We start from the raw sequence: 72,089 nt of genomic DNA, 5'->3' as shown, positions 1-72,089 counted from the left end.
TAAATGTCTGAGAAAGGGTTTTAAGCAGACAAACTTATTTCACCAACTTATTTTGTGTTGTAACTTTTTTGGGTAGAATATCTCAAACACTGGTTGAAATTACCAGTGTAACTAGTTTCCATGCACTGTTGTCACCAGAAAATTTTTAATTCAGTGTTTAAATTTTTTATAAGAAAATTTAGCCAAAGCGATTGTTTAGTATTATAATTAGATGAAAAGTTTTACTCAAAGAATTTCTGCACCTGGGTTTACCATGGAAATCTGGGTCAGAATGAAAAGAGCCATATTTACCAGAGGGATCTATAGGATCCTCTCCCTGGAAAGTGAGTAAACATCCTGGACATGGATTGTCCCAACCTTTTGATCATACAAGGATGGCCCTGTTTATCCTAAGAAATAACGTGCATTACACAAACAAAATTATTTTATGATACAGCTACTTGGAAAAATAGAATATTTTTCACTCCATTTATATCCAAGTGACTAAGCTAATTTCCTTTTTACCTTGGTGACAACAACAAGAATATTCTTTTAGACTTAGAATTCCAATATATAGACTACATCTTTCCATTAAATATGGCCGTCTTCCTTTGGGGAAAAAAAAAACTTCATTGAAAGATGGGTATGGATCTGGCAGCAATGCAAAAAGCTAAGTGAAGCAGCCATTCCATCTCTCTGAATTAAGATATGATCTGTAAATTCTATAGAATGAGAGCATTAAGATTTGTTTCTTATCATCGTGATGATAACTAATAGACTGATTTTGGTTTTGGTTTTGTTTTGTTTTTGAGATTTTATTTATTTATTTGACAGAGAGAGACGCAGCAAGAGAGGGAACACAAGCAGGGGGAGTGGGAGAGGGAGAAGCATGCTTCCCGCCGAGCAGGGAGCCCATGCCAGGCTCAATCCCAGGACGCTGGGATCATGACCTGAGCCGAAGGCAGACGCTTAACCGACTGAGCCACCCAGGCGCCCCTTGGTTTTGTTTTTTAACATCAAATCTCCACCAAGGAAGCTTACTTAGCTAAAATTTTCTTATAATATTGAACATAAGCTAAGGAATATTTTGATTTATATTTTCTTCAAAATTCCATGGTAGATATGTGAATCCACCCTAAGAACAGTAATCACTACAAAGAGGATGAATTCTGAGTAGGAATCAGAAGATGTGCATCCAAGGTCTAGTTCTGCTACCATCTTTGGACAATGAGCAAGACACTCCAGGTATCATTTCCCCAACCTAAAATCAGAAAGTTAGAAGTGATCATTCTAAGGATCCTTCTAGCTCGCAAAAGGCATGATTTGAAAATAATTTTTTAATCTGTCAGACACTTCAGCTGAAATACAAATAAGAATGATAGTGGGTCCTGGTGTCTCATTTACAAATGCAGTTACAAAGTAATGCAAAAATTTCTAAAGGGTATTTCAATCAATGTGCTCTTGGCTTGTGCAGTGCGTCTCTAAAAGGAAGTGCCTGTGAAGCTCCTGTGGTGGGGCTAGGGCACCTCTGGAGGCCTGTGGGGAAGGGAGTCTGGAAGGAGTGAGTTCTGCAAAGTTCAAAGCTACACATATTTGCCCCTTTGACAAACCATTCATATACCACAAAGATTTCCATTTTGTTCTCCTTGGGTTTGGCAGTTTTTCTGAACTTTCTAGTATGAGTTTTAATCACATACAAATAGGAGCTACTATGTGGGCCCCAGTGATATAAAATCTTATATGGAAAGTCAAGATACTCAGAGGCTTATTTTAAGAAAGTTTATTTTTACACTTTTGAGGCATTTGTGTGAATACTCATGACACCTAGTGGTCAAAAACTGGGAAATGGGCTATTTAAGGAAGAGGAAGTAGAAATGGCCTGAAGGAGAAAGGCTGTAGATTAAAGGAAACACTGTTTTAGCAAAACATTTATTCCTAACGGGGTCTAATTCTGAGGTCCCTTATTTAAGAAGAAAAACAATGCGAAGAAAACAGAAAACACAAGGTGTGAAATGATTCTTAAAAAGAGAAAGTCTAAGGAATCTGGAAATACATCAACTGAGAATGAAGAACTTCATTCATTTGTGTTCTGCCTACCCAACGTTATGAAAAATAATCATTCGAACAGCTGTGGTCTGCCATGGCAGAGTCCAAAGACACATGGATCCAACATTAGTCTTTAGGACTGGTGAGCTGGCGGGTCAACATCTTTTTAACTTTGTGTCAGCATCTTTTTATTTTCTGTATATTGATGCAGTCATAAAAAATGTTTCCAACAAAAGTAAACTCTCAATTATTCATGATAAATCAAGTTTGCAAAATCTCCAAGGAGAAGAGATGGAGTTCCTTTTTAAGAAAAATAGATTATATCCTCTATTAAAAACAAACAAACAAACAAAAATCTGAGAATCAGAAATTTGATAATAAAAGGAAGATACACAGAGACAGAATGGATTTCAAAATTTAATTTACCGCAGGAGTGCAGGCGGGAATGAGCATGACTGTTTACACAGCCAGCCATATTAATAATAGTCCTAGAAGTGGTTACAAGTGACCCTTCCTTTTGGTTCTTCCCTCAACATTACAGCATTTCTCAATGAGGTCCATCCTAAGAATTTTATCATAGAAAGCTGATTAGCTCTACTATCCACCTCTCTACATAAATTAAATATATTCCATCCTTTAAAATGAGCCATAACCTATTGCTTAGACCTCTCCTATCTGAAATAAATTCCAGAATATCACTGCTTTTATCAAAGTTTCTCTTACAACTTGTAGCGATGGTGGTGGATGGAGTTACATAAGTCCTCCCCTTTTGAAAGTAAAGCCCTAAATATTCTGCATATATATGCTTTGCCTAAAAAGGATGTTTCCCATTAATATGTTAGCCTACTTGTTAATTTTCATATTTAAGATTTCTTAAAAATTATTTATTATTTTAGATAACATATATTATTGCTCCCCTTTATCATTATAAATAGCCCAAACTGGGAGCCTCTGGAATCTTTTCCAGACCCAGAATTTTCTGAGAATTTAATAGGCTCAGTGGATGCTATTTCCCATTATTCTGAGGCTGAAAGTTTAAATTGGAGTTAGCTGATGTGCAAAAAAAATAAAAAGAGAGTGAGAGAAAGAGAAAAAGAAATCAAGTTCTCAGAATCCAAAGGTCTAGCAAGTTTTCAGAAAGGAGAAGCTGGAATACCTTTCATGTATTGAAGTTTCTCTTAAGATCTGCCTTACAGCCCCTCTGGAATTCAAGAGAATGGGACCTAGCAGAGGATCCACCATAACCACCTGTGTATCACCAGACAAGTCACACAAACATTCTTGGTCTTCCTTTCTTCATCTTCTAAAATGAAGATATTTTACTAAATGATAGCTAACTAAAGTGTCCTTTGGATTCAGAATTTGATTTTTTAAATAGTTTATTGTATCTACTTTTTCTTGTTTTATTATCTCTGCTAATTACGCTCAAGTTCCCAGTTCAATACTCTTTGAGATTTGAATCAAGAAGAGAATAGGAAAACAGTGATAATATCTGTATTCTCACTGCTATGAGAAAATAGAAAATAGAAAAATGTACCAGAAGATTATCTTGAAGAAGAAAGAAAAATAAATACAAACTTACTATAGGCAATGACATATGATATTAGTTTTATGTGAGATGTACAATAATTTATGACAGTTTTAAACATTACTGGCCAGAAACTTAGAAATTGGTAATTTAATGTTCAAAAGTGGGAAGGAAGTAGGCTTCAGGACGCAAGGGTTTGCAAACTAGAAATTGTGTTTTAAACAATTCTGCACATTTCTGGAGAAATTCAAGTATCTGATATTGGGTTGAATTCTCTTTAAGGTTCCTTCCAGCCCTGGAAATCTAAAATTCTATATTTATTTCTCCTGGATTTTTCTACCAGATGTCCCTTCCAAGTGCCCCCGGGCTTGGAGTCATTTGATTCCATGACTCCTATTTGCTGAAGAAAACCAGAATATGTCACCCTAAAATATGCCTCTTTGCCATACAAATTATTTTGGGCTGAAAACAATGAAGCAGTAACGGCAGACAAAGCCACCCCTTTTCTGCTTAAACACAGGACGCTGAGTCTCCTTTTACTGGAGATAAACTCTTATCAGCCCAGAGAAGGCACCAGAAGAATCTGCAAACAAACCTTACTAAACTAAACCTTTATCTTCCTAGTAACTTCTTCACCATTTACTACCTTAAGCCCAAACCGCTTTGTTTTGTCAATTCTCCACAAGTTTATTGTTCCTTCGCATAAAAGATATAAAAGCTTCCTGCTCCAGTCACTTCTGGTCCTCATTCTCTCGTGTGGGTTCCGTGTACATGTAAAAATTCGGTAAAACGCGCATGCTTTTCTCCTGTTCATCTGTCTTTGTCAGTTTAATGTTCAGACCCAGCCGGAGACCCTAAGAGGAGCAAGGAAAACTCTTCCTCTCTTCCACTGCCAACCCACAAGGACAGGAAAGCCAGGTAGTGGAGTAATAAAGACAGGAAGGGAAGATGCTTTAGAATAAAGATCATATTCACTGTTTTTACCATTTTCGAATTTACACGAAACAATGAAGTATAGGTAGTTTAGAAAGAGTAAGAAATAAGAAACAGGACAGTAGGCAGACTAGTATCACCAGGCAATGCCTGGAAAAAAAAAAAAATCAGTGTTTCATGTTTGTTTTTGGAACGCTGTTTTTTGCAATCTAGCCCCTTCATGTTCGTTCAAGAGACGCATTCACGTGGTCCTCAAGTGCAATTTGCAAGTGGGTGGCGTGGCTTGTATATTTACAATAGCACTTCTCAGGAAGTGCTCAAGTAAATCCCGTGGCTGAGAGGATCCTTATACTTGAGAAGCATCGATTGTTTCAGTTCCTGTGATGTTTATTTAATGTATAAAGTGTGAGCAAACAAATACCATGCACACCACTCAGTGTACCTGCTACCCAGTCCCAGTGGACAGAAGAGTGTTAAAAAAAAAAAAAAAGGCAAAGCGATGGGGTCAAATCTGCTAATGTTCCTTTCTCAAATAATAAGTTTACCATAGAACCAGGTTGAAAACTCCACACACTTATCTAATATTTCAAAGCTGTTTCTTCCTTAAGTAATGAACATGTTTTTAAAGGTAGTGAAAAGGTTAATTGTGGAGGGAAGGAAACACAGGATAGATAGTGATTGCAGAACCTTTATCTTCCCTTTTAAACCAAATTCCTACTCCGGTAGCCTGCCTTTATGGAAGCTTATCAGGGAGTAGCTGCATATGCTTGACTAGCAAAGAATTATGGAATTTAAGGAAATCTAAACCATGCATATTACTTTCATATTATACTTTAACATATGAATTCTGTTCAGAACAACTCTTGTTTTTAGATAGCATCTTTGTTTCCATGTCAGACTACTGTAATGTACACCTACTGAGGACAGGAGAATGTCTTCTTGTTCTTTTTTTCTTTTTTTTTTTAGAGTGGGGAGGGGCAGAGGGAGAGGGAGAGAGAGAATCTCAAGCAGGCTCCACACCCAGCATGGAGCCCTACATGGAGCTCGATCTCATGACTCTGAGATCATGACGTGAACCGAAATCAAGAGTGCAAAACACTTAAGCGACTGAGCCGCCCAGGCACCCCTGGAGTATTTCTAACCTAATGAGAGTTGCCCCAAATAAATATCAGTCTAGGGTGCCTGGGTGGCTCAGTTGGTTAAGCGACTGCCTTCGGCTCAGGTCATGATCTTGGAGTCCCGGGATCGAGTCCCGCATCGGGCTCCCTGCTCAGCGGGGAGTCTGCTTCTCCCTCTGACCCTCCTCCCTCTCATGCTCTCTGTATCTCATTCTCTCTGTCTCAAATAAATAAATAAAATCTTAAAAAAAAATACTTTAAAAAATAAATAAATAAATAAATAAATAAATATCAGTCTATAATAATAATTTCTCGCATACTACACCATCACCCCATTTTCCCCACTATCTTCTCAGCCAGCAAGAACTTCCCTGTTTGACGATATACCAGACTATGTGCCCTTGTCAATCTCCCATAACCTCTAAACTCATCATTTGGCTCTACCCTGAGCACACTGGACCTGTGTCTTCTTGCCCTGAAATGTGTCTTCCCTTCTGTTACATATTAGCAAAACAACCTTCCGGGAACCTACCTTCCACTTTCTCTGAGGGTGTTTTTCTAGAAAGGAGTGTAACTGATTTATAGGACCTTCTGCTTATCCCAGAAACAATGCTTTTAAAACACACTCTTGTCTTGATGGATTCTAGCAGTAGGCATTCCACTCACTGTCCATTTATCTTAGAAAATGCACTGACGCCCAGATGAAATTAAATACAATGCCATGTATTCCCTCTCCTGTTGTGAGTGATAACGATATTTGTATTGGTAAATAGCTATTAGTTTTCTTGGGGAGTTACTGTAAAGGATCAGGTCAAACATGTATTCATATCCACTAAAAAATTCTAGCACAGTAATTGGGGGCAGAATAATTTTAAATGTCAGAGAGCATAGATCGCATCCACTGAAATCTGTTCTACCTAATTATCAAGTAAACCACATCGCTCCTCAATCCTAGTAGGAGTATTTAGCAGTTCAATCTGTTGATCTGCACTTCAATACTTAGACCCTGGAGTCTCTTTAAATTGAATAAAACAACATAGCTTGGACTTTGGTTATCTATAAGAGCAAAAAACTGAAAATAATCCACATGACTATCAACTGAGTCTTTTTAAAGTAAGTATGTAATTATTAAAAAGAACAAGGCAGCTCTATATGTGCTGATAAGGACCTACCTCCAAGATAGGTTGTTAAACTAATAAAGCAAATTACAGAGATACATACACAATTATGCCTGCATTTACAAAGAATATTTCTAGAAAGATAAACAAGAAACAGTTTACCATGATTGCTTCTAAAAAGGAGACCTGAGTAGCTGGGCACCAGGGTGGTAGGCAGACTTACTGTTTACTACACAATTCTATAATATTATATTCTGAATTCTATAATATATGCACTGAATTAATTTACAGATTCAGAGATTCAAAATGATTTTTTAATTTAAAAAAAAAAAAACTGCAGAGGTACTGGAATAAGACAGACTTGGGCTAGTGTCCTGATACGGTTACCAGATAGAATACAGGACACCCTGTTAAATTTGAAATTCAGATAAAGAATGAATAAAATAAACTCTAGGTCCTGATTCCACAATTTGTTTTGTTTGTGACCCTAGGAAGTGAGTTAGGGGAGGGTCCTCTGAAGCAGAAGGAAGGAGAGGAAGGCAAGCAAGGATGAGACCTCACGCAGAGCCCGTCCTGCGAGGGAAGTCCAGAGGGCAAGCTCAGCCTCAGGTTGTCCCAATCTGTGGCAAGGGAGCCACGCTTTTGTGCCCCACACTCAAGCCGGCAGCACTGGTGGGGAAAGGAGGGCAACATAAATTCTCAGGCACCTCCAGCCCTTTGTAGTGTGCGGACCAGTCTGGCCAAGAGGAACCACACGCTACGGCTCTGGAAGTATCCCCAAGCTGGGAGAGCGAAAGGAAGGTATAAAAACATATCCAGAGGCACAAGAAGTAGGTCACGCGGAGTAATGGTGAGCAGGGCCACCGCTATTCCTGCCTCTGGTTCCTGAACCTCCGTATTCCTCCTGCTGGGTACCCAGGGGTATGTAATGCCTGTTGTCCTATGGTACAAGCCATATCCCGAAGGATCGCATACCCCACTCTTTGCTGTGCCTTCAAGAGACCGTCCTGTGCTCTATCAGGCTAAAATCTTCCGAGTGAGGGGGTTCGTGGTAGGTTCAGTGGATCCCATGGTGGTTTATACTTTGTCACACTTCATCTACCAGGAAGTGGGTGCGCTGACCCAAGGTGACGTTGTTTCACAGCCCAGACACTCTGTAGCCGAGGCCCTACAGCAAGAAGGGAAACCTTCTATCTGGAATATATGTCTGCCTGATCATGATGAATTCAGCCACAGATCCCTCTGAGAAAGAGCTGGGAAAACCCCTGCTGCACACGCTTACCGCGGCATAGCAGGGAGTCCTAACCACTTATTGCTGCATATATCAAATCACGGTTTAAACAACAATCTTTTTTTTTTTTTTAATCTCTCATGGTTTCCACGGGTCAGGAATTCCCCAGGGCTCAGCACAGCTGCTCTGAGTTCTCCAGAAGCCAACCCGGAGGCAAGAATTTTTGTGCAAGGGGCGCCTGGGTGGCTCAGTCGGTTAAGCAGCTGCCTTCGGCTCAGGTCATGATCCCAGGGTGCTGGGATTGAGTCCCGCATCAGGCTCCCTGCTCAGCCGGGAGCCTGCTTCTCCTTCTTCCTCTGCCTCTCCCACTGCTTGTGAACTCTCTCTTTCTCTGTCAAATAAATAAATAAAATCTTTAAAAAAAAAAAAAAAAGAATTTTTGTGCAAGCAATTTGTTAAAGGAAGTGCCTGGGAGAGACCTGTCAGAGTGAGTGAAAGAGTGGAGGGGAAGCCTGAGCAGGAAGAGGAAACCAAGATGGTGTGATCTCAGGCAAAGTGCTGCAGGGGGTTGGCTCAACTTGAACAGCGCCGCTCTGGAGTGTCACCTACATCTCAGGAGCTGTCCTAACCTGATGCAAGGGACCTGAGCTTTCACACTCCCCCACCTGTCAGTCATTGTTTCTTTGCCACCTCCAGAGCAGGGCGGGTACTGGGTGTGGGGTAAACTCCCAGGCGAGTCTGGATCTCTGTAGGTGCAACGCCAATATCCACTTCATATTGCTTTTAAACCTCTGTTCCTTGATTCTTTTTTTTTTTTTAAGATTTTATTTATTTATTTATTTGACAGGGAGAGACACAGCAAGAGGGAACACAAGCAGGGGGAGTGGGAGAGGGAGAAGCAGGCTTCCCGCAGAGCAGGGAGCCCTATGCGGGGGCTCGATTCCCAGGACCCTGGGATCATGACCTGAGCCGAAGGCAGACGCTTAATGACTGAGCCACCCAGGCGCCCCTGTTCCTTGATTCTTAAAAAGGAAATAAATATTTGTATCTACCTCATTTTTTAGGATAAATGAAACCATGCAAAGTTCTTACCTCAGTATCTGGCGCTATTGCAAGAACAGTATTGAAATTCATTATTTGGAGCAAGAATTATCCAAAATATACTCTTGGTTCTACATGTTTCCTCCAAATCCTATATCACAAATATTTCATCACAGGCAGATACACTCCGTTAATTATCAAAGGCAAATGTGAGTATGAGGAACTTCTGATAGGCTCTGGACATACATTGTCACATTAAAGGAGGTTCAGGGAAGCCAACTGTAGATTCCAGCACCTCACCCCCCTCTGACCAAGAACTTGCCACTAGGTTTTTCTAAGTCAGCCTACATACCAAGAGGCCTTGTGCTAGCTGATTCAGGGTTGTTGCCTCTGTGGTTGTTAGTAATATTTTACTATAGAAAATTAACATTTTAAACTTACATAGATATATATATTTTTTTACATGGCTAATTTTTAAAAGAAGTTTCCTATTTAAAAATATATGAATTTTTCATGTTTAATACATTTCTGGTCAAAACACTACCTGGCACCTAGAAAAGCCTTCAAAAAATAATTTGTCAAATTAACGAATTACGGACTATCAGTCGAATGATTGGGGAAGGGGAGGATAATTATAGATCTGTCATCTGTCATCCACCAGTCCAAATCCAAAAGCTCTGAAAACTGATTTTATTTTTAATAATTTAGTTGGTAGCAAAATCTACTTGGAGCTGAACTCATTTGACAGCAAAGCCTAAGGTAAACTGATGCAGGGCCACGTATAGTCTTTATTGGTCTCACTTTGCATGAATATCCATGGGGCACTGCAGGTATATTAATGCGTTTGATTACAGGGTACTGCCCCCAGGTGCCTCTGGCAGTTACTTAATAGATGGGTTACTATATGGTTTCATGTGTGCATTATATTGACTTTCTAAAATGCAAAACAGGGGCGCCTGGGTGGCTCAGTTGGTTAAGTGACTGCCTTCGGCTCAGGTCATGATCCTGGAGTCCCAGGATCGAGTCCCGCATCGGGCTCCCTGCTCGGCAGGGAGCCTGCTTCTGCCTCTGACCCTCCCCCCTCTCATGTGCTCTCTCTCTCTCATTCTCTCTGTCTCAAATAAATAAATAAAATCTTTAAAAAAAATAAAAATAAAATGCAAAACAAGTTCTGAATTCAAAAATATATCTGGCCCTAGGGACTGAGCTATGTGTGTCCACCTTTTACTATGATTCTACTTCATTGTAAATCCTCCAAGGAACCCAGTCCATGTCCACCCTCCCCAGTGCCCAGCACAGCTCTTCCTCCTCACGTGCACCTGCCTCCACACCAAGTTCCATCCTCTGGCCATTGATTCCTTCTGCTGAAAAGTCTCTCTCCTGTTCATCTCCAGCCTGGCTCCTTTTCTTCCTTCAGGTTTTAACTTAAATTTCTCCTCCTCAGAGAGGCTATCCCCAGCCTGACCACTATGGTTCCCACTATTATTCTCCATCAAGCATTCTGTTTAGTCCTGCACAGCAATCATGTTAATCTATAATTATTACTTTTGTTTTGGTTTTTTGGTCCAACTCTCCCTCCAGACTCTAAGCTCCATAAAGTCAAGAACTTTTCACCTTTATTCAGTTTTGTATGCCCAGCCTAGCATGATGCCTGGTACATTGTGGGGGCTCAACGCACATTGGCTGAATTGAATGAAACATGAATCAATCCATCCATCTCAAACATGCTGACATTGGGGTGACACTCAAAGACCTCATCAGCTAACTAATTAAAGCTAATACAATAAGGAAGACATGACTTATATAAGAGATATATATAAGTCATATATAACTTTGTTCTTGGTATAAAGTATTTCTCCTAGATCAAAAAGAATGACTGTGGGTATATAGAATTTAGGTATAATGAAATAAGAGACATGATCGAGATAATGTGATTCTCTACTTGGCAAATATGCTGATGACATTTTTATGAAATCACCTCTTGGATTTATTGCCTTCGTTAACATTGTATTAACTCATTCTGGTCTGGTGTCTCATTTCTTATTTTAATGTGTCTTTGTGCCCCTGATTTGTGGAATTGAGATGGCACGATCTCCCCATCAACTGCCCAAACATACAGAATTAACACTGATTTAAATTTTCTGGGATCCTAAAATTATTGCCTATTTCCAGAATAAAGGATTTAAGTTCCTTCTAAAGAGTTTAAGAACCTTCTACTGACATGTTAGTCATTTCAACATGAAATCAGGAAGCTTTGAGATTATCTCATCTATGTTATGACAATTTCTCCAAGGTTTCTGGGTGTGGTATGCATTCTGTAAAATGATGCACTATACAGGTCAACCTCCAGAATTGGCAGTTTTCCAGAGTCTGCCTGTTCCAGAAAGGTTAGCATATTTCTTTCCCTTGTTTCTGCCCTGCATGGTTAAGGAAGGAAGCTGAATTTAGTGCTTAGTGCAATAGACTGAGTCAGCAAGCTTAGTTTCTATATTTGGTGGTGTGATTTACTGAAAACCTCTGTCAAACCAACTCTGTCTTAATTATGAAAGAAGTCTTTGTTCTCTTATATGTAACTTCTCTAAACTTCTGTGTGGAACACTATTGTCATTACTATTATTCTGAAATTCTGAAACATATCACCAGGATTTTTCTCCCTTGTATTTCTTTCAGGAAAGTAGTACACCAACAAACAAACCAAGCAAGAAACAAACTACACCAAACACCAGGACATCAGGGGCATAACCACACAAATTTCACATGGCCTAGCTGGGCCATCCACACAGATGTGAATGAGAAGACAGGCCCTTCAAGTTGTGCCCAAGTAAACACCACAGCCTTGCATAAAGCCCAGCAAATGAGAAAGAGCAAAATTGTCCCATCATAAATAAAACATTGGTCCTTCAACTTGTCCATGAGGGTTGACTTTAGAATAAAAATTTCTCTACCTTTAGATATTTAATTGTATAAAGGAAAAACGTGTTCCTCGTTAAAGTGGTTTAAGTGCCTCTTGGAGGCAAAATATTTTGTAGGGTAGAAGTTTCCTTAATCAGGTACTACTACATTCTGCAACTTTTTGAGGTCAGCTGTGTCTACTTGGCCTATGTTATGAAAAAGGCTAAGTGCTCTGGGGACCTAACTGAGGGGTAAATCCTTCTTAAATATTTTTAAAAGATTTTATTACATCAATGTAGAAAAACATTCATTGAACTATAGTTAATAACTGAAAATTTTTCAAAAGCTTGAACAGTTATCAATAGGCAATTGATCAAATAAATAATAGAATTGAAGTAAAGTTAAATGTTATGAAGTTAAAAAAACAATGTGGGATAGGGTGGTACAAGATAGCGGTCTAGGAAGACCCTGAACTCCCCTCCACCCATGGAGACAACAAATCTATAGAACCACATATGCAGCAATTCTCTCTGAAAAACAAACCAACCAACCAACCCTGAAAACCAGCTGAACAGATTCTCCACAGCAAAAGATAAAATGGCCACATTAATACTGGTAAGGGAAGCAGAGACAGGTCTCTCCAAAAACCCCACCCCCAGTGCAGCAACCTACAGTCAGGAGGAGCTAGAGGGAACCTCACAAATATTGAGCTTCTCCCTGAGGAATTAGGGTGTGCCCACATCAGGCACCCAACCCTTCGGCCTTGCACCAGAGAGATGAGCCCTCAAAATATCTGGCATTAAAAACCAATGGGGCTTACATTCCAGGAGAAACAGGTCGGTAGGGAACAGAGATTCCACTCTTAGAAGGCTCACACACAGACTCATTTGTTCTGGGACCCAGCGCAAAAGCAGCAGATTGAAAAGCGCCTAGACCATAGATAAGGGAAATTCATTTGCTAACCTTAAGTCATCTGCGGGAGCTGCAGAAGTTTGTTGGGACTCTCTCCGGATTGGAGGCACAAGCAGGCACCATCTTTGCACTCTCCCTCTGCCTGGCGCGTGCAGGTGTGGGTGGGCGCCCGTTTTGTATTCTCCCTCTAGCGTCAGCAGGTGAGCACTCCACCCTCCGCACCCACTCCAGCATTTTTATATACCAACAATGAACTCTCAGAAAGAGAATTTAAGAAAACAATTCCACTTACAATTGCATCAAACAACTTAAAATATCTAGGAATAAATTTAAGCAGGTAAAAGACCTGTACTCTGAAAACTCTTTATGAAAGAAATTGCAAAGATATTTTATGCTTGTGGACTGGAAGAATTAATATTGTTAAGATGCCCGTATTACCCGATGCAATCTATAGATTTAATACAATCCCTATCGGGCGTCTGGGTGGCTCAGTTGGTTAAGCGACTGCCTTCGGCTCGGGTCATGATCCCAGGGTCCTGGGATCGAGTCCTGCATCGGGCTCCCTGCTCCGCGGGGGGCCTGCTTCTCCCTCTCCCACTCCCCCTGCTTGTGTTTCATCTCTCACTGTGTCTCTCTCTGTCAAATAAATAAATAAAATCTTTAAAAAAAAAAAAAAAACACAATCCCTATCAAAATTCCAAAGGTATTTTTCACAGAAATAGAACAAACAATTCTAAAATTTGTATGGAACCACAAAAGATCCTGAGTACTCGAAGCAATCTTGAGAGAGAAGAACTAAGCTGGAGACATCACACTCCCAGATTGCAAACTATATTACGAAACTATAGTAATCAAAACAATATAGTATTTGCATAAAAACACACTCGTAGATCAATAGAACAGAATAGAGTCCACAAATAAACCCCTACATATATAATCAATTGATTTACAACAAAGAAGGCAAGAATATACAATGGAGAAAGGATAGTCTTTTTTTTTTTTTTTAAGATTTTATTTATTTATTTGACAGAGAGAGACACAGCGAGAGAGGGAACACGAGCAGGGGGAGTGGGAGAGGGAGAATCAGGCTTCCTGTGGAGCAGGGAGCCCGATGCAGGGCTCGATCCCAGGACCCTGGGATCATGACATGAGCCGAAGGCAGACGGTTAATGACTGAGCCACCCAGGCGCCCAGGACAGTCTTTTCAATAAATGGTGGTGGGAAAACTGAAGAGCCAAATGCAAAAGAACGAAACTGTACCACTATCTTATACCATACACAAAAATCAACTCAAAATGAATTAGACCTACCTCTAACAACAGAAACCATAAAACTCCTAGAGAAAATCATAGAGGGTAAGCTCCTTGATATTGCTCTTGGTTATATTTTTTCAACTCTGACTCCAAAGGCAATGGTGACAAAAGCAAAAATATACAAATGGGACTACATCAAACTAAAAAGCTTTTGCACAGCAAAGGAAACAATTGACAAAATGAAAATGCCACCTACTGAATGGGAGAACATATTTGCAAGTCATATATCTGAGAAGTGGTTAATATCCAAAATATATAAAGAATTCAACTCAATAACAAAAAAAATACATAATCCAATTAAAAATGGACAAAGGGTCTGAATACAGATTTTTCCAAGGAAGACATGCACATGGCCAAATAGGCACATGAAAAGATGCTCAACAATCACTCATCATCAGGGGGATGCAAATCAAAAGCACCATGAAATATGATCTCACACCTGTCAGAATGGCTATTATCAAAAATATAAGAAATAATAAATGCTGGCATGGATGTAATTATAGGGAACCCTTGTGCCCTGTTGGTTGAAATGTAAATTGGTGCAACCTCTATGGAAACTATGGTGAAACCACTATGGAGATTATTCCTCAAAAATGAAAAACAGAACTACCATATGATCCAGCAATTCCACATCTGGGAAGTTCTCTGAAGAAAACAAAAACATTAATTTGAAAAGACATATGTATCTCTATGTTCACTGCAGCATTATTTACAATAGCCAAGATAGGGAAACAACCTAAATGCTTATCAATGGATGAATGGGTAGAGAAGATGTGATATACATATAAAGTGGGATACTATCCAACCATAAAAAGAATGAAATCTTGACATTTGCAACAACATGGATGGACCTAGAGGGCATTATGCTAAATGAAATAAATAAAACAAGAAAGATATACCATATGATTTCACTTATATGTGGAATCTAAAAAACAAAACAGGGGCGCCTGGGTGGCTCAGCCGTTAAGCGTCTGCCTTCCGCTCAGGTCATGATCCCAGGGTCCTGGGATCGAGCCCTGCATCGGGCTCCCTGCTCCGCGGGAAGCCTGCTTCTCCCTCTCCCACTCCCCCTGCTCTGTTCCTGCTCTCGCTAACTCTCTCTCTGTCAAATAAATAAATAGAATCTTTAAAAAAATTAAAATTAAAAAATAAAATAAAATAAAAAACAAAACAAATGAACAAACAAAACAAAACTCAAAGATACAGAGAATAGAATGGTGGTTGCTAGTGGGGAGGGATGTTGGGGGGTGGATGAAGTGGGTGAAGGGGATCAAGAGGTACGAACTTCCAGTTATAAAACAAATAAGTCATGGGGAGGTAATGTACAGCACGATGACTATAGTCAATATTATTGTATTATATATTTAAAAGTTGTTAAGAGAGGGGTTCTTGAAGGTTCTCATCATAGGGGGAAAAAAACTTAATTTTTTTTGTGACTTTGTATGAGGACAGATGGTAACTACACTTATTGTGATGATCACTTCATGATGTATACAAATATCAGATCATTATGTTGTACACCTGAAACTAATATAATGTTATATGTCAAGTGTAATTACTTTAAAAAGTAAATATTTGAGTTAAAAAACAAACATTGCCAATAGAATATTGGTTTGTATGATCCCACGTATAAAATGTGTTGGGTCTATATGCATGTAAATGTCTAAAGGATTATTTGAATATTCATAAGCAAATATTAATATTGATATTCTATGGAAGTGAGACTTCCAGGGCTCTTTATTTTCTTCTTTGTACTTTTCTGTAGTATTTTTTCTGTAATATTTTCTAATATACTATTTATCATTAAAAATATAAAGCTATTTATATTAAAATGCTTTCACATTTTTCTTATAACAGATAGATAAGCAGGTAAATAAGAAATTAAACATCACCCCAATCCCAAGAGATTACCACTGTTAAAATTTTTCTATACTTTTCTACATATATGCATGTATTGTTACACAAATGGGACAACATGTACATAATATAGTCAGAATTTTTTTCATTTTATAGTTATATTATATATGAGACTTTTTCCAAGATTTTAGTAGTCTTTTTTTATTCCTGTTAGTATTTTATCATATGCTCATACCATTATTATTTAAGCAATCCCCCATTTCTAGAAAGTTCTGTGCGTTTCAATCCTCTGCTAGAGTAAATAGCACTGTGATGAACCTCCTTATACCAAAACTTTCAACTATTAGGAACTCTTTTTCTAATTCAGTAGAAGATGAAGTTAGCTCATCTACCATCAGACAAAGGCCAATTATTTCCTTTGTTGCCAAAAGTACAGCTGAGCCTCTCAGCCACTGCTGGATCCACAAATAAATGATCCATGGCGAAACCAGCCCCATCAGTTGAACTTGTGGCTCTTGATTCTCAAATCTATGCCAAATAATTCTTCACTATTTTATTATGTCTTTGTCACTTTAAAGAAATTTTAAAAAATATTTTGTCCAGTATTTTCAGTTGTTTTGCATAGGAGAATTATTTCTAAATATCAAGTTTTCCATTACTGAAAGTGAAACTAGGTTTGTGTGTTTGTCTTCTGTCATTTCCTACTTGAGACCCTCCAGTGGTTTTTCGTGACCCTCAGATAATCCCAGATCCCTCACTAGCAGCTACCAGATCCCACATGCTCTGTCTCTTACCCAAATATTAGACTACATTTTGTCCATCATTGCTTCTGTTTCAATAAACTTCTGCCACTCTCCCACTTGGTTTGTCCCCACTCAGGGCTATTGTCATTGCTAACCTCTCTGCCTAGAATGCGATGTCCCCAGACATTTACTTGCTTACTTTCTGCTCCTTATTCAGGTTTCATTTCAAACATTACCTTTCTGAGAAGACTTCCCTGCTCACCCCAAATAAAGCAGCTTCAACCCTACTCAGTGCTTATCACACTACTGTTTTCATATTTTTTTCTTGCTGCATTTCTCACTCTATGCCATTTGTTATAATCGTCTGCGTTCTGTCTTCTCACACTAGAATGTCAGTTCCATGAAAAAGGAGCCTGACCCTGCTTCTATCTTGTTCACCATATCATGTGTCACCAGCACCATTGTAAGTACTCTTTTCAAAGTATTATTATTCTCTTCTCAGACATTTTCAAAGTGTGCAGAGGGAAGAAGGAGGTATGGGAAGGAGATGGGCTTGATCCCAAGTAAATATTCACATATGAGCTTGTGACTGGTCCTGACAGACCAGATGTCATAAGACTCAAGTTATTTTCCAGTTGCTGTGGGACCAGTGAGGAGTCATACTACTCTGCCTTTCACAATACTTCAAAACATGTGTCACTCAGCTTTTTAAACCGTCTATCAGTTTCATCATTTCTTCCTCCTAACCCACAGCACATGTGATCCACCAAGCGGCAGTGAATTCTGAGGGCAACAGTAAGAAAGGAGAACAGTGGGGGATTACATGAAACCCAGGGAAAAGCCACCATTATTCCCATAAACTTAAAGGTGAATTTAAAATACCACAAACATTAATAATCATTGATCAATAAGCATCAGGAATTGAGTAATAATGTAAGTTGTGTAGGCAGCATTAGAATCTAGTCACTAAACACATGGTTCCCAACATTTCAGTGACTATAGCACAAAGACCAGATTTTGAGAAAACAGTTGAGATTAAGACTCAAGAAACCACTGAATAAAATAACAATAAATGCGACATAATTAGGCTTGCAAATAACAAAGCCTCACATTGCCTACAAAGATCACAGGGTCATGATTCACCATAACCATTCATCCTTGGGCACCCAGATTCTGTTTAAAGGAAAGTATGAACTTGTAGGCCTTGTAGTACTCAAGGACGTGATCCAAAAGTTAAGTCATCTCTTGCCTGTACATTTTTCTTTGGTGAGGGTTTGATTTATGTGAAACCATTTTAATTGTAGTAAATTGTATCTAATTTGTACTGTATTCCACAAACAACTCAGGTGAAGTTCTGTGACAGACATTGCCTATTGGCGGTACTCAGCTGTAGTAAAATAAATTTTAAATGTTCCCCGAAATCAGGCAGTCTTTTTGCTGGTAGAGCAGAATGTCATGACATACCAGTTCAGGAAAATGAGGCATGAATTCCTTGCTCCCTATTTCACTCATATTCTATAGTCATCAAGCACATTACTTCTAGGGTAAGTAGAAGACCTGATGAAATTTGAATGATGTGTACGAAGGGTAAGAAATATAGTTTTCAAAAATAAACTGAAGCAAAATCTTAAAGGGTCTTAAGTAACATTAAAATATGTTAAACAGGCACAAAGAAGCCATTAATTAAAGAATTTAGGGACACCTGGGTGGCTTAGTGAGTTAAGCTTCTGCCTTCAGCTCAGGTCATGATCCCAGGGTCCTGAGGATTGTGCTCCCTGCTCAGCGGGGAGGTTGCTTCTCCCTCTGTCTGCTGCTCCCCCTGCTAGTGCTCTCTCTCTCTGACAAATAAATAAATAAAGCCTTTAAAAAAAGAATTTAATAATTCAACAAATATTTATTGAGTTACTTCTGTGTGCCAAGTTGCTTCTTAATTGAGTACTGAAGAGAGGACACTGTAAAAACAAAGCCCCTTCTTCATGGAGCTTACTTCCCAGTGGGAGAGATGGGTAAAAATTCTCCCCCCATTTTTTAAAGTAAATATATTGTTAGTCAGGACTGGTGGTAAGGGCAAGGACAGTGTGAGGGAATAGAGAGTACGGGGGAGGGGTGATAGCTATTATATATAGTGTGATCTGAGAATGACTCATTGAGAGGGTGACATTTGAGAAGCGACCTGAAGGAAGTGAGAAAGCTGAGAAGCCTGGGCTGCAGGTTCCTCATGAAAGATTGTTACAGGCAGAGGCAACAAGTGCAAACATCCTGAGGCAGCACACAACATCCTGTGTCTACAACGGTCAGTGGCTAAAGGAAATGTTTGAGAGGACAGTGGTAGAAGAAACCGGGAGGGGATGTTGGGCAGTTGGGAGACACAGACAAGATTGGATAGGACCTCTGTAAAGACTTTAGCTTCTTAACAGAGGAGTATATATTTTAACGCTGTTTTTTTAAAATGATAGCTCTAGGAGAATAAAAATGCCGACAGGAGAGCAGAGGAGAGATGGTGGTGTTTGAACCAGGGTGGTATTTGCAGAAGAGGTGAGAAGTAACTGAGTTCTAAATATATTCTGAAGGTAAAGCTGAAATAATTTGCTAATGGATTAGATATGGTATAAAAAAGAAAGGAATTAAAGACCCCTCTCAGGCTTTTAGGTTGGGAACTGGAAAAACGCCATTCCTGTGTATTGAAATGGAGAATACTGCAAGAGGAAAAGGTTTGGGATCAAAAATAAGAAATTGGATTTTGGAAAACATGAGGTCAGAATCAAGGGTATTTAAATTCATTTTAATTGATTAAATTTTAACAAAAAATTCAATTCCTCAACTGCACTTGCTACATTTCAAGTGCTCAATACCCACAAACATGTGGCTAGTGGCCAGTGTATTGGATTGTGTGGATGTTATAGCCTGTTTCATTGCAGAAAGTTCTATTGAGCAGTACCGGAGAGACATTGGGCCTTTACTGTTTGCTGGGCCCTGGGCTAAGTGCTTTACACACATTATCTCATTTAATATTTAAAACAATTCTAAGAGTCAGGTAAGGTAGTATCTTCTTACAAAGAAGGTAACTAGGGATCATAAGTCAAGTAACTTGCCCTGAGTTACAGAGTTCTTAAAGGGTAGAGAGCCAGAACTGGATTACAGGACTGTCTGCTTCCAAAGCCCAAGCACTTACATCAGCACATTATATTTTAGGAAGATTTAACTAGTTTGAAATTAAACATGGCATCCATAGGGAAATGTCCAGTGGGTTATTGGCAACAAAGTGTTGATGCATAGAAAAGAAAACAGGAGAGTTGATAGATCTGGGGTAAAAGCAAATGTCCCAAGAGATCCTGTGTGTTGAAGAACTAAACAGGATACATTCCAGCATACCACCAGTTAAGAGAAAACAAAAATATTCAATGAAGGCACTACTTTATGTCTTTTGCTAAGAGGTCAATTGACATTATATGATCGCTTAGCAGAAAGAAGGGCTTAATTGACACCAGGTAACAGAGTTGACATACATTTGCTCTACCCAGGGTTCTCAAATGGGTAGGATACCATACCCTTATAGGACATATGGAAATGTAGGGGGTGTTTGGCGTAGACTGATGGGAACCGTGAGCATTCTGTGATCATGATCTTAGGATGCAGAAGGTCTTATGATGTTGCCATGCTCCAGCACAGTGAAAAATTCTCTCACCCAAAATGTCAACAGTCCCCATGTAAGAAATGTGAGCCTACTATTCCTCAAGCAACACTCCACCATCCATGAACTGAGGCAGTATCGGCATTAGAACAGGGTGGCAGAAGTCCTGAATAATAGTTATCAGTAGAACAGGCTTGACCGTCAGATGAACTTGTGCTCCAATCTGTTCTCTGCCTTGTACTCACTGTATGGGTTGCAACCCCATTACCTAGACTCTGAGCCTTAGTTTCCTCATCTAAACAAGGCAGAAAACAATAGTTAATGCATATAATCTAGGGTGGTTCTGAGAATTACAAATCTCTTCAAATACCTGGCCCAGTGTTTGATCCAGGGAGAGTTGTATTCAGTGCACACTATTGTTAGAAGTGAAAAAAAGAGGATGAAAGAGGAACTCTAGCATGAAGACTAAAATAAGATGGAAATTCAAATAGAAAAGGAAGTTTAGAGCAGCACCATCCAATAAAAAGACATGGACACAAAAATGCCGGCACATATAATTTTAAAATTTTCCCTAGCCACAGTAAAAAAACGAAGAAACAGGTAAAATTATTTTTAATATATATTTAGGTAACCAACTATATCCAGAAATGTTATTTCAATATGTAATCAGTATTTTTAAAAGGAGGCATTTCACCCTTTTTTTTGTATCAAGTTTTTGAAATCCCATGTGTATCTTACTTTCAACACATCTCAATTGAGATGAGCCCCATTTCAAGTGCTCAATAGCCACCTGCGGCTCATGGCTATATATTGGACAGCATAGGCCTAGAGCGTCAGTGAGCTGAGCTCTTTCCCTGACTGCTAGCTTTCAGTAATTCTTAAGATTCTTACCAGCTAGCATTTCAGAGTAGTTTTGCAAAAGCCTCAATTATTATATTGAGGGACGTTATAGACTCAGGATCTTAATACAAGCTGATGAGAAGCAGTGTCGTAGAATGACTGAAGAGTCATTGAGTGGACTCCGTGAGATGTACGTTCCCAATCCAGCTCTGCTAATTCCTATGTTCTTGAACAGGTCAGTTAGTCAAAACCTGTTTTATTTGCTGAATAGAGATAATGGTACTAGCTCCCCTAAGTATTGCTCTGCTGATCATGCACATAAGGCTTTAGCCCAATGTCTACAAGCTGCTTCTCCAAAGGTGAACTGCAGATGTTTGTATTTGAGTTTGAGAAGCAGAACAGGTGTTCACTAGAATTGTTATTCTTTATATATGCACACAGGAAGCATTTTAGAGCTGTATTACTTCTACAGCTTCTGTTAAGGAACCCACTGTGTCCTTCCAAGCTGTGAGGGCAATGATTTGACCTTGTGTCCAGATATGCCTCAACCTCTGCAACACTGCCTGGCACATGGTAGGCCCTCATAAAGTTAATTAAAGGAATTTGGGGTTGCAGAATTCCTGAATAATAGTTATAAGTACACTATTAAAAGTATGATCACTGGTCAATGATGGTAATCTAACTTTTATTCTAATATTTATATTATAAAGTTTATGTAGCTCTTTTTTTAATGAGAATAGACTTTTGCCAGAAATTTAAGATTCTTAAATTTAAGAGTTGATATAGAGTTCAAATAGTGTAGGGCAAGCTTAAATGATTGGTAGTGTATTTGCCATAGAAGTAGCTCTCCATATAAATTACTAAAATATGATCTCAATATAGTACCCTCACGACTACCCCAGAATTTATTCAATTCATACTTATTAAAATTTATGACTAATTTCCTATAAAGTTAAAAAAAAGCATACAACACTGGCATAGCACAAATTTATTTACTAACCAAAGGGATGATCCTAATTAAATCAACACTTTGAAATAGATGCATGTAAAATGTTTGTGATAAAGATAATTGAACACAGTAATGAAAAAAAAAAGCAGTATGGAGATTTGCTCATTGAACTGAGCTTGTTCATCCTCACAGCTAATTCCTGTCCACAATGATGATGGAATTTTTACTCTACTTTTTCATAGACCCGAGTACAGGTGACATTATTCATGATGCATTCCTAGAAGAAAGAACGATATTAAAGAATTAGGTTAGTCTTGCATTGTAGAGCAATGGTAGTAGTTAAATACTAGGATCGGCATCCTACAAAACTTTGTAATCTACTTCATAGATGGAGAAAATGAATTTTAGAATTCCTGGGTTTGAAAAGCTAGAACCTGTTATTTTGCTTATGACATGTGTATGCTTTACTGCAAACTAAAGTATTGATTTGCAAAATCTAAAGTATTCGTTTGATCACTGCAAATGTTGTTCCTTATTTTAAAGAAATGGAAAGATGTATGTCCAAGAAGGGAGTTCAGTGGCTTGCCCATGATTTTACTGTAATGCAGTAGTGAGCATAAACTAAACCCAGCTCCAGGTACATCCTCTGCTACATCATCTCATGTCTCCACCCCCACAAAGGGCTTTCTTAGTTATTAGTGTTCTAGTGTTTACCTTGTTATTTTACAATTTTTTTCTACCCAAACCTAGTTCTCATGTTCATGATCAGTGATATTGAGCAGTTACGTGAACTCTGAATGCAAACAAAAGCCTAATAAGACATAAGAAGTTTGGCACTTACCACCACTAATTTCCCATTTTCCAATTTTCTTGTGATTGTGCTTTCCTTCCCATCCCATTCCTGATGTTGAACCAACGTGCTGTCTGTGAAGTTGCAGACAGTCTGCAAAAATACACTTTTTAATCTTCCAAAGTATGTTCAGAGAGATGCCATGGCTCATAACTTCCTTAATCAACATTTTTTCATCTTTTCCTTTCTGGGTCCACTTCATTAACCCATACTGATTTTAATAATATAGTTTATGCTTTTCAATCTAGACCCCCATATAAGAGACACTTATTCTCTCTCATGTTCCTTAAACTATTTTTCCAAAATAGACTAAGTTATGAAGCTGGAACTTTCACTAATTGGTCAAACTCAATTCATCAGATAATTTTACTTTTTCATTAAGTTTTGCCTATAAACAGTAAGAATATTATTAATACAATCTATCATCCTACAAGCCTCTGTGATTTTGTTAAGTTATGACTGACCTCAGTTTTTCTGCCATCAGCTGTAGTTTCTTCAAACTTCTCTCCCAGGTTACATGAAAACTGTGTTGTTTTCAAAGCGCTCTCAGTTTTTATGGTGAGGTTTTTGCCGTCAGAAGAGATGATACAATCTGGTTTGGCCATTGCACCCACTTTTCGCAGAGCTATTCCCACTCCTGTAGAATGGTTTATGATGTTAAATAACAGGAAGACCAAAGCTATAGTCTACATAATAAATGCGGTAATTTGATTGCAGTTACTGTGTGGTACATATTTCCACTTACTCACTTCTCAATAACAAGTGTAAACACATATCCAGCACTTACCATGTGCCAGCACTTAACATATATGAATTAATGGAAGCCTTGCAACAACTGTGTGAGAAGTAGATAGCGTCCATTTCACAAGATGAGAAAATGAGGCACTGAAGTAACTTACCCAAGCTCATTCAGCTAGGAAGTGATAGAGTTGCAACCAACAGAGCGGGCAGTTGGGCTCCAAACTTTAAGCTCTTGGCCACCATGCTATTATGCTGGCCTTCAGAAAGTTAGGGAAGAAATCTGGACTTCTAAAATGGATGTACTCAATTCTGCCAAACACTGTATTATAGGACTCCAGCACACAGTCTGACACGTACAAAGCTCTTGATAAGTATCTGATTAATAACTACACAAAATCCAAATCAATTCTGTTCAAAGAGCACAATCGTGATGCTAATAAACTGGGAAAATTTTAATCCTCAAAATCAGTAAGCATTTCAGAGCTGTGGAACTCAATTACTATATTGATATCGTATTTAATTTATGATCTATGTATTTCTCCCTAATGGTAACATTTACAAGGCAACTTAGATCTAGGCCAAATCCTGGTTTCACAGACGAGACTACAACCTAAGCAGAATAACTGGCTTGATGACAGAAACTCAGCGAGGCTTGCAATGTCCTCTTGGTGCCTTCTCTTTTGCCAGTGTGGGGGCTGGTGCCTCGTGTTGTTAGATGAGTCATTATTAATTCTCACTTTGAACAAATACAGGGCTCTGCTCTTCTCACACCTCGACTGCTCTCTAATGTATTGACCTTGACAACTGTCATGACTCCAGAACCCTGGAAACAAACCACCCAATGAACACATTCACTTTCAAAGGGCAGAGAAAGAGCATTCTTTATTTGGTCTTCACACAAGTGAACACACACAGACCTGTCTTGGCTATGAGTGCAGTAATTGGCTTTTTCCAGAGTTATCTTGATCTAGATTTATAGTGCAAAAAAAAGAAAAAGACTGCGTTCTACTTTGACTCACAGTATCATAAATACACTCAAGATTCACCACAGAACCAGCCTTCACCTGTCATTGTCTTGGATAAAGGCTAACGAAGGAGGGCTTCTGAAGTGCCACAGGGACTAGGTTTCAGCAGAGGGTCTCTGTAGTAACTTCTGCACCAGAAAGCTGTCATGTTAACATCTGTGGGATGGGCAGCTTCTAAAGCAGCCTCAGGGTCCCGGAAGTTGTCTTAGGGCTGGAAGCCCCTTTTCAGAGCAGATCCATGCTGTAGTATTCCATCCCACTTCCTAGTGGCCTGTGACAAAGGTCCACTTTTGTTTGCTCATCTACCCAGTGTGTCAACCAGCATACAATCGTTGTCACTGGCTTAGAAAAGGACAATAACAGAGAATCAAGTACTGTTCTGAGAGAAGAGAACTGGAATCTTCCTACAGAGACTCCTATTGCTTTGAAAGGCTTCAAGCAGTGGGGGGCCTTCTGCAGGGCCACCCCCATCTTGCGTGCAGTTGGAAAGCAGCCGCCACAGGAGGGCTCTGCGGTTTTCCAAGAAGATCCACTCCCTGCCTCTAGGCCCCTCACCCTCGAGACGCAGAGGGCAGGGCAGCAGCGCGTGGCCATCCGTGGGCACAGCAGGCCCCGCCGTTGCCCTCGGAGAGGCCACCCGCCCACCGCGGCGCTCAGGCCGGGCAGAGCCGGCAGAAAGAAGGTCGGCGTCGCCAGCACCACGCCTCTAGGCGCCGCTCTGTGGCCGGGCGGCGCGGATAACCCGACGCTCCACCGGGAGCTGCTCCAAACCAAAGGACCCGGTCACCCGGGGAAGGCGGGCAGAGGGCCTGCGGGTTGGGGGGGGGGGGGGGGGCGGCCGGGGGCAGAAGAAAAGCCGAAGCGGTCGCCCCATCCCGACCTTCTAAAGGGTTTCTGCTGGAGACCGCGCCCTGTGGAGAAGAGGGGACCCGCACGCCACCTAAGAACAAAAGATGAGGCAAGGCGGGAGCAAGGTGGGAAAGAAGGAGTGGGCGCGGCCACGATGGGGCGAGTGGGAGAGGCAGGATGGCGGCAGGAGGAGGGAAGACGAGCGGTGGGAAGAGAAAAATCGGGGAAGTTACGGGGGCTGTCCGATGGGGTTGAAAGAAGTGAAGCCCGGGGTGGGAGGAAGAGGAGTGCGCTAAAGGGCAGGACGCAGTGCGGGTGGCTGCCGCGTGGGCTAGGGGAAAGCAAAGAGAGCTGGGTGGCCCATGAGACGGAACATCTCAGAATCCGCAGGCGGGCGGCGAGCGCACGCTGCTCTCGCGGCTGCTTGCCCACGTGCTGGTGGCGGGTGGGGGAGGGAGATGGATGGGGGTACAGGGGTTTGGGGTAGACAGCCGGGCATGGCCCGCCGCTGGGCTCAGCACGCTGAAGGGGACCTAGGAACAGACAGACACACACACACACGCACGCTCGCCACGTTACAGGCGCCGCCTGGCCGGGAGCCTCACCTACTTCCTTCATGTATTCGTCAAAGCCTTTGCTTTCCACTAAGCGCCATCTTCCTACCAGCTGCTGAATGGTGGACATGGTGGGCGCGGGCCGGCGGGCCTAGAGAGCAGAGCAGAGCGGGGCGTCGGAGCTTGGCTTCCGACCGCAGGAGCCCGTGGCTGCTTTATAAACGCGGCGCGCGCCGGGCGGTTCCGAGGGGCCAATGAGAGACGCGCCTCGCCCGGCCCCCGCCCCGCCCCCCCGCACGCCCCCAGGGCCTCTCTCCCCGGATCGCGAGGCGCCTACCCGTTCCACCTGCCCCGGGACGGGGGGAGGTTGGGGGAGCTGCCCCACCCCCCGCGCTTCCTGCAAGCCCGGACTCGCCCGGCGCGCCCCACGCCGCCGCGGACGCCAGCGCCTGAAGCCGGAGGGGCCCCACCTCTCCAGCGCCCCACCGTTCCTCCTCCCAAGCCGCCACTCTTTTTCCTTCGAAATAGCCCCAACGAATCGACTAGCCCTTGTTGGGTTTGGGGGCAGGAATTGATTGATCGGTGGTCGTTTGGCTGATGGACTGATAAACTTCGTGGCCTCCTTCATCTCCACCTCTAGTCAGTGGACTAACCAACATCCCATACCTTCCTGAGAGAACCTGATCTCCCCACCTTCAGGACACCCCCCACCTCTCTCCTCAACTCCCTCCTCCACCCCTGTCCAGTTAGGGCCTCAGGGCCAGTATGTACCTGATTTGAGTTAGATGATTTTATCAGAAGGCACAGGGTAGGGGAAGATTTCGGTTTCCAAACTAAAACTCCTCAAGAAGTTTCAGTTTAAGCGACTGTCATTGCTATTAAATGTACCCATCAAGAATGTGCTATTGGTTTACATTCCTAGTTGAGTGAGCCCTTCATAGTTTTTTCTCAGACTCCCAAGTATTTAGACTCCAGCACTTTCCTCTTTGCCTTTAGTTATAATGATACCCTGTATTTGTTGTGTAGAGTATTATACTTTTCAAAGTGTACGTGTCACAGTATCTTACTGGGTGATCCTAGGTCCCTGTGGGAGTGAGCTGGGATGAGATGAGAAAGTTGCCACACAGAGAGGCCAGCTGTCTTGATGGAGTTAAAGTTCATTTACTGAGCTAGATGGTGAGATGAGATGAGATAAGGTTCATTTGTGCTAGATGCTGTGCTTCCTACGCACTTTCTATCCATTAACTCTGAGCTCCACTAAATTTTTGCTAGTGTTGTCCCAATTTTTTGAAAGAGGACTTGAGGCAGGGAATGTTTGCAAAGTGGTAGAACCAGAATCCCTGTCCAGTCCTCCCGTCAGACCTTGTGAAACAGGACCACACGTGGTTGCCTCTAGCTCATTGTACTCAAGGAGCTAAGAGCAGAGGCTGCAATCTCCTGAACCATACATACCAAGACACTGGTTCACATTCCACCCTCAACAAACTGAAATCTGAGGTTCGTCATTTCCCATCATGCCTCAGGACATTTATTCCCCTGCACTATATCTTTTTTATTTCAAATTCCTGCCCTAATTTTAGGGTCACCCCAGTTTTTCTTGTGGTACCATTTTAATAGCGAGGGACTCAGGCCGTAGGGTTGTGCCATTAAGAGCCCCGATGGCGGGGCGCCTGGGTGGCTCAGTTGGTTAAGCATCTGCCTTCAGCTCAGGTCATGATCTCAGGGTCTTGGGATCGAGCCCCGCATTGGGCTCCCTGCTCAGCAAGGAGTCTGCTTCTCCCTCTCCCTCTTCCTCTGTGCTCTCTCTCCCTCTCTCGCTCTCTCTCAAATAAATAAATAAAATCTTAAAAAAAAAAAAAAGAGCCCAATGTCCCACACTTGAGGCTCTACTGCTGAGAAAGTGTTCAAGTTCTGAAGGCAGCTAAGTATGTCATTTGCTCAGTGATGCAAGGGCTGGCTTTTAGACACTTAGGACAGCCTGCTGCCCCAGCCTCCTAGACAGGCAGCTCCTGTGTGTTTGGACTTAATGTGCTGATTCAACATGTTTTATCCATGTTTGTATAGAACATGGTAATAATAGCCAGGACTCTGTACTGGAATACTAATCTTTAGATGATCATAATCAACCATGTCACAGAAATATCAAAAGGGAAATGGCACTGTGGTACTAAATACATAAGTACTTAAGAAATAGTTTTTAAACCAGAGGTGTTACTAAAAGTTAACTTTTATTTTTTTATTTTTTAAAAGATCTTATTGGGCACCTGGGTGGCTCAGTTGGTTAAGCGACTGCCTTCGGCTCAGGTCATGATCCTGGAGTCCCTGGATCGAGTCCCGCATCGGGCTCCCTGCTCGGCAGGGAGTCTGCTTCTCCCTCTGACCCTCCCCCTCTCATGCTCTCTCTCTCTCTCTCATTCTCGCTCTCAAATAAATAAATAAAATCTTTAAAAAAAATAAAAGATCTTATTTATTTGAGAGAGAGAGTGAGAGACAGAGCAAGAGAGGGGGGAGGGTCAGAGGGAGAAGCAGACCCCCCGCTGAGCAGGTAGCCCTGTGTGGGGCTCGATCCCAGGACCCTGAGATCATGACCTGAGCTGAAGGCAGATGCTTAACCAACTGAGCCACTAGGTGCCCCTAAAAGTTAACTTTTAAACACCCTCTTTGATGTAATGAGTGGAAATAATCCTTTTGTGGTTAATACACACCAACAAACAACAGAAAGATATAAGCCAAACTACCTGCTAGAGTCTCTCCTGGAGCAAAGAAGGGCATGGACATGGCTTTGCTACTGTGGGCAACACACTTCATCCCTTGTGCTCCGATACTTCTCATCTGTGAGATATATATGGAAAGACATTGGAGTAGGTTATTTCTAATGTCCCGCAAGCTCTGAATTCAGATTCCCTTCCTTTCTTGAAAATAATGGGAATGGATTTCAAGTTCTGAAGAACAAAAAGTATTTCCTTAACCTGCTAACTGAAGTTCTGTTCTAGGCCACTTAACTTGAACCCAATATGAAATGTAAAAACCAAAAATGTTGTAAAAACAAATCCGATTAAACTCTTTGTATGACTTTATGGGATGGTTGAGTAGCTCTTCATTGGAAAAAGGGAGAATTATTACTTGATTGAGATGAATTATGTTATAATACAGGGACAAGGAAAAATAGTTTTATTCTAAAGCAATCCTTACAAATTTAAGTGACTGTGCTGGTCATTAGTTTAGGTGTTATATCCTGTCTTCCCTTCATGCTGGAGGATAATGACACGTTATTCATATAGATGAAAATGGTTGAAGAATCAAAACTTCCCAGCAACTCTCCCCCTCCGTAGCTCTAGAAGACCACCATTTGTAAGACAGATGCAATTTTACTTAATATCTCCAGAAACTCAGTTTTCTCATCAATGAAATTAAGGAGCTAAGAATTACAGCAAATGATTTCTTAGGTCCCTTTCAGCTTATCTCCTGTAGTAGTTCATGGCCCTGAAAAATATACTCAAAATTACTCTATTTCCACCTAGTGGTAAAGCGGAACATTTCTCTTCACTTTCCTTTGATGAATGTTAGTAGTTGGTCAGCTTCCTATTCCACAAACTCACACATGAGTTTGGTGTGTATTGTTTAATTTTATTTAAAGACAACTTCCTAGTTACAGTTTGTGTAGCTAAATCTGCCTTCCACAAAGTTGACTGGGGTACATAATCGTTTCCTAAGGACCATAAACATTGGTGGCCGGGAAGTATGCAGCTGGTAGAGAAAGAGCATCACATTAAATCAGTCACTGGAGAGAATACACAGAGCAATCCATGTTCAGACAACTGAGTCTTTTCTTAGTACATGTGCAGATTAAGCAAAAAAGGAGGCGGGGGCAAAGTGAACACTACAAAGCAATACCTCTCAAAGTTTAGTGTGCAAACAAATTACCTGGGGATCTTGTTAAAATGCAGATTCTGTAGTTTCCATAGCAGGGCACAAGATCATGCATTTCTTGCAAACTCCCAGGTGAAGCTAGTGTTACTGGTTTGGGAACCAGGCTTTGAATAGCAAAGCTGTAAAGTATGTAAGAACTTCCGTATGGCTTTGATACATCAGGGTGACTTTCACTTCCCTGCATAAGGATGTCTGATTATATCTCCATAAAAATATAAAAAAATATATAGAAAAGACAGGAAACTGAACAAACTCACTCCAAAAATTATCTTACTGAACATTTGGACTTTTTTCTAATTAACCTGAGGCAGCTATTTTTCTGTCTGTTCACCAGCAAGTGCGACAGAAGACTTCAAAGGGGGCAGGGAGGGTGGATACTATGTTATTTTAAATCTAGTTTCTCTCTTAAATTTTATAGCCAGTTTTTTGGGTTTTTTGCTTGTTTGTTTGTTTGTTTGTTTGTTTTTGGCCCTGATTCTTCCATGTCTTGCTCACTCATGCTGTATACACTCTGCTTAAAACCAGATCTTCCTTAAGAAAATCCCATTTGGAATCTGTTCCAAAAGAAAATCCTAATAAGTGGATAGAACATGGATCTGCATCTTGTCAGTTGTCTGTAGCAGCAAAACTTCCCAGACGAGTATAAGGTCAAGTTTTAAATCCTTCAGTGTATCCAGCCACAACAAGCTACCATTTATCAATGGAAGGTTGTTTTCTTTTGTTTTTGGTAATAAGATTATTTCTCATTAAAGCATTTATAAAAATGGAGTTATTTTATTAATTTTGTCCTTCTACTTAAAGCAGTTTGATTCCTCCCCAACAGGTCTGCAAATGGATAGCCATTAGAACTTTCCAATTGCTGGGGCACCTGGATGGCTCAGTTGGTTAAGCAGCTGCCTTCGGCTCAGTCATGATCCAAGGGTGTCCAGGGATCGAGCCCCGCATTGGGCTCCCCGCTGAGCAGGGAGCCTGCTTCTCCCTCTCTTCTGTGCTCGCTCTTTCTCTCTCTCTCAAATAAGTAAAATCTTGGGACGCCTGGGTGGCTCAGTCGGTTAAGCGTCTGCCTTCGGCTCAGGTCATGATCCCAGGGTCCTGGGATTGAGTCCCACACTGGGCTCCCTGCTCCGCGGGGAGCCTGCTTCTCCCTCTGCCTCTGCCCCTCTCTCTCTCTATCTCTCATGAATAAATAAATAAAATCTTTAATAAAAAAAATAAGTAAAATCTTTTTTTTTTTTTAAAGATTTTATTTATTCATGAGAGACAGAGAGAGAGGCAGAGGGAGAAGCAGGCTCCCAAGGAGCAGGGAGCCTGATGCAGGACTCGATCCCAGGACGCTGGGATCATGACGTGAGCCAAAGGCAGACGCTTAACCATCTGAGCCACCCAGGCACCCCTCAAATAAGTAAAATCTTAAAACAAAACAAAACAAAACCTTTCCAGTTGCCTAAATAATTCATCATAAGTATGCGCTTGATAAATTGTGAGATGTGAGAATAGAGAGAAAATGAGACATTGCAAAAGTTGCAATAAAAGTTATAATTTTAAAAAAGTTACAATAAAGGTTTTTGGTTTTAAATAAGGCAGAGGGTATAATGGCTCATCTCAGTATAAGATCAATCCATTTCTCTTGCTTACACGGATCTTCCTGCTGTCCAGACTTATATATTATTGGGTATTACATTTGTCATTAGCTCATGGCAACAGATTGCAGAAATATGTAGCCCTTTCATGCCTCATGTGGGTGGTATTCAAAGTGTCCCAGGTCTAAAACAACACGTAAGGGGGCATCTTGAAACGGAGCAGGAAGAGACTTGTCAAGCCACCCGCAATAAGCACAAAATGTTAGTTAAAACACTGTGCTTGTCAGGTAACACGGTCTCAAAATAAATCCCCTAGCAACCTCAACCTCCTCAAGCTCACCTCCAACAAAATTGGCACTCCCAATATACATTATATTATGTACAAAGTCTGGGGCTGGCCCAGCTCCAAGCACACAGACAAATTCATAAAGGTACTTCTGCCCTTCAAAAATTGCAAAAGCAAAAATCCTCCAAATTAGATTTTTTCCACTGGAAGAGGCCAAATTCTTTTTTGCAGATTATACTTTCCCATTTTTCAGTCTCACTTTCCATGTAATATTCTGTGATTTAAGGTTTTTTCCCCCCAGACTCTTAACACTATTTGATCATTTCTCTTTATTAATATTTATTCAAAAGACTAGATTTTTAAAGTCAAATCTACAAAACCACAGGGTTGCTTCCTTCTAAGCTATTTATCCTGATGGGTCAGGCCCGTTGCTTTCTTTCGTCTGAATTAGCTTTTAAGACAAATCATCAGAATTTAGTAACCTACCTAAATCTGACCAAAGACACTTTCTCAATCCTAACTCTCATGCTCTTTACTTGGTGGTGGGAAGAGCTACTCTAAATCCCTCAGAGACATGCACAGTATCACAAAAACAGCATCAAGCTGATTCTGTGCACTCCTCTAAAGGAGCCAAGAGGCAGGATGGATCCCTTTGTCCACCTGTAAACACCGTAGGACACTTTTTGTTCCCTGGCTCACTTTTGCATTGACCACGCTTAAAGATACAAATCCAGGGGCGCCTGGGTGGATCAGTCCTTAAGCGTCTGCCTTCGGCTCAGGTCATGATCTCAGGGTCCTGGGATCGAGCCCCACATCAGGCTCCCTGCTCCGCGAGAAGCCTGCTTCTCCCTCTCCCACTCCCCCTGCTTGTGTTCCCTCTCTCACTGCCTCTCTATGTCAAATAAATAAATAAAATCTTAAAAAAAAAAAAAGATATAAATCCAACAGCATATAGTGAAAGGTTTATTTTGCTCTCATGCATTTGCCTGTGCTGTCCTGACTCTTCTATTCCTGCATTCCTCCTTTTACAGCAAGAGTTTCTCAATTAAGTGACTCACAAATTAACAAATAATGAGAAACCAGTCTGAGTTTCCAATGAACCACATTCTGTTTTCTGGGTTGGCTAAACACTGTGATTCCATACAGGACTGGAAGGCCAGGTGGGTGTTACCATTGAGGGCAACCATGATCTTAGTTTGGGTCTAATTTAGAAGATGGGATAAAGAATATTTGTGCTACAAGTCTCAAATTTTGCTACCTATTTTGCAGATAGTTACATAGTTAATGTAACAGGACAAAGCCGGGGTTCCTAATGGCCTTTCTGCATTGGTAGGCTAGCAGAACTGAGCGCACTGTTTTTTGCATAGCCAAGGTACAGTGTTGTCCTGGTGTGATTACAAATAGTGCTCTCTTTCACTCCAAGTAAATCAGATTGAATGATGTTGGGTGAAGAGTTGTGAGATTTAATTCTTATCTATCAGGCATCTCCAAAGCCTCAGTTTCAAGTACAGCATTATCATGGCACTCTAGTATCATCTAATGAAAGAAACTGAAGTTGGCTTTACAGGAGGGAAAAAGGGCTATAGGGCCATAGTCAATCTTTCCCTGCTCACATGACATTTTGCAAATATGTCATATGTGGACTGGTCTGCTTACCCACAGATGAAGGGCTAGCAGAGCTGTCAACACAAGACAGATTCCTTTGATTCAAGTCAGACTACAATGTCAGACCACCTAATAATTATGTGGAATGACTTTTAGCCCTTGTCTTCAAGGAGTTTGTTAACCTAAGCTTACACCAACTAAGGAACTGCTTTTTTTTTTTTCCATTTAATCAACATTTATTAAAAATCCTTTGTTTTAGGGTGCCTGGGTGGCTCAGTTGGTTAAGCGACTGCCTTCGGCTCAGGTCATGATCCTGGAGTCCCGGGATCGAGTCCCGCATCGGGCTCCCTGCTCGGCAGGGAGTCTGCTTCTCCCTCTGACCCTCCCCACTCTCATGTGCTCTCTCTCATTCTCTCTCTCTCAAATAAATAAATAAAATCTTTAAAAAAAAAATCCTTTGTTTTAGTTCAGTACATTCTGGAAATTCCCAGGTATTAAATGTCTTTGAAAATGTCAGATAAATTCATTTTATCTTTATAATATTAAGTGAATTTTCCAGGAAGATACCACACAGTCTTTTTGGTGGGGAGGGGATACATAGTCTTACTGCTTTCAATCGTATCCTGGAAACTCTAGAGTTTTGTTTGTCTCAACAGGTCATCTCTTCGGCAGGAACCAGGTGGGTGTACTAAATGGATACATCCTGTTTAAAACGAATGTGCCAAATGCCACAAAGCCACCATCTAATCAGCAGATTAGAAAGATCTTGTCTGAGAAATACTGGGTTAGAGACTGTGATGCAACCCACATCGCTACCCAGCTCACCCTGTGTTTTAAAGTGAGTTCGTCACCATGAACTTGGGAATAAACTGACACTTGGCTGTCCCCAAGGTTGTGTGGCGCATACAGACATACACAACTTGCAAACTAAAATCTGCCAGTGTACAAGTCAAAACAGGGATTCTGCACTACCCCAGCCTGATTGGTAAGGACCAGAAAATGCTGCTGTGCCCCCTTTCTCATGTCATTGATATGCCCTTTGGAGAAAAGAGACTCAGAAGCAAAGTTTAATGATTTTACCACACATGTTTTGACATGCCCTTATCTTTCAGTAGAAACTATATGTGGTTCCTGGGGGAAGCATGTGGCTCTGTTATGACGAGTTTTACTGTATTTGTTGCATGGTATAAAATAGTATCACGTCTGCAGCTATGTTATCAGTACATGATGCAAAGTAGTAAAAACTCTAGTCAGTCCAAACAACAACAACAACAACAACAACAAACCAGACAGAGGTATCATAATGAATCCTCTTAGAAGCTGCAGACCCAAACCAGTCTTGCAAAGAACCCCTTAAACTGAAATATATCCTGAAACTCTCTTTTCTTCTACTACTCTAGAATAGTACCAAGCTTCTAGAAACAGGAAAGAGTGTCATTTACCAGCGTCTCTTTGAATGTTACTTACTATGTGAAAGTTATTTATGTCATTTACTATATGAAAAAAAGTGTTGTTTTAATTGACTGCCTTTCCATTGTATTATAGTTTTGCATTTTGGTTGGCATAACCATTCCTGATGTATATTCACCGAAACGAAAGTTTGGTTCCATTATGGAACAGAAAATCGTAACTATCTAATATTTCACTTGAAAGCAAGTGGGGATATAAATTGTAATTAAAATAAAAAATCACTTCAGAATTCAACAAACCCTTCATTTATCACTTTCCAATAAACATGAATACTAAGTGATGCTAAATCTTGTGAAAAATGTAGCAGGTTTCCTTTTGCTTTAAGCTTTACTGAGCTAGTGGCCAACTGCAGCCTCTCATTTCATAGGGCAAAGCTCTAGTTCTTTCTCACACACTGATCCTTCTCAACCCAAAGCCTTAAGTCCTCAGTGCTCCTAGGGAACCGAGCTAATTCAAGTCACTAGCACTTACTTATTCAGAAGTAAAACTTGATCTCTGGTGTCCACGCCCAGGTTGTATAATTTTTAATTGCACATTTTGGCAGTAATTCCTGGTCAGATCTGATCTTGGCCTAGTTAGTTGTCCACTTGAGCATACATATTATTAGCAAATAATTTAAAGTTACAAAGTTTCATTTCTGAATATGCATTTGTGACTTGGATTCAGAACTAAAGAGAAATCTTAAAATCCTAGAGTTTGGAGGAATTATAGAGGTCTTCTACTTCAACTAAAGCCTATTAAGTTTCTCTCAATACAAATAAAACCAGTCTCTACTTAAATCCTTCTGGTGAAAGAGGCCTCACTTCCTCCCCAAGAAGCCCTTTCTATGTTCTAATAGTTCTGATTGGGAGGAAGCCATAATCTCTATTGTGCTGAAATCTGCTTCCAGTCATTTCTAGCTATTGGTCATAGCTTGACGCTCTGAAATAACAGAATTCTTGCTCACTTATTCTTCCATAGGTTTATAAGGCCTATAAGTATTTGATGATGATATTTCATCTGTATACCCAAATGTATTATATATAAAAGACCTGAGAGAACTATAAATAAACCTCTTTAAGTATGTATGTATGTGTATGTATATGAGTACATGTATATATATATATATAGAGAGAGAGAGAGAGAGAGAAGGAGAAAGAGAGAAAGAGACATAGGGAGAGGGAGGGAGGGAGTGAGAGTGGTATGAATTATAGCAAAAATAATAGTGAAAAAGAAGAATAACTCCATTTTCAATTTTGAATAAGCTTAGAGGCTAGGAAGGACCAAATAATGATTTGAAGCTGTTTAGCAGGACTATTACAAAACATTCTGAAAAAGAATCATTTCTACTCTACGTAATTAGAATATTTGCATAATCTAACTGCAGTTGGTACCTGAATAAAGTCTTTCCAGAGTAAGAAATAACATAATCCCAAATCATAGGATTACCAAGAATTCCAAATATATTCTGTAATTATTTAAGTATTAAAAAAATACTTTATAGGGAGAAATATTAAGATGGAAAATAAGGTAAGAGGATTGGCCTAAAAATTAAATTATTTCTATCAATCATATTTGGCCTATGAATTGATGATTACAGCAATGCTAGTGTACAGATTTTAGCTACGGAGAATTTAACACTATAATTAATTATGCAATTGCTTGGCCTCCACCTTTGTTCCTCAGGAAAGCCATATATCATGACAACATGTGTCATATAAACAGATGGACACAATTTGCTCACTATCCAAACTGTAACAGGAACTTTTAGGTTTTTTAGTTAAACTTCTTCAAAGAAATGTCATCATCTCTGTGGCCTCAGTTATCCTGTGTCTTCACTTAAACTGAAAAAAGATTATCTTAAAAAGATTATCTAAGAATTGAGTTAGAGGGGGCGCCTGGGTGGCTCAGACGTTAAGCGTCTGCCTTCGGGGTCATGATCCCGGGGTCCTGGGATCGAGTCCCACATCGGGCTCCCTGCTCAGTGGGGAGCCTGCTTCTCTCTCTCCCACTCCCCCTGCTTGTGTTCCCTCTCTCGCTGTGTCTCTCTCTGTCAAATAAATAAATAAAAATCTTAAAAAAAAAAAAAAGAATTGAGTTAGAGTAGCTTTGGTCTCTATCATAACCACCCTTTAATACTTTAAGATACACCAGGCAAAGAAACACGAGCATCTCTCATAAAACAATCATTTTATTAAGTATCCACCCTAAAGGCACAATGTTGAAAGAACAGTGGCCTAGGATGTAGGAGACCCTCTTCCTAGAACTTACTCTGCTATAAAATAACTGTATAAACTTAGCTTTGTGTATTCTCACCGTAAAAGGAGAGGAGAGTAAATCAAGTTTCAAGCACATACGTATTAATTTCATATCTTTAACAATCTAGAAAGAAAGCTGCTTTGACAATAACAACAAAAAAACCCAACTGTGTCTTTTGATCATTTGTCATCTAATTTAAGGGTATAATATAATGGTTGAAAATTAAAATTCATGCTATTGACTGTTTTCAGACTCAGACTCCTGAGCAAATTTTGTAATACAACCTTTATTCTTACTGCTCAGCCCCCTTCTGCCCAGCAAGATCTTGCTGAAGGGGGCATTATAAGTAGAGAGAGGGAAGGGTTCCTGCAGTCAAGGAAACTGCCAGGGAGAAATTTTCAGTGATTGGGGGCGTGGAGAGGGGGTGGTTATTCACACATGAGATCCACACTAACCGCTCACACACACACACACACACACACACACACACACACAAGTCAGCTTCAAATATCTACTAAGTGCAAAATAAATTTCAGATATATTTAACTTTATTATTCAGATGTAAATAAGTTTCAAATGGAACCAATTCCAGTCAAATAAGACTTTTCCCACCCTTTCTTTTTCCTCTCTTCCCCAACTCTAGAGCAGTCAGAGTAGCCTCTTGGAGGCAGGAGGATAGTTGAGAAGTCTCCACCTTTCCCTGATGGAGGTTTTTCAGTCTGCACAGAAGCTGAAGGACAAGAGGAAGCTGCTCTTTGCCTGAACAAGGAGGAGGCCCCTCTTAACACCCACGAGTCACAGCTGTATTGACTTACGCTTGTGAAAATGTGCAAGAGGCACTCTCTTTTGCCCCATATTTCCTCCTCCTTCCTTAACCTCACTCTTGTTTTCCTTTTTTTTTTTTTTTTCCTCATCTGCAAAGGATTTCTGCTATTTCTTGAAAAAATTGCCAGGGTCTATGCTAAATCTATTATCTAAATCAATTAAGTCAACTGGATGCTGCTGAAAACAAATGGCACGAAGACAGTGTGAGTAGATTTGAACATGAAAACCTCACTTCTAGGTTACTGGGTGTGTTTATTTGTTTTTACTATCACCAGAGCCTTGATGATTGCATCATTCTACACATGACTCCATGGGCGGAAGAAAAGGTAATGAAGAACATTGATGATGTATTGGAAATCAGTGACCAGTCCTGTAATTAAAAAAAAAAAAAAAGACAAGAGGGTGGGAATGGACTTTGTGGTTAAAGAAACTCTGGGTACTGGAAATACCACGGAGATTAAGCCTCTCTTTATCTTCCATTTATTATTCAGAGATGACATCTCCTTTTCGTCTTCACCTACTTAAGGTGTATGGGGCAAGAAGGGGAGGTTCTCTTTGAAGGCTACAAGTTTAACTTGCTCATTCAGTTTCTCCTTACCATCAGCAAGAAGAAAAATTATAGATGCATATACATTACTTACAAATAAATTCAAGAAGGTGATTCTCCTTTCTTCTCCACACCATCTCCAAAGTCTCACTCAGCTTTTCAAAGACAAGTTAAAGTAACAGACATTTCATTTTGCAAATTTATTTCTGGAATTGTTCCTGGCCCCAGGATCATTTAAGGTAAATGATCATCTCTCACAGGTTTTCTCTTAACTGAGTAAAAAGTAGGTATAGTTTATAAGAATTTCTGAAATAAGATTATTAGGATTTATAAGGAACTTTAATAAAAGGGCTTGACCTACTTAAAAGGAATGGGTCAGAAGTTGTCAGTTTAATTAATGCTACCTTCTATAGTAATGTATTGCAAAAGTTCTGGTATCTTCAGAACTTTCATCCAAACACTATGATAAACAGAAGATACATTAGGGAGACCTCAGTGTTCATCTTAGCAAAGTGTCCAGGCTTAATGCCTCACCCTCTGAATGGCTTACTTTGACATTGCTCTTTTCAGGCCAATGAATCAACAACAATTTACTAAGATAATTTTAAAATGGTTACTCATACATGAGATCATCATACTGGTACCCTGCCATATGTTATTAAATTGTCTCAGTTCACAGCATACCCTTTCAGCTAGAGTGTGAACAGTTACAGCTAGGGAGTAGGTCATAATGACAAGAGATCAAGAAGACAGCTTAGTTACCTGCAAATGCAGTTATGCTGCATTTGGGCAAGGATGATGTTTCCTCTGAGTTCCCAACCTTACTAGCAAAAATCAAAAATTAGGATTAATGTAAAATAGGAATCCCCATTCACAGCTGATAAGATTGTAAATTAGTACAACCGCTTTGGAATTCTTTTTGTAATTATCTACTGAACTGAACATTTATACCAAGAGACATGTGCAAAACCGTTCATGGTAGTGATATTTGCAATAGCCTCCATATGGAAATAACTCAGATTTTCATGAACAGCAGACTGGATTTTTTAGTGTTGTACAGTCATACAATGGAACAGCATCCAGCAATGAAAATGAAATTACAGCTACTTGGAACCACTTGGATGACATTTCTTAAACATAATGTTGAGCGAAAGAATCCCCACAGATTAAGAACCTGAATATTCTACTTATAAAAACATCCAAAAATAGGGGCGCCTGGGTGGCTCAGTGGTTAAGCGCCTGCCTTAGGCTCAGGTCATGATCCCAGGGTCCTGGGATCGAGTCCCGCGCCGGGCTCCCTGCTCCGCGGGAAGCCTGCTTCTCCCTCTCCCACTCCCCCTGCTTGTGTTCCCTTTCTCGCTGTGTCTGTCAAATAAATAAATAAAATCTCAAATAAATAAATAAATAAATAAATAAATAAATAAATAAATAAATAAATAAATAAAACATTCCAAAAGTACAGTCCTGGCCCCAGCAAATAACTGGTTTAGCTCACAATTTCTGAAGCGGGTATTCTCTGTGGTTCCAGATACTTTCTTCAGAATCTAAGCTAACGAATGTGCCCCTAAGACTTACTTGGTACTATGGTTTAGCTAGTCCATGAGGACTTCAGGCATCCGTTAATGACTTTCACTTGAACCTTTATCATGGAATGCCTCTAGGAAAAGGGTAGAGTGGAAAAGAAGACAGGACATGAGCACTGGAAGGGCAAAAAGAACATAATTATTAACATAAACGGGGGCAAGGGAAGAAAATATGTAATTCCTGCATATTCACAGAATCCCTTGAAAGGAACATGTAGATTAGGACTTTGGTCTGTGATATGTCATAGGGAAACTTGTACATCAGCTGTACAACCAGCAGGACACAACCCAAACATTAATATCTTCAAGTTTTAGTTTCTGGTCTGTAAAATGGATATAAATTAGAGCTTTTAAATTATTTTTTTTAGAAGATTTTATTTATTTATTTGAGAGAGAGAGAGTGAGAGAGACAGAGCACGAGCGGGGGAGAGGGAGAAGCAGACTCCCCACTGAGCTGGGAGCCTGATGTGGGACTCGATCCTAGGACCCTGCGATCATGACCTGAGCTGAAGGCAGACGCTTAACCAACTGAGCCACCAGGGAGCCCCGAGCTTTTAAATTCTTCTTTGAGGTAAAATTAATGATTTAATACTTTAATTGTTAAGAAAAGCTTTTATTAGTCTTTCTGTTGTTTGTTTTTTACATCTGCAAAAACTACATCAGTCTGAAGCTACTTACAAGAGGTGGAGAGTTAGTGAAATTAATACAGACCACACTCCCTTCTGTGAGCCCAAAGTCTGCTTAAAATCATCTCAGTTATCTTAGGGGCTTTGAATGCCATTCAAATCATTTACTATTACAACCACAGATCTTTATAGGTTAAAAAAAAAAAAAAAAAAGACTTTCCAGAGCTTATTCTGGCCCAGTAGTCAGAAAGGCAAAGAATGACCATCCCCGGGGCACCTGGGTGGCTCAGTCGTTAAGCGTCTGCCTTCGGCTCAGGTCATGATCCCAGGGTCCTGGGATCAAGCCCCGCATTGGGCTCCCTGCTCAGCGGGAAGCCTGCTTCTCTCTCTCCCACTCCCCCTGCTTGTGTTCCCTCTCTCGTTGTGTCTCTCTCTGTTAAATAAATAAATAAAATCTTTAAAAAAAAAAAAAAAGAATGACCGTCCTCATCTTATCTGTCTTTGAAACTTCCTCCAAAAAATTTTTTTGACCTGAAAGTATTGGTACTGACATAATTTAATTAAGCATGCATGAAACTGCAGTGCTCCAGAATCTGAAATTGATATAATTAAAGTGAAATGCAAAGTGTGCACCTCTGATACCATTTTTTTAATGTCACACTCCATCACTTCTGTTTAATATCAAATCACACAAGAGATTTTTCATCTGTTAATTGCATTTTACATGCCCTTCATCACTGGCCTTGAAGCAATTAAATTTGAGAAAAATTATTGAAGCAAGGGCTAAGGTCCAAAATAATCAAGTTCACTAAAGTTGCTTTCATTTAATAATGTCTCTAGCAGATAAATTACCATTCATAGTTTCATGCTACTGTAGCTTTTTTACTCTCAAAAATACTTAGATTAAAAGCTGAAAGATTTTTATTTTCAGAATATTTGTGAAAATCTAGCAAAAAGAAAGCTGCTCATTTCTAATACTGTGTTATAGAAATTATTATTCTTTATGTTAAGTATACATTATTTGCAAACAGTAACAATAAAATTATAATTTGTCAATTTTCATTATCCCCCATCCATGTGTCTCATGAGCTACAAAGTATTCTTGGCAGTGTTTTGGCTCAGGTATTCCCTGTAGACTTAGCACAGAGGACCTGAGAATTTGACTTCTAGTCAGTAAGAAACCTAACCCACGACATTTTTGATTATTGGGTTGAATCATATGAAGTTACCCTAGTTAAAAAATGTAGTTAAAAATTGTCAAATCCAGGCAATTTCATATAATAGAACCAAATAGCTGATGGGTTTTGAATACAGGCCCTTGGTGTCCCTGGAAATATCTTTCTCCATTAAACTGATATAAATATATATTTTGGAATTATTATTTGATCAAGGGCTCTTCTGTTTACTATTCTCTTTCTTTTCCTTATCCATTTACTCCTTTATCCTTTAATTGGACAGCTTCTATTTTATCATCCCAATTGAGACTCCTCTCTCCAAAATCACTGATAATTGCTCAGGAAATGGCAAAATCCAAAAACCTTTTCCTATCACCTCAGCCTGTCTACAGTCTTGGCCAATTTGATCATTCTCTCCTTTCAAAGTGTTTCTTCTTTCGTGTCCATGTCATTGTATTACCCGTTTCTTGACTTACCTTTCTAAATTTTTCTCTTTTCCATTCATCACCTAAATGAAGGCATTCTATTAGTCTCAACTTTCGTTCTTTTTCTTGCTCTATAGATTTATACTTTGACCTTAATCTTCTTCACCCTGAGAGAATGAGCTCTTTTTCTGCTTTCCGGCCACCAGAACATACACACTCAACTGTACTCTCCTTGCCTCTTACTCAATAAAAATGTGCCATTTTTCCTCTATTAGCAATCCCTCCTTATGCAATCACCTGCCTTCCAACTACCCCAGGGACACTGATGCCTTAGCTTATCCTTTGCCCTACACCCTCAACCCCTTCCTAGAGGCTCAGAATATAAACTTGCTTGATTTTATCCTGTGATATAAAAAAATCTTTTGACTCTATGCCACCTTTTATTTTTTTTTAAAGATTTTATTTATTTATTTGACAGAGAGAGAGATAGCAAGAGCAGGAACACAAGCAGGGGGAGTGGGAGAGGGAGAAGCAGGCTTCCTGCCGAGCAGGGAGCCCAATGTGGGACTCGATCCCAGGACCCCGGGATCATGACCTGAGCCGAAGGCAGTCGCTTAACCAACTGAGCCACCCAGGCGCCCTCTATGCCACCTTTTAGCTACTGCTCTATATCTTTTTTTTTTTTTTTTCATTCACAATCCCACTTAAGTATTCTAACTTGTTTTAATCTTTGTCTCTTTCTAACTTTTATTACCTAATGTCTTAGATTGGACAACTCCAGAAGGTGGCTCTGATGAGAATTTGATGGAAGTGGCTTATTTGGGAGACAATCCCAGCCAGGCGGATGGGGAGGCGACTTAGAGAAGGAAGAGTCCAGATAGGATGTGTCCATTCATAGGGTACTGCTCTAGGAAGCTGAGATTTGAATCTCATCGAGGACATTTGAGAAACTATGCAGAACATGTCCGAGAAGTACTCCCTCTTTGGAGGTGGGAATCCTGGGGTACTTACCCATCAACTCTCATCCTGGATCACTGAGGGTTGCTCCTGGTGACATTGACTCTCTAGTCCTTCTAGCCAGCTCCAAGACAAAGCTGGGCGCCTGCTGGCCCCCAAGGTAGAAAGTGGCAGGTGTCGGCAGTAGGAGGCCATCAGCAGGTATAGGAATGGCGAATGCTGAAGGAGGAGGAGCGCCAACTGTGCCAATACACCCACTGTAATTAGCCTCCAGCTTTTACCACTTCATTTTATGGTGCGGAGCCAATAGTCTCATAATTATCCAACCTAATGAAATTTCTTTTGTCCTCATCCTTGCCCTCTCTATAGGCAGCATTTGGGTCTTCAGTCATCATCCTCCTGGGTATTTTCCTTTTCTTGGCTTTTAAGAAGCCACTCTTTCTTGCTTCTTTCACCTCTATGCCAATTTCACCTCCTTTTCAGCTGTCTCTTCTCCAAGTGTTGATGCTTCACAGGGCTCTGCTTTGGATTTCTCATTGTGCACACTATTCCTTAGACATCCCTTCTAATTCTATGACTCCCACAACCACTTATGCGATGTTGACTTCTGAATCTGTGTGTCCAGCCTAGACTCTTCTCCTGAGGTCGCAGCCATGCATCAGATTGTATCCCATGCGGGCGCCTGGGTGGCTCAGTTGGTTAAGCGACTGCCTTCGGCTCAGGTCATGATCCTGGAGTCCCAGGATCGAGTCCCGCATTGGGCTCCCTGCTCAGCAGGGAGTCTGCTTCTCCCTCTGACCCTCCTCCCTCTCATGCTCTCTGTCTCTCATTCTCTCTGTCTCAAATAAATAAATAAAATCTTTTAAAAAAATAAAATAAAATAAAAAGATTGTATCCCATGCTTCTGCTGCCCAGAGGGTCTGATCATCTTAGCCTGAATATCAGAAGTACTTAATCCCAGTGCTCACAAAACAGAAGGATTATCTTCCCTTAAAGACACATGTTCTTCCTCTTACATTCCCTCTCAGCTAACCGGTAACACAATGGAGAACCTGCGAGTCATCCGAGTCCTTCCCCTTCGCCTTACTCTTCACATCCAAGTAGTGACCAAGCACTGCCAATTTTGCCTTCTTTTAATGCTCTCCAGTTCATTCTCTTACTCACGTGTTGCCTCTAACCTTACCTCATCACTCAGGAACCTTCACCCTGATGCTAGAATGGTATTTCAAAAACATGAATCTGATCAGTTGCTTAGAGGAAAAGCCCAAAGGCCTTACTATGATATGAAGAGCTCCATGAGTTCACCCCAGCTGGCCTCTCCAGCCTTATGACTCACTGTTTCTTCTCCCCACCCTCCCTGTACTCAAATCATTACAATTCCCAAGTTGTTCCATAGAACTGTAAATCTCCATGTGTTGATTTGTTTAACTAATACTTCTATATAGGACATATAATGCTATATAATTGAAGAATTTTACAAATATTAAATTATTTAATCCTCATAACAACCCTATGATGTATGTACTATTATTATCCTCACTTTATAGATGAGGAAATTGAGGCCCACAGAGTTGAAGTGATTTGGCCAATGTCACACAGCTAGTAAGTGCATAGCCAGGATTTAAATCCAGGCGGTCTGGCTTAAAATTCATTTTCATTGACCTCCCCCCCCCACCACCACCACCACAATGAGCTGGATTTGTGAACCTCATCTTTCTGTGCCTGGAACATCCTCACCCACTTCCAGGTCCTTGTCTATCAAATCTTTCTTGATCCTTCAGTAGTTTGATAGACTCGATCTCTTTTCTCCTTTGAACTCCCTCTGTAATAAATATAAACATACTCACACTTATTTCTGTATGTGTCTTTTTTTAGTATAAACTCCTTGACTGCCTCCCTTTGACTAGTTCCTGTAGTTTTCTCTGACTCTAAATGTTGAGTGTTCCAAGATTTTCATTTTAATTTAGCCTTTGAGCTCTTTTTCTCTCTATCTGCTCTCATTCTCTTGGTGATTTCATCTGCTTCAGGTTGCAAACACCATCTGTTTGTACAGGACAACTGCCACATTTATATTTCCTGCTTACAATTCTATCCTGAACTCTGGGGGCATATAGAAAACAGCCTCTTCCATGACTTCACCTGGTTGTCTAAGGGGTATCTCACCATTCCGTGTTCAGACAAAATTCCCGATCTTTCCTTTCTCCCACAAACTTCATCTCAGTGTTCTCCCTCCTAGCCAGTGATAATGCCATGCTTCCAATTGCTCGGGCAAAACATGGTGGAGTGATCGTTTATTCCCCCTTTTCTCTCCCACCCCATCATCAATCAATCAAGTCCTATCGGTTTTCCTTTCAAAATATATCCAGAATGCAACCACTCTCTACCTCTGCTATTAACCTGGTCTAAGCCACCATCATTTCTTACCCAAATTAGTCTTCTGATTCTGTTCTTGTCTCTTTATTTTTCCCAGGGGAAGCCTGAGTGATACTACAGAATATAAGTCAGATCATGTCACTCCTCCACAAAAATCCCTCTGATAGGTTCTCTCCTGAGCAAAAGCCAAATTCATGTCAGCAGCCTACACGTCCTTCCTACATGAGCTGTTCCCTGTCACCTCTGTGACCTTATCTCCTATTACTCTCCTCTGCTGCAGAAACCCTGAGCATTCTTGTCAGGGTTTCTCATTCTTCCAGTGTCATTCTTGTCATTCTCATTGTTCCAGTGTTGCAGTCTGTGTTCCTACCCCAGGGCATTTGTACTGTGTTCTTGTCGCTACCTGCCGCTCTGCCTGGAGCATGTGTTTCCCCTACTTCCTTGCTCCTTTACCCACATCTCGTCTTTGTGCAAATGCTATTTTCTCAGCAAGACCTTCCCTGATCATCCTGTTCACAAGTAAAATCCCTTAGGTCTAACATTCTCCATCTTGCTTTCAGGCCTTACTTTTCTCCATATCGCTGTCTAACAGTATACATTTCACTTCTTCATTTTATTTTCTATCTCTTTCCATTAGGATGTAAATTTCATCTAAGTTTGCTGCCTCGGTCTTAGCACCAGGCAGTGTCTATCATATAATCAGTACTCCAAAAAAGTTGGCCATTGTACCCATCAGTCTGTAGCCCAGAGCATAGAACATGTTAGGTCTTCGGTAAATGTTATCGAATGGATCAGTACATTTGTGACTGAATATATTTTCTTTTTATCATACACCTAAGCTATCCTAAAATCTCTGTGAAGGTAACCCCAATCTCTATTTCTATTCCAAACCTTTCTTCTAAACCTCAAAGTTTGATGCCAACAGCCTCTTGTTTATCACATCCTAGGTGGTGTAGCACCTCCAGCTCAAAGAGTCTAAAACTAAACTCATCCCCAGACACACATCCTCCAAGCTCAACTAGCTTTCTAATTTTTTGATTAATGCTCAAGACCTTATCATCACTTGGTCACCAGTCATTTTCATACCCACTGACTCCTATATCCCTGTATCCAAATAATTATCAAACCCTGAAAGTCTACCTAAACAGTATTTCTCTAGTTTTTCTTTCTCTTTCATTCTCACTAGTAACACCCTCATCAGACTTTCTCTATCTCTTTATTGTGTCAATCCAATCAGCCATTTTGTTCTCCTGCCACCTCTTCATATATCAGCAAATATTTATTTAGTCCCCAATCCACTAAGTACTTCGGAGTATTATACAGAATGTTCCACAAAATGGTTTTCTTGATCAGAAAAAATGTCACTCGGTAGGACAAACTGACATAGTATCGTTCATTTCAATCCTTTAGCTGTATTAACATTAATTTGACTAGATAAGCAAAGCCAAGTCCTGAATCCATGCCAGTCAAAAGCCATTTAAATCTTTGTGGTGCTGATGGCAAGGATCTAATATAATCCATCTGTCTCCTGTGTGCTGGTCCCTCACCCCAGGGAATACGTTCCATTGCGTTTTGTAAACATTGTCTCTCCTGTCGACAAACTGGACAATTATGATTACCAGTTTGTACTTCTAGTGCTATGGTTAGGGACATCATTCAGCTCAGTGCTACGTGGCTCAGTTCCTCTTGTGACTACTCATGTCATGTACCCAAAAGACCACTTCTAGCCAAAGCATCTATCTGTCCCTCTCCGATCTTAGTAGGGGGTTGTATTATTAAATTCATTTACATGCTTCTGTTAATACTCCCTCTCTCCCCAGAAGCTTATGTTTAATGAGAAAAGGATTTGTGTTTTAGTAATCTCTTGTACCTTCGATACTGTTTGAACATATTAGAAGGTGTGTGAATGTTGAAAGTAATTGAATAGAATTGCTTACAGATTACACTCATTTAGAACATATCATATAAGTTTTTTGGCATTAGAATGAGCTGTATATCACATGCACTATACATCTAAACGATAACATTTCATTCAAGAATGAGTCAAGAGGCTGTGCTTTCTTTGATTCGGCCGATAAAGAAAAATTCTGCTAATCCTCATGGATTAGGACTATAACACCAGCTCCCTCTGTTGTTCATTTTAGAAATGACATGGCATTTGAAGCTATTTTGAGCAGGCACAAAAATAGAAGACCCCTCCAAGGCCAATATTAATTAAACTAGAGTAAACCAAAGAAGACACATTTAAAATTTTAGTTATTCGAGGCTGCCATTCTGGATATACAAGGAAGAAATAAATCAGATGGTATTCGGTGGCAATTTCATACAGTGTGTCTCCTTCCCTGCTGATTATTATGATCAACAAACATATACTGTGTTTAGGAAAATCAATGGTAATGACATAAACGTATAATTTCAGGCTCTTTGGAGATAGTTTTAGTTTACATAAGGATAATCCGAACAAGTGGTCCTCAAGCTTTGGAATGCATCAGAAATCCCCTGGAAGGCTTGATAAAACATGGATTGCTGAGTCCAACCCGCAGCGTTTCTGACCTGGTAGGCTTGTGATGGAGCTAAGAATTTACATTTATCATATTCTGAGAACAGCTACTCTAGATCATGCTACTAAACGTGATCTACAAAACAGCAACATCAGCATCACACAGGAGATGTGAGAGAAAAAGAATCTCAGGCCCCCAGTAGACCTACTGAGTCAAAATCTTTCTCAAATGATTTCTGAGTGATTTATATGCACATTAAAGTTTGAGAGGCGGTGGCTTAGAGCAGGGATGGCAAGCTTTTTCAGCAAAGGGCTAGTTAGTAAACAGTTAAGCTTTACAGGCCCATAGAGCTTCTGCCACCACTACTTATCTCTGCCATCTTAGTACAAAAGAAGAAACAGACAGAGTGTGGCTGTGTGCCAATAAAACTTTACTTATAAAAACAGGTAGGGGCACCTGGGTGGCTCAGTTCGTTGAGCGTCTGCCTTCGGCTCAGGTCATGGTCCCAGGGTCCTGGGATCGAGCCCCGCATCGGGCTCCCTGCTCGGTGGGAAGCCTGCTTCTCCCTCCCCCACTCCCCCTGCTTGTGTTCCCTCTCTCGCTGTCTCTCTCTCTGTCAAATAAATAAATAAAAAATAAAATCTTTAAAAAAATAAATAAATAAAAATAAAAAAAATAAAAACAGGTAGTGGGCCGGATTTGGTCCACTGCTCATGCTTCATTGACCTCTGACTTAGATAGTGTTTTCATGGTTTTTTTTTTTTAATATTTTATTCATTTATTTGAGAGAGAGAGAGAATGTGAAAGAGAAACAGCAAGAGCCTGAGGAGGGGCGGGTGGGGTGGAGGGAGAAGGAGAAGCAGACTCCCCAAGGAGCAGGGAGCCCGATGCAGGGCTCGATCCCAGGACCCTGGGATCATGACCTGAGCCGAAGGCAGCCGCTTAACCAACTGAGCCACCAGGTGCCCCTACATGTATTTTTTTTTAATGTAGTTTCATCTCCTACAGTTTCTGTTTCAGTGGTTCCAGGATTAAACCTACTATTTGTATTTTTGACAATAATGAGGACATTTTGATTCAGGTGGTCCGAAAACAACACTTTGAGAAACACTCTTAGCCATCATTTTTCTTTGCATTTTAGATATCTATGGTTTTCTTGTAAGTAGCTCATGGAAAAATAAAAACCCTGGATCTATTATTCTTTTCAACGACACCTTCTATGTTCTTGCAGATGTTTCCCACAGTAGGGCTGGACTAGCACTGATTGTACGTATTTTCTCCCAACGGAGCAGGCTGCACACTCCGAGGAAAGTCAGCCCCTGAAAGAACTGCTACTGCACATATTTTCCCAGAAGGAAAGAGGACAAACTGCATGCACATTTAAGCAGGAAACTCATTACAGAAGAAAATTAGAGGCAGCGAGAAGTGCAGTTCCTTCTCCTTTATTGCTTCTCTAATTTTTCCAAACCAAAACTCAACTGCTCTAGCTCAAGTCTTTAGGGAATTGTTTTATGATTAAAACAAGCAAGCAAAAAAGTATCGTGTGTTTACTTTCTCTCGATCCTCTATCTGGCAAAGAAAGAGAGGGAAAACAAAGACAGCTGTAAAGCGAACTTGGTTCTCATCCTCCAAATGGCTAGTTGTTTCTTTCTTAAAAGTAGATTTGAATTAACCTTTTTGTCCCAATAATCCTAGCCCTCTCACCACCTCTCCTTTCCCCCAAAAGGCACTCACTCTAAATTAAGTCTATGAACTTTTCTGCTGCCATTCTTCTTTGCTTAAAAGAGTTCTGGGAAGCAATACATGGAAAGAAATTCGTTAATGAACAGAGATGAAAATGATAAATATTATGTTTTTCATATATTTTTTGAAGATGTATCTTTCTCAAAGTGTGTGGAAAGATGTTTAGATTTTTCTTAGCCTTTTTTGTCAGCTGCCTTCAAGTGTAGTTTTAAACTGTAAGTCTCTTGGGGGGTAATTTTTTTTTTTTTTTACAATTCTTTCCTAATTATTAAAACAATAGGGTTCCTAATTGGCAATTTTTAAATGCAGATAAACGACAAGAGAAATCATGCATCATGCCACTGCTCAAAGATAGTCCCTACTCACTTAAAAAAAGAATTTGAGGTGGAATTTAGATAACATAAAATTAACCCTTATTTTAAAGTGAACAATTCAGTGGCATTTAGTACATTCCCAATGTTGTACAACAACCACCTCTATCTCGTTCCAAAACATTTCCATCCCTCCAAAGTAAAACCTCTCACCCATTAAGTAGTTTCTCCCCATCCCCCATTCACCCTGGATGGAGTGAAGCTGGAATCCCCTGTAGTGTCCAGCTGATCCATTCCAGCTCAGGGAAGCTCCTTGCTCCAGGAGGTAAGAGGGACAAGGCAGGCTCTGTCTTTTTCTCGGTGACCATGGCCCTCAGCTCAAGGGGCCGTGCAGGACCAGGGCAGGCTCTGGTAGTTTTCAGGTCCTCCTGATAAAACCTCCTTAAATCTGTTCAGACCAAGCAACACCAGTGTCCCATCCTGTCCCATGTGGGAAGAAGCTCTGAAAGAGTGGTTGATGCTGGTGGCAGGATGCAACCTGGCCCACCTCCCGCTATTGGAGGAGAGAGAGGCTGGGGCTCCAGTCAGAGCCCTCATTCAGTAGGAAAGTCTGTGGACCTGGAGCCGATAGCACCTTCAACTGGGGTCCTCCAGCTGGCACCCGACATAGGGTCAGCTTGATGCCAAGGTAAGGAGGTGAGAGGCACAAAACATGACAAGGGCTTGTCTCTTTGAATTATGAATGGAAAAGAAGTGGGCAACTTAGAATTGTCATAATTAATCAGAAATGCATGAAATCAGACTACGCTTATATTTAACTCTTGCTTCAGATGTATCGTCGAAAAAAGGTGTCATCAGTGCTAAGTTTAGCTGCTTTCATAAAGTTCTTTTTAATTAAAAAGAATTCCAAATATATTACCAAATTTTCCCTTAGAAAGTTTTGCCAAATCACACTTCCATTCAATCTTTATCAGTTTGGGGGATAGAAAATTGTATTTCTTTGCTTTAATTTTCACTTCCTTGATTCTCGGGGATATTGATACTTTTTCATGAGCTTATTGATCATTTATAATTTTCAGTCAGGAACATTTATTTGTAAATATGCTTCAATATGACTGATTTTCCAAATCAGATTTACAGATTGCCATAAATCAATATGAATACAAGTGAGAACATCATCATCATCATCATCATCATCATTATTATTTTATCAGTGGATTATCTCCCATAAAATCCTTATTTATACACAATAAAGCTTATTAATATCAAAGCCTCTTCATTTCAATTTTGTGGATAACTGATAAATCAGAATATTTGAGAAGAGAGAATAGCTTGGTTTGTCTTTCACTATATGACTCCATATCTAAATAGTATGAGTTCAGCAACTAAAGATGAAAAAATAGGGGCACCTCAGTGGCTCAGTTAGTTAAGCGTCTGCCTTTGCCTCAGGTCATGATCCTGGGGTCCTGGGATCGAGCCCTGCATTAGACTCCCCTACTCAGCCAGGAGTCTGCTTCTCTCTCTTGCTCTGCCCTTCCCCTTGCTTGTGCGCGAGTGCTTTCTCTCTCTCTCTCTCTCAAATAAATAAATAAAATCTTTTTAGGGCGCCTGTGTGGCTCAGTTGGTTGGGCGACTGCCTTCGGCTCAGGTCATGATCCTGGAGTCCCGGAATCGAGTCCCACATCGGGCTCCCTGCTCGGCGGGGAGTCTGCTTCTCCCTCTGACCCTCCTCCCTCTTGTGCTCTCTGTCTCTTCTTCTCTCTCTTGCAAATAAATAAAATCTTTAAAAAAAATCTTTTTAAAAAAATAAAATAAATAAAGATGAAAAAATAAATGTCTTTGGTACTAGGTACACCCCATGTACCTATTTAAACTGGCACTGTGTTTGAGCTTTATGGAATTTTAGAGCCAGAAAAGACCCAAGAGACCATTTAGTGTAGTTCTCATAATTTTATAGAGAGGGAAGCTGTAGCCCAGTCTGGTGATAGAGTTTAACAGAGGTCACAGTCAGTCAGGGGAAGCATCCAAGTTTCCGCCATCCTTCCAATAGGCTAGTCTTGTATAGCTAGCAAAAATGTGTGAGAACTTAAAGCCTCCATGCTCCCTCTGCAAGTCTCAGGCTAAAAATGGTGGCCACAATCCAATAAATCATTAGAACAAGGAGTGGGAAAAATACGGACCCTTTTAGCTTTGCTAAACATGTGTTTCTTGCCATACATAGCCTGAAGCTAAGGCAATACCAATATTTCAGGTATCTCAGGGCAAACATTTCCCCCTTCCAAATCTTCTCACTTATATATCAATATAGCAATCAAAGAAAGCAAGAAAGAAATCTGACAGTAAGTAGGTAAGAGCTTAAGCCCTAGAATCAGAGCTTCTGAGCATGACCTCTGGCTCAGTCATTTGCTAGCTACATGTTCAAGCCTCACAGTTTCACCTGTAAAATGGAGATAATAATAGTTATTATATTCACAACTAATAAGATAGCGGTGGAAATAAAAAGAAGTAATGCACGTAAAATACTTAATATAGAGATGAGCATATGATATCAGTAAAGACAAATGGCTGTAAGTGCTCTTTAAAAGATTAATTGCAGAATGTGTGCGGTATGCAGCTCTTTCACTTAATCTCATTGACAGAGGGGAAAAAAACTCCATCTGTAGTACCTGGGATTGTTGACTACTGCAAATTTTGCAACACATTTTTGTTTTGTAGATTAAGCATTGCAAAAACGCATGTGACTTGGATTTTTCTTTAACAGCGTGTGACTTTCTTTAACAACCCTGGATGTGGGATAATACGTTCATTAGAAAGCTATTCAAGACATAGAGCATGGGAACAATAATATTTCAAGAATCTACAGTATGGAGGCACCTGCATGCCTCAGTTGGTTAACTGTCTGCCTTCGGCTGGGGTCATGGTCCCAGGGTCCTGGGATCGAGCCCCGCATCAGGGCTCCCTGCTCAGCGGGGAGTCTGCTTCTCCCTCTCCCGCTGCCTGCCGCTCTGCCTACTTGTGCTCTCTCTTTCTTTCTCTGTCAAAAAAAAAAAAAAAAAAGAATCTACAGTATGTGTTCAAAGACAGAAAAAAGTTTCAACACAGTTTATTAAAAAGTCGATAAAATTTCAGATCATATCAAAAGCCACAATTAACTAAAATACTTAAGAGATAAATTTTGAAAAGAAATAATGAGTAAGCTTTTTGATTATTTGATGAGCAAATCAGTAAAAAGTAGTAAATTATATCAATACACCGATAAAAGATAAATTTCTTGCTGATTTGACAGGGAATGACTAACATTGATTAAGATGACATAAGATTGATAATATGCTACTATAAAGCAGTGACAGCTAACTGGGTAATAAGTATTGTCAGTGCAAGAGTATTTGAAATTGGTCACTGATTGAGTAAAATGGAAATGCCCAGAAATCTCGCCATTTGTCATATAAAGAAGTAACCAGAGAGTAGGCAGCCCCAAAATAGTAGGAAAGTATTATTACAAAATTGCATCTGGCATTTAATTAATTTGAAAACTTATATTACTTTTGTAGGTTTTGTGATGTTTGGGGTATATGTCAGCTTTTTAGAGTGTGTCATTTGTTGTGGTTTTTTTCAATTGAAATAAATATTTATTTTGTAGCTAATTCCGTATTTGTAATTTTTATTGTTTTTCATAAAGAAGAACTCCCAAATTATCTAAGTTTCAAGCCCACAAAATCTGGATCTGCCCCTGAATAGGGGGGAATGTAAAGAAGCAAGACAAGGAAATTGAAGGGATTCCATTCTGAGGGGGGGGTCTCAGATGCCAGCTGACTCCTCTTCACAGTAGCTGACCTGGCTTCTGTGGCCTGCTCAGTCAGTGGAGAACTGTGGACCTTTCACAGGTTCCCCACTTTTCTTGCATATTTGCTACAATTATTAATGTTGTTACAGCGATGGCTGTGCACCAGAACACTGCATTGAGTGTGTAATATGGGTAGACTAGGGGTACTTGGCAGTGGGTAAAAGGCAAGCCGGATCATCAGGGCCATGAAAGAATGTTTAGTGGAATGTGCGAGCATATTGCCTTTTGAATATATAGAAGAGCTTAGGGCAGGGCAGATAAGGCATTATTAAATAGGCGGTAGTGTACCTTAAATTAACCAGTGGCATTTACCCCAAAGATACAGACATAGTGAAAAGAAAGGGCATCTGCACCCCAATGTTCATAGCAGCAATGTCCGCAATAGCCAAACTGTGGAACGAGCTGGGATGTCCTTCAACAGATGAATGGATAAAGAAGATGTGGTCCATATATACAGTGGAATATTACTCAGCCATCAAAAAGGATGAAATCTTAATGTTTACATCGACATGGATAGAACTGGAGGGGATTATGCTGAGTCAAATAAGTCAAGCAGAGAAAGACAATTGTCATATGGTTTCACTAATATGTGGAATATAAGGACTAGCATGGAGGACCACAGGGGAAGGGAGGGAAAACTGAATGGGAAGAAATTAGAGAGGGAGACAAACCATGAGAGATTCTGGACTCTGGGAAACAAACTGAGGGTTACAGAAGGGAAGTGGTTGGGAGGATGGGATAACTGGGTGATGGGCATTAAGGAGGGCACATGTTGTGATGAGCACTGGGTGTTATACGCAACTAGTGAATTGTTGAACACTACATCAAAAACTAATGATGTACCATATGCTGGCTAATCAAACATAATAATAAAAAAAAATTAAATTAAATTAACCAGTGGTGACTACTGAATTTCTTATGCAGGTTGGCTGCCTGCTTAGAAGGAAAAGATAGTAGACATGTAAACTGAGTTTGCATAGCTAGATCCATCTTTTATTTCAACTGTGTGTTGTTTGGGATGGCTTGCAGCAAGGGGGGAATGCTGATGAAGATTATGGGGCAAGGGCTGGGGTCAAGCACCCCCTTGCCTATGCCATCCCAGGGAGCTTGCCCTGAGCCCTCGACTGCCAAATAATAGCTAAGGTTGTATTCGTTGCTGAATTATTTAGCTTGATTTGTTTTGTTAATCTTTTAAAATGGGTCACCAAAAACTTAAAAATTTAAAGCACGTATAAACATAAAAAAAGGTTGAGAACCACAAAAATATAAGGAAACCCTTTTGTGTTCAAATGAAAGATCTAACTTTGACGCAGTTAACTCCAGGGATGCCTTTAGTCCATGCCAAGTTCTCTGTTCTGTAGTAAATGTTGGACTTTTCAAGATCATTCAGCACAGATTCATTTATCACACACCTAGTAGGTCCAGGCACTGGGTCTGCAATTGGGCATGCAAAGAAAAAGAGGCAATTGAGCTTTTTATCTGAGCTCATTAAGCAGGACCCAGATAACTATATTATGAGGCAATATATGGTAAGTGCTTTGGGAAAGACAAAGCTAACAGGAATTTAAGTATGTTGACTCTGTTCTGGAAAGGACTAGAAGGAAAAGAGCTTTTGTTTTTTATGGAGGTAGAATCGCTGCTTAAGAGAAAATGAATAGAAGAGCAAAATCATTCCTCCATGAGAATGAAGGTGAATTGCTTATTTCTTCCTCAGAAATGCTTTTGTAAAGCACGTCTTTTGTTTATCTTCAGGGGTCTAACATTTTTTAATTAATTTATACTCACATCCTAGTGTTTTAATATATTTTTTCTTATGGTAGGAAAAATATGATTTAGAAGTGGCTTGGGGCCATGGTGGGAACAAAAACTGAGAAGCATGGAAAAGATGTTATGGCAGCTGAAACCTGCTTGTCTCACTTCATGATTTTGCTGAAAATCAGCAAAAATTGCTTCCTCTTACCTCTGTTCCATTAAAAAAAATTTTTTCCTCTTCTATTAAAAAGTAGCTTTAAATAAGCAACGCGACACATTTATTTATTTAGACAAAATCCTCAAAAGTTATTTTTGAAAACTGATTAAGGCTTAATTTAAGCTCCTACTTTGAAGAGACAAGCGTTTTTGCTATGAGTTTTAAGGAGAGCTTAGAAATCTCCTTGATATTTGTAAATCTCATTGAGATTATCACAGTAGGAGCCAAACCATATCTTGGTTTGCATATCCTTTTCTGCGCAGCTAATAACCTGCAACAGTTAAGAACTAATCATCTCAGCATGGCTGTTCCTGCTGTTCCAAGCTTGGAGGAAGATAATTGCAGCTAAAAGTATCAGAGGAAAGAAGCAAAGAAAATGTAGTATTATCCCCTTTGTAGAGAACAGGGACAGTTGCAGGAAAGAATTATAGGACCGTGATTTCTGAATTATTTATCTTGTGTCACAAATGTCACAGGGCTTTTAGTGAAGTGTTTGGTCCTTACTTAACGTGAGTGTTGATGCACCATCTAAAGGTTCTCCTGATAAAATGTAAGTCATTGACTGTCCTTCCAAGGCTGGAAGATAAGAGAGCTGTTATCACAACCATTGCATTCCATCGGCCTGGGAAGTACAGCTAAGCAAAGAACCCACAGAAGGAAAAAGCCAGGCGTTTCCAGAGAAGTGGGGGCTAGGTTCCATATGGCTCGCCGTGGTGCCTAGCAGATGGCCTGGGCAGCATGCTGGAAGAGCTGACAGGGTCCAGCAGGCAGCTAGTGAGGGTGCCCGCCGAAGCCTGTCATGTGAAAAGAGTTTCAATCAGTTAGGGCAAGGAAGAGTGATGATTTTGATGTTTGTGATTCTTTGCCTTATGCATTTTGAAGAGTGAAATAAAATGTCAGGAGGACAGATGCGAGGATAAGGTAGAATAATCTCTTGATAGGTCTTACTAGTGCCAGAAGCCTGAGAAAAGAACTCTGGTTGCTAAATTAGAATTCTAATAGCTCCTGAATAATAGCTAACTGTAGTGCTTTGCATGCCAGGCTTTTGAAATGTCGCAACCTTACTAGGTGGGTTCTAATTTTGTTCCCAATTTAAAATGAAGACAGAGGGCCTGAAGCGACAGACTTGATCATTTGTCCTCAGTGAGTCTGGGAGCCATTCCTGACTCCACAGTTTGCTCGAAGTCATTACTTTTGGCTATTTTGTTGTTGTTAGAAGATGTGCACTTGTTAGAAAGCAGGTCTCCTTCTCTATCGTAGATAGCAGGACGAACAAAAGTCATTCATTCGTTCAGCAAAATTTACTGAACATCTGCAATGTGCCAGGCGCCATCAAGACTGTCGTGGATGTTTGAGGTGTGAGGGCCCAGAAGGACTTATAACCCAGTGAGTCTCAAGAAAAAACTATTCCTCCATCCAGAGAATTCACTTAGCACCGGCTATATTGCCCCGCTCTAGCATTTGTGACAGCTTGCTTTGGCATTCTGCTGGCCTCAGACCTCCCTGCCCTTACCTCCCTCTCTTCGCTGACATGCGTCTTCTGCAACCACCAAACTGGACTCGACTCTGCTCTCGCCCCAAACGCCCAACCCTTGCCTTCTCCTTCTGTGATGATTCTCTTTTTTTTTCTACAGTGATAATGTAGTATGAAACTTACTTTAATAGAAGTAAGAATAGTATGGCTTTGGAAGCAAAATGGGGGAATTATTCTGTCGGCGGTAACAGGAAGACTTTACAAAGGAGCTTATACTTGCGTCTTGAATGATGTAGGAGTTTAAGTGTTGGATGTCAGGTGGATTCCAGCCAGAGAGACCAACCTCTTCATGGGTATAAAAGGGAAAAATTGAAAAATTCTTTGTGGCTAATGAGGGGGCTTATATGGAGGGAAAGAGCAGGAAATCATGCGGTAAAGATAGAATGAGACTAGATAATGAAGGGTTTTCTATTTTTATATTGCCATCCAAGAAGTGTATGTTTTATATTATAACCCATTAGGAGTCATTTAAAGTTTTCTTCCTCTTCTTCTCCTTCTTCTTCTAAAGCAAAGGAGTGACATTAAAATAATAGTATTTAGGAATTGGCACTTTATGCCAGGCATGTTACTTGAACATTTTACATGATCAGGTCATGATCCAGGGTCCTGGGATGGAGCCCCATGTCGGGCTCTCTGCTCAGCGGGGAGCCTGCTTCTCCCTCTCCCCCTACTGCCTCCCCTACTTGTGCTCTCTCTCTCTCTCTCTCACTCTGTCAAATAAATAAATAAAATCTTTTTAAAAAGTCACTTATTTTTTAATCCAAAAGCGTATTTTGGTGGGACTAACCCTGCCAACTCAAACCAGTAGGCCGATTTAGTCCAATCGTACATTAGAAGCCTCTGTGAGTCATTCAGCCTTCTTAGAAAGGTGTTCTAAGATATTTGCTAAACTTTTATTTCAATTTAGCAAGCTTCTATGGGGCACTACTGTGTGAAGTCTTTGTGTGAGGCACTGGCTGGAGGGGGGAAGATACGAAGACAACACACGACATCCCGTAGCGGGCACGTCACCGTCTGGTTATGTGGTCACACACACCTGACTCTTGCTTCTCTCCAGCACAGCCTGTGTCAGATGCTCTCACGAAGACGAGATGAAAGGCTCCATGGCATTTAACTCCACCTGACAGCACTAAAGGAGCGTGTATGGGAAGCTGACATTTGAGCTGGGAGTTTAGGGCTGTGAAATGTAAAAATGTAAGGGAGACTATTTCAGAAAAAGGAAGAAAGGCATTAAAATGTATGCAGAGAAATGAGTTGTCTGCTGTGATGGGAACATTCAGTATGAGGTGGGGAAAGACTTGGAATGAGGCAAGAGCAATAATGCATTTGTTGGCAGCATACACGAAAAGCCTAAATAAACTTGATCTTCTTCCAAGCTTTAAATATTATATACTTAATTTATTCTGAAATACTCCACATATTTTCCATGCTTTGGCCTATTTTTTAGTTCTGGACTTGCATAATTATAAATACAATACCATCAAATCTTTATTCAGGATTTACTTGTGCCAGGCACTCTGCTAAGCATTTTCCATGTATTTTCATATGAGCCTCATGAAAACTGTAAGAGGTACGTCCTTCTTCCCATTCTACAGATGAATAAACTGAGTCACAGAAATATTAAATACTTTTCCCAAGGTCGCACAGACAGTAGGTAGGAATGAAAGGACGTGAAGGCCAAAACTAATCACATGACTCATTAAATTAAAAATAATTCTTGACACTTGAGCAGACCAGGCTAGGTTAATGCCCTACCCATGTAGTTCAGAAAGATGGTCACTAGATGGCAGAAGCGGCCCGGTTTGGATAGAGTTTGGACTGGGTGCGGTCGAATCTTGGAAGCCTTGATGGGATTTAGCAATGGTGAGAAATAGCTGTTTCCCTTTAAATTAAGCAGATTGGGACTAGGAATAATCTTATTCTCTACGAAGTTAATCCTGAAAAGGAAAAATTTTCATTTTTCAAAATCGAGAATCGCAAACATAATGAAAATAATTTCCCACACATTTGGAATTGTATAACCTGTAAAAGAGAATGGAAGAGGATATGAATCTCCTCACTTCTTCCTTCAGTGAGGAGGGGGATAATAAATAAGCCTGGCTTATTTAGTTGAAGATATCTCTGGTTTCAAATGGCCATTCCTTTCTCTACTATAGTAAATCTAGAGTGGCACCCCTTGTTTTGGGGAATGAACACTCACCAGGGGCTGAGAGAGGTACTTAATATCCCCAGAGAAGGTCTGACTTAAGTTACCACAAGTCTACTGTGGGCTGACTTTTACTTATTCCTTGACCCCGTCAGATTTTCAACTATTTAATTTAAATTAGATAGGTACCAATATTTAACAGGGATGAGTAAAGAGAAACAGAGTGCAAAGTATAAATTTAAGAGGCAGAACGTGATTTTGTCCTTTGTTATCTGTTATTAAGTTCTTTAGTCAGGTTGAGGTCAAAACTCAAGCGAAGACTGCTCAAAGACCTAAAATCATCGTATCTGTGAATAGCATGATCCTAATGAAATTCACTAATGGAAGTGCCCAACTTAGAGGTGTAAGTCAAAGGGGCTTCGATACATAGGTTTATTCATGCAGGCTCTACCCAGATCGCCATATATTTGGACTTTTGTCCAAACGAAGGGTTCCTGATGGGGACACTCTAAAAGTGTAAGAGACACATCAGGCCAAAGCATAGCAAGTTCAGATCACAACTTACCCACACATGAACAAACCATGAAAATCCTTGGCTACCCATTTCCTATTTCATAGAAAGAGCAGAACGCGGCAGCAACTCACTCCGCCTCTCATGTCCCCTCCCCATCCCCCAGTCCTATTGAAAAAAAAAAATTCCTAGTCAGAAAACATGTCACTGAAGAACACAAAGAAGAATTTGTAATTACAAAATGTGAAATGAGAAGGACCATTCAGAACCATGTTGAGTGAAACAGAAAGTATGTCACCCATTGTGATTTTGCTAGAACATGCCCCAGAGGCTGTTCTTTTAAATGGGAACAAAAAGTCTACCTTCTTCCTCCTCCCCTCTTCTTCGAAAGGGATAAATACTAATATCTTTGTATCAGATTCCAGAGTATTTATAGGGATATGTATATTCAGTGTTTACTCAACCAGCTTTGTTAAGGTATGACTAACATAAAATAAATTCCACCAGTTTTAAGTGCACATTTCGATGAGCTTTGACAAACGTGTACTGTTGTTTACCCACGACCATACTGTGAACATTTCTCATGACCAAAAATGACACATTCCCCTGTGCAAACATTCTCCTTCCTCCCAACCCTCTCCCAGCTCCTCAGCTCCTGACAAGAAATCCTCTACTTTGTCACTATAGTTTTTCTTTTTCTAAAATATCATAAAATGAAATCATACAGCATGTCATCTTTTTTTGGCCTGGCTTCTTCTACTCAATGTAATGTTTTTAAGATTCATCCGTGATATTACATATATCAGTGGAGTTTTTTTATTGCTTAGTAATATTTCATAACATAGATACACTACTATTTGTTTATCTATTCACCAGCACCAAATATATTCTTGATTTCAGTTTTTAGCCATTATGAATAAATCTGCCAGGAACACTCAAATACAAATCTTTGTATGAACACATGTTTTCATTTATCTGGGGTAAATTCCTCGGAGTGGGATTGCTAGGTCATCTGGTAAATGAGCGTGTAAGTGTTTAAGAATCTGCACCACAATTGAGACAGGGATATATCTACTGCATGCAGTTCTGCTTTCTAAATCCGTGTGTCTAGAAGAGTAAAAGGGCAAAGGGCCTCTCTCATACAGAAGGAGCTGAGTCAATGTCCATCTCTGATGTTGTAGACATTTACTATCATTTGTATCTAGTTGTTGGCCAGAGTGCTAAGATTCTAAGATTTTCATCTGAGCCTAACGAGATAAAACTGTCAAATGGTGCTGCCTCCCCCTCACACGTCTCTTGCTCTCGTGCATTTTATTAGCCGCTCGACACTGGGATCCGAGGTGCCAGAACCACTCCATAATAAAGCTGTCCCTGCCTTTGTCAGTGATTCTCTGTGTGTGCTTTCCCCAAAGAATGCCAATGTAGAAGAACTTCTAGTAAGAAGATGATATTCCAATTACTGAATCTCCTAGCCCAGGGCTCTTCCGTCACACCCCTCATGGACCTTAGTGGCCGACATCAGTATGTATTGCTATTCAGTGCCTAATATTACATGTTAATGTTACATATCATTCTGTAGTTACAGAAGTCAGAATTTGTAATATCTCAGACTGAATTTAAAATTTGGAAATCAGAACTTGGAACATCCAAGACTGAGAAGAGAAACTAACAATAAAGTTAATGTATAGGAAGCTCTCGCCTTGATTACATTTCATATGTATTTACTAGCATCCACTAGGTTATACTAAGAACTGTGCTAGGGACTGGGTCTACAGCCGCAAACAAAATAAACAGGGTCTTGTTTTCACAGAGCTTATTTTTTAATGGATAGGAGATGACCGGTTCATCAGTGAATGGTCAAATACACCCCCCCGCCCACACACACACATACGCACACTCACACACCCAAGAAAAATATCCATGCTGGGCAAAGAATAAAGCCAGGGATGCGGATGATGCACAAGCAGGGAATTTAAGAAAGCCTCTCCAAAGAAACCAGCCATAAACAGATGAAGTGCTTTCCTGGGCCAAAGAAGCAGCTATGCTCCTCAGCTTTACGTCTGAGGAACAGAAAGGAATCCGTGGTGGCAGAGCCTGGAGCAGGAAGGTAGAGTAAGCAAGATCTCCTCCATCGGCGTAAGCAGCTGAGATTTTTGTACAATATATAGTACATATTCTGTCTCCAAACCCCAAAACTGTTTTACCTCACAGTTGAGAAATATAATACCTTAGAAGAAAATTAAGGGGATTGAGGTTAAGAATGAATTTATGGAAGTCTAATAAATATTGTATGTTCAATGAACAAAATAAAACAGATCAAGAGCACTTGTCTTGCCTTCTAAAGACATACCTCTCTTGCCTCCTTCTTAGGCACTACTCCCCAGTTTAATTATCTAAACACATCCTCATATTCTTAAAGATCTTCCTTCACTTTTATTTTATTTTATTTTATTTTATTTTATTTTATTTTATTTTATTTGCAGTGGTGATGGAGTAGCTCAAGATCTTTCATCTGTCTTTCAATGTTATGCTAATTTATGCAAATGAATAATTATGTTTTTGAAATGTTGTATCCCTGAGTGACACACAATATCAATATGCGATATTTAGGCACTGAATCACAACATAAAGCACAGAGAATTTCTTTTTGTGAGGTAGTAAAACTGACAGATCATGGCACAGTAAAGCCAAAGGGCTAAGAACCAAGAGGCCAGTTGCTTGTCCAGTCTCCTTGACACAGTGGGTGAGGTAGGCCAATCAGATGGGGCTGAATTTATTTTATTAACTTGGAACCCCCGGAACTTTGCACATAGTTAATACAGCATCTCATAGTTTATACATGTACAGAGAGATCTGCAAATACCGTAGTAGGGAATTTTCTGGTTTCAAAGGGTTTCCTTGAATGAAATTCTTAGTAAAGAAATGTTATACTAGATGGATGTCATTTTAAAGCAACTTAAAATTAAAAGGGACTTGAGTCTATAAAATTTCAGTTTATTCCCCATTAATTCCAACTAATTATTATTATAATAGTGATTTACTATATACTTACACGGTCAAGCACTAAGCTAGGAATTATATATACATATATAATTATATACATAATTAATCCATCCAACAATCTTATACAGAAATTCCTTGAGGCTTAGCAATATTAATTTGTTCACTATGACACCTGCCAGTGATTCCATGGCCAGAGTTTTAATCCAAGTCCGTCAAAGTTCAGAGCCTCAGCTCTTAACCTCTACACACTACTGTCTCAGAATGAGGACAAACCAGAAAACAGTTCTGCGGTGCAGACAATTTCATAATGACTATGAAAGCTATTTAAAAAGGAATTACACCTTCTGAGTAAGCTGGAGCTACATTTCCTTTTTTCTTCTCATCCATCAACAAGTCTTTATTGAGTACTTGCTTCATGCCAGGCACCGGTCTATGCCTTGAAAAGTACAGCAATAAACAAAACACAATCTCTTCCTCTCCAGCCGTTTACATTACAGGGGTGGAGATACATTAGTTCATATGGCTATCCTAACAAATTACCACACACCTGAGGACTCACACCAGCAGAAACGTATTTTCTCACAGTTCTAGAGACATCTGGCTTAAGACTCCTTGAAGAGCAATGATCAGGCAAAACAAGGTATGTATCCTCTCTCCTTTGGCATGCTTTCTGAGTGTGCTTTCATCGTTCCATACAAAAGACTTTTTCCTTTTAAATGTTGCCATCTCTTCTATGTTTGACACTTGTATGACTTTACTGTGTTTTGTTTATTTATTTATTATTTATTTATTTATTTATTTGAGAGGGAGGGAGGGGGAGATGGAGAGGGAGAATCTCAAGCAGGCTCCACCTGCAGTATGGAGCCTGATGCAGGGCTCCATCGCATGACCCTGAGATCATGACCTGAGCCATAATCAAGAGTCGGACGCTTAACTGACTGAACCACCCAGGCCCCACAACTGTTTTATTTTTAAGTCAACATTAGTGGTTTCTGTTTCTGTCTAAATAACAGGTCTACAAAAAGGAGGAACCATTTCTACTAAGCAGACAGCACTTAGGTATTTAATATAATTAGGAACTTAAATATTTAGGTACCTAATACAATTAATTACGAACTTAAATATTTTTTGAAAACTGGGCACATCACTATTTTGATGTTTAAAAAATATCTTCAAAGTAAAAGGTCTCCTATAGATAGCCCACCACAGCCAGAGGGTGGTCCTCCAAGAAACAGAAAGATTCAGCAGCCTGTCATGACTTCTTTAGTATGAAGAGAAGATTCTAGGAATAATCATAGAAGATAATTTCACCTCTCTTCCCAGAAAGCAAAAATTCCTCAAAGATTAAAACTAAGCCCAGTATATATTTTATAATACAAGGAATCCTTTTCTCCTTCTTCCTAGCCAATAAACAGACATTTTTCCCAAATAAGTGATATTAGCCTTTTCTTACTGCTAAACTAAAAGTATCTTTTAGATTAAGATGAAAGGAAGTCATTCAAAAAAAGAAATATTGACAGGTGAATTCATTCATGCAAAAGTTCCTTTGCAAAGGTTTAGGCAAAGTACACCTGAGAAGAGTTTTAAAAGTGGAGTAGCCCCAACTGTTCCTGGACATGGATCTGCATGGAATGTGGGTTCTTAGACTCTCACCTCTGGGTCTGGGTCACTGGCTCAGGAAAAGGAGCAGGATCTGGAGAGTAGGACCAAATTCACATCTTTTCAGCAAATGTTTATGGAGCACCTGATAATACAAGGCAATCTGCCAAATATTCAAAGATGAAGACCCAGTCCCTCTCCCTAAGGTGGACATCAAAACAAGACTTGATTTCCTATTTTTCACCTGTGTTTCTTAGGGTAGCCTTATTGCAATACAAATAAATCCAAAATGTATAATGCCTTCAAACAATAGAAGTTTAGTTTTCTCTAAATTTACAGTCCAATGTTGAGTTTCTTTTTCAGATCACCTTCTAAATGGTCAATCATGGACAAAGACTCTCCAGGTGTGGCTCCTCCCTTCTCTCAGTGCTCTTCCCTTTGCAGCCAATCAAAATAGGGGAAAGAGCACATGCAGACTTGTGGGGGAGTTATTGATGACAGTCTTAGAAAAGGAACACATTTCTTCCCACCTTCCATTAGTTAGAACTCAGTCACATGGCCATTAGTAACAGTGGATGGTGAAAACAGTATCCAAGTCACTATGAGGAAATGGAAATTGGTTATGGAGAACACATCACAGATTGAAAACTGATTCGTTCTATTTCAAAACATGGAAATCTCTTCAGTTGTTAGCAGAATCTTGATGATAAGCCTTTCTATATCACTGTTCAGCTTTGTTGATTTATTTATAAGGAAACATCACCCAGACAAATAGAAAATAGAAAGAAGCAAAAAAAATCTTGAAGTATTCATAAGAACATCTGAAACAGAATCTTTGATTTTTTTTTGTCAGACCTTCATCATTTATTATGTTAAAGAAAAACTAAACATTCCTTATATCTTACTGTTACATATTAATTTTCTGTACAGAGAACTGGCATGAATAAGTCACGAGAATAAAAGGCACAGCATAGGGAATATAGTCAATGATATTCTTTTTTTTTTTAAGATTTTATTTATTTTTATTTGAGAGAGAGAATGAAAGAGAGGGAGTACATGAGAGGGGGGGAGGGTCAGAGGGAGAAGCAGACTCCCTGCCGAGCAGGGAGCCCCATGCGGGACTCGATCCAGGGACTCCAGGATCATGACCTGAGCCAAAGGCAGTCGCTTTAACCAACTGAGCCACCCAGGCGCCCAGTCAATGATATTCTAATAGCATTGTATGGTGATAGATGGGAGCTACACTTGTGGTAAGCAGAGCAAAGGTTTTGATCATGAATTTTCAGCTGGATAATAAAATTCTTTAATATCTTTTGTATCACAAAGGAGGTCTTGGTAGCTACACTTGTGGTAGGCGTAGAGTGTGAAATAGAGTTGTCCCATCACTATGTTGTAGACCTGAAACACCTGTGTCAGCTACGCTTCAGTTTAAAATAAAAAGGTCTTTGTGTTCAATAAGATTGAAAAGGAAAGCAGCAGTCCACGTACTCAGGGGAAAATGGAAGTAAGAAGCCCACTGCAGTATGATTCTACGCAACCACGAGTGGAAGTGCATACACGGGCACCCACAAGCAGGCACGCAAACACACACGGACTCGGCGCAGCCCCCCACACTCTCCCAAGTGAATCACCCTTTTTGCCTGTGTCCATAGGACCGTGAAGCCCACACATACCCATCACCATCACCCATCAACATATTTCAGTATAAAATCAGCACCATTCTTCCTAAAGTCAATCGCTGTGGTTCAGTTCTAGCAGGGGAATAAAAGAGAGACAAGGCAAACTGGTATGTTTCAACCCAGAAGGCACACTCTGTATCCCAGTGCATCGCTCTAATTTCCTCAGGGACAACAAAAGGAGGCAGCTCAGCCCTGAGTGGTGCCATAGAACTATGTGCCAACCCCCACTACTTAGATAAATGGTGAACTATCATTTTGTGATGGTCTATAAACTTGCTATTCAAAACATGGTCCCTCCCACCAAACAGCATGGGCATCTCCTGAGCGTTGGTTAGAAATAAAAAATCTCTGGCTCCAAGAGTGATGGATCAGAATCCATGTTTTAACATGTTCACCACGTGATTTGTATGCACGTTGAATCTGAGAATCACTGTTCTGCACGGTTTTTTGTGTCTTCTTTGCCACCGTTTCATCTCCTATTAATTTCTTAACATGATCATCATGTGAAAACTCAATTGCGTTTTGTTGATGTCTCTTTATTAGCATCTCTAAAAGGAGCAAGTCACTAGTCATGCAATCCAACTTAATTGAATAGGCCTATTCATTAGGACACAAATGCTTCATCTAGGATTGCGCTAGTTGATTTCCTAGATGGAGAAAACTTAACTTGATTTCCAAAGGATAAAAGATTGTGATGCTGGAGCGGAGAAGCAGAGCCAGTAATCCTGATTTTCGTCAAAATCTACTTGCACTAAATATTTTAAATCTTTTACTATTCAATAATGGTAGTCAGCAAAATGAAATTTTATCTTGTTGCTAAAAGTTCACACTCAGTTATTCAAGTTATGAAAGCAAAATTATTTTAAGCAGAAATAAGCATGTGTATTTGTTTACTCTTTTGATTGGAAAATCCTACAGCGTGCACAGTAAATACCATTTCCAAGAGGAATTAATAGAAACCCTACCAGGTACATAGGCATTGATGTAAGACAATTTCTTAATGTCAAAGATTATCAAGTTGTAATTTAAATGTTTGTTTTTTATTTTTTGTTGTGACACTTTATGGATAGCATTATTCAAACATTATTGACATACTTTAGTTGGTAAAGGGTATAACCACAACTATGATCTTTTTTCTAATTTAAAAAAAAATTTTTTTTAAGATTTTATTTATTTATTTGACAGTGAGAGAGGGAACACAAGCAGGGGGAGTGAGGGAGGGAGAAGCAGGCTTCCCGTGGAGCAGGGAGCCCGATGTGGGGCTCGATCCCAGGACCCTGAGATCATGACCTGAGCCGAAGGCAGATGCTTAACGACTGAGCCACCCAGGCGCCCCCACAACTATGATCCTTGAGAGCTCTTCTATACCCCGAGAAGTACAAGCCTAAGGCAATACTACAATTAGTCTGAGTAGATTCTACTCCTTAGAAAATGTGAAATGAAAAATGAAAATGTCATTCTCATGACTGATAAAATCGCAAATGACTTTAAGTGTCATTTCCTCTGTGCAAAATGCCAAGAACTTGTACAAGAATGTCTTATGAAAAAGGGAATTTTCCCATAGTACAATGGAGGAAATATATGTTGAAAGGCAAGTACTAATATGCAATACGAGACATAGGACCTACTTAATTATGTACCCCTGAGACATGCGACGTGTGCGAAAAGCAATGAAGGCCTTAAAGGTCATATTTGAGGAGCACAAATCAGATGTAAGGAGGACGAAGGAATCTGGCTGCATGGCATCTTAATGAGATGAAACATCCTATCACATCTTTACAGTTTATAGCTATTGACGACAACCACAAACCCCCAAGGGAAGAGGCAGAGATGCTTATTAAAACAGAGAGAAGCACACTGCATTTACGAATGTAATATGTTGCAGTTGAAGGATATTAACAAAGAACTGGACTGGGCCTTTTTTTCCCCTTTAGATTGTAAAATTTATAAATAAAATTATGTTTTTCTAATCTAATGATTTTCCTATTACAATCTTCAGGCCCCTTTGTAGAAGGACCTCCTCAAAAGAACTGTTTACACAATAAAATTCTTAAAAATCTCTCTCATGTAAGAAAGACAATTATCACATGATTTCACTCATATGTGGAATTTAAGAAACAAAACAGAGGATCATAGGGGAAGAGAGGAAAAAATAAAACAAGATGAAATCAGAGACGGAGGCAAACCGTAAGAGACTCAATCATAGGAAACAAACAGGGTTGCTGGAGGGGAGGGGGGTGGAGGGATGGGGTAACTGGGTGATGGACATTAAGGAGGGCACGGGATGTAATGAGCACTGGGTGTTATATGCAACTGATGAATCACTGACCTCTACCTCCAAAACCAATAATACATTATATGCTCATTAATTGAATTTAAATAAAAAAATAAATAAAGCCCACACACACAAAAAATCTCTCTCATGTAAATAATCCATGGAGAGTTGCTGAGCCCCTGTGTGGTGCAGAAGGCACCACACAGGAGTCCCTGTTGCTATTCATCCCTTCTAGGCCTCAGATGGCACTCAGGAATTTGGGCAAAATAGTTGCCTTCTCACAAGTTCAATGGCCATATCTCTAAAATGGCATTTCCCAAAATGAGTGCGTGCTTTTAATGAATTACAAATACATGTACAAAAGATGCACTTTACAGAGGCAATTCCAGCAATTATAAACAGAACAACTCTCACGACTGTCAAAGTAAGCCCAGTGCTCATGAAATAATACTACCCTGTACTTAGTATTCTTCTGAGGAGCTTAGTGCACTTTATAAGCACAGAAATGTTTCTCTTTTTAGAAAAACAGTTTTTTTTTAAGTCTATTCCTGAATGTTGAGTGAGATAAATTAGACTCATTTCAGCAAACTATTGTGTAATTCTCAATGTTCTAGTCACTGTACATCAAACTGTTTATCCTAGTGCATTTTTTTAATGAAGATGATATGAGCACATTTTCTGTTTTTCTTTCTGGCTATCTTAATTCATCTCTGGAATCTTGTATTTAATTAAAATATCCCTTTTTAAGTTTTACATTGATTCAATAGACCAGACAAGGAAATACACATTACAGTTAAATTTTAATGCACAAGCGGTAATTGTAAAGCGTTGTACCTATATGGTTGTTCTGCCCTTATATATTTAAGAAGCCATCATTTCTTGAGAGAGCTTACATTTGTAAGGTTGGTCATCTGCTTATTTAAACCACGTGCTATGTGCTTATTTTCTTTTGGGAGGAGAGAGAATTTTATTTTATTTATTTATTTTTTGAAGTGGTGAGGGCAAAGAGAGAAAGAAATTTTTTTTTTTTAAAGATTTATTTATTTATTTGAGAGAGCGAGAATGAGAGAGCACATGAGAAGGGGGAGGGTCAGAAGGAGAAGCAGGCTCCTCGCGGAGCAGGGAGCCCCATGCAGGACTCCATCCCTGGACTCCGGGATCATGACCTGAGCCGAAGGCAGACGCTCAACCAACTGAGCCACCCAGGCGCCCGGGAGAAAGAGATTCTTAAGCAGGCTCCACACCCAATACAAGCCTGAGGCTAGGGTCGATCTCACGACCCTGAGATCATGATCTGAGTCAAATTCAAGTGGGTGCTCAACCGACTGAGCCACTCAGGCTCCCTGGGAGGGAGGGAGAATATTAAATCAGGTTTGCTAAGGTATATTTTATATACAATAAAATTTTTCCTTTTACATGTAGAGATCAATGATTTTTTAAAATATTTTATTTATTTGAGAGAGAGAGAATGAGTGAGCACGAGTTGGGGGCAGAGGCAGAGGGAGAGGGAGAAGCCAACTCCCTGATCAGCAGGGAGCCTGATGAGGGGCTCCATCCCAGGACCCTGAGATCATGGACCTGAGCCAAAGGCAGACGCTTAACCGACTGAGCCACCTGGGCACCCCTAGATCCATGAATTTTTATAAATGTATATATAATTATGTTACCACCACCATCCCTAAAAGTCCCTTCATGTCCCTTTGCAATTACCTCCCCAACCCCCACCCCTGGCAAGCACTGATCTGTTTTCCATTATTACAGTTTTGCCTTTTCTAGAATATCATATGGAATCATACAATATGTGGTCATTTGAATCTAGCTTTCTTCACATAGCATAATGTTTTTGAGATTCATCCATGTTGCACACATCAGTTCATTCCTTTTCATTAGCAAGTGGTATTCTACTGTATAGATGGACCACACTTTGTTTATCCATGCACTGACTGATGGATTGTTTGGGGGTTATGAATAAAATTGCCATAAATATTTATATCCAGATCTTAGTTCAGACATCTGTACATTTATTTTTCTTAGATAAATATTTAGAAGGGAATTGCTGGGTCAGGTGCTAAGTGCATGTTTAATGTATATGAAACTGACAAACCATCATCCAAAGTAGTTGTATCATTTTGTATTTGCACCACCAATGTAGGAGACTGGAGGTTGCTCCACATCCTTGCTCACACTTACCATTGTTGATCTTTTTCATTTTAGTCATTCTAGGCAGATAGTAGTATCTCCTTGTGATTTTAATTTGCATTTCCCTGATGACTAATGAAATTAAACATATTTTCATGTATTTATCAGTCATTTGTATATCTCCTCTGCTGGAATGTCCTTAAAATATTTTTCCTATTTTTAAAGTGTATTGTCTTTTTATTGTTGATTTGTAAGAGTTCTACATATTCTGGATACAAGCCCTTTATCCAATTTATGTTTGTAAATATTTGCTCCCAGTCTGAGCTTTTTTTTTTAAAAAAAAAGTGTTAATAGTTCTTACAACAGAATTTTTTAATTTGATGAAATTTAAGTTTTTCTCTTATTATTTAGCTTTTCGCACTCATTTTCTTTTTTTCAAATGCTCTCTCAATGTTTAGAGACTATTAGCTAAAATAAAATAAACCTAATGCATTCTCCCTCTCTATTGCTATTTTAATTCATCTCATGTTAGGGAAATTCAGGCAATGTATTAGCTTCCTATTGTTGTTGTAACATAGTCCCATAAATTTGTTGGCTTATAATGACACAAATTTATTATTTTATTAATTCTGGGGGTTATTAGTCCAAAAATGAGTCTTACTGGCCTAACATCTGAAGGGGTGTTTCTCTTTTGCAACTCTAAGGAAAAATCCATTTCATTGTCTTTTCCAGCTTCTAGAGGCTCCCCACATGCCTTGGGTTGTGGTCTCTTCCTACATCTTCAAAGCCAGCACTGACCTGTCTAGTCCTTTTCATATCAACTCACTTTGACCTACTTTTCTGCCTCTCTCTCCCACTTTTTTAAAAAGATTGATTGATTTGAGAGAGAGAAAGAAAGAGTGGGGGGAAGGGGCAGAGGGAGAGGATATTCAAGCAGACTCCATCTTGAGCCCATGGGGTGGGGTGGGGGTGCTCAGTCCCACAACCCATGAGATCATGACCTGAGCCGAAACCAAGAATCAGACGCTCAAACTACAGCCACCCAGGCACCGCTGTCTTTTCCAC

General features: G+C 40.0%; 1 protein-coding gene and 1 long non-coding RNA gene across 2 annotated transcripts; both read right to left on the bottom strand.

The window, feature by feature from the left end:
• Window positions 1–20,939: 20,939 nt before the first annotated feature.
• Window positions 20,940–26,378, bottom strand: FABP5 (fatty acid binding protein 5). The gene is made up of 4 exons (XM_035011424.1): window positions 26,202–26,378; window positions 23,446–23,618; window positions 22,973–23,074; window positions 20,940–22,408 (listed from the first exon to the last, which is right to left on the bottom strand). The coding sequence occupies exons 1-4, from the start codon at window positions 26,278–26,280 to the stop codon at window positions 22,355–22,357; spliced, it is 408 nt and encodes a 135-aa protein (XP_034867315.1). The 5' UTR covers window positions 26,281–26,378; the 3' UTR covers window positions 20,940–22,354.
• Window positions 26,379–38,316: 11,938 nt separating this feature from the next.
• On the bottom strand, window positions 38,317–38,786 carry LOC118014957. The gene is made up of 2 exons (XR_004680456.1): window positions 38,726–38,786; window positions 38,317–38,454 (listed from the first exon to the last, which is right to left on the bottom strand). It is a non-coding gene; the product is annotated as an uncharacterized LOC118014957 (long non-coding RNA).
• Window positions 38,787–72,089: the final 33,303 nt, after the last annotated feature.

The sequence above is a fragment of the Mirounga leonina genome, unplaced genomic scaffold (genome assembly GCF_011800145.1).
Source record: "Mirounga leonina isolate KUSES-001 unplaced genomic scaffold, KU_Mleo_1.0 Mir_165, whole genome shotgun sequence".
NCBI lineage: Eukaryota > Metazoa > Chordata > Mammalia > Carnivora > Phocidae > Mirounga > Mirounga leonina.
The sequence above is the reverse complement of the archived record's forward strand: the minus strand, read 5'-3'. Positions and strand labels throughout refer to the sequence as shown.

What these genes read in the sequence shown, in the direction of transcription:
- FABP5 (XM_035011424.1), bottom strand. Translation starts at nt 26,280, where the DNA reads ATGTCCACCATTCAGCAGCTGGTAGGAAGATGGCGCTTAGTGGAAAGC. An exon ending in CGAATACATGAAGGAAGTAG is followed by an intron (nt 23,619 to 26,201) that starts GTGAGGCTCCCG and finishes ACCATTCTACAG; the next exon opens with GAGTGGGAATAGCTCTGCGA. An exon ending in CTGATGGCAGAAAAACTGAG is followed by an intron (nt 23,075 to 23,445) that starts GTCAGTCATAAC and finishes GTATTTTTGCAG; the next exon opens with ACTGTCTGCAACTTCACAGA.